The 72,089-nt window shown below is 43.3% G+C and overlaps 1 pseudogene; it reads left to right on the forward strand.

Annotated features, from left to right (window-relative positions):
- Positions 1–40,020: 40,020 nt before the first annotated feature.
- Positions 40,021–40,139, forward strand: LOC126288910 (5S ribosomal RNA; annotated as a pseudogene).
- Positions 40,140–72,089: the final 31,950 nt, after the last annotated feature.

Raw genomic sequence — 72,089 nt, forward strand, 5'->3', positions numbered from 1 at the left:
TTATCATCGAGTATAGATTTAAGTGTCAGGAAGTCATTTCTGAGAGTATTTGTATGGAGTGTAGCCGTGTATGGAAGTGAAACATGGACGATAAATAGTTTGGACAAGAAGAGAATAGAAGCTTTCGAAATGTGGTGCTACAGAAGAATGCTGAAGATTAGATGGGTAGATCACATAACTAATGAGGAGGTATTGAATAGGATTGGGGAGAAGAGTGGTTTGCGGCACAACTTGACCAGAAGAAGGGACCGGTTGGTAGGACATGTTCTGAGGCATCAAGGGAGCACAAATTTAGCATTGGAGGGCAACGTGGAAGGTAAAATCGTAGAGGGAAGACCAAGAGATGAATACACTAAGTAGATTCAGAAGGATGTAGGTTGCAGTAAGTACTGGGAGATGAAGAAGCTTGCACAGGATAGAGTAGCATAGAGAGCTGCATGAAACCAGTCTCAGGACTGAAGACCACAACAACAACATTTAATCACGAATAGTGTATGCAACCTTACGACCGCAGTGCATAGCTGTCTGCAAATATCAGAAGTTGTCTGACATCAATATACGACCGATTCTAAAAGAAGCTGGATTTCTAACGCCTTCATAAATGTTCCCAAAAGTGCATGTTGATCACTGTGATTATGCTGAGTGTTGAGTTCACTGTGAGGGGCACTGGTGTGGAGCACTCTCCCTGCGCCATCGTCACGGCAGCAGGACTTGCATAGAGGCTCTTTCGTCTTTCAGCATTTTGAGCTTGATTTGTACAAAACTAAAATGGAATCGACAGCGTAGAATTCAAATTCGATATTTTTTGTTTCAGTTTTGGTGTTTCACCATCGAAAGTTCTAAAATTCGAAATATGTTCGTTGGAAGTATGGGTCTTCGTGACGGCGATGTTTGTGGTTTCCACTATGGTTTTGTGAGGAACGTGTTTCACGCTAGATTCCAGAGTGAAGAGTTATGCAACAGGATGATTGATTCCACCAAGAGAAGCGTAAAAAATAAGAGCGGTGATGAACGGGTGAGTACTGTTATTATCTCTAATGTTGGTTTGGGTCTACGTAGTGTGAAGATAGTTGCAAGACAAGTCCTTTCGAAAGATGTAACTGTTGATAGCGTTCCAAGAGCACAATTATCAGTAAACAAGGCTTTTAGAGTTTATAAGGTATTATAAATGTAAGGAGTAGAATTGTAAAACTACCGAGGCTATCGAGGACTACCATAAGCGTAAACTGCATTAGTTTCCTAACTGCATTGGTCAATACACAGAGTTGCATAGCTATTGCGCATTATCTCATTTCAATAGCTTTGTTTGCGAACGCGATCAGTGTCTTATTAGATATCCGTAGAAACTTGAAGCCATGAAACATTTGGAAAATGAGTGGGTGGTGTATAAAGAGCTACGTAACAAAGTTATCCTTCTGTATATAACTTAGAAACTAACAGTATTTGTAGTAGAACTGAAACTGTCAAAGTTTCATTCAGTTTTTATTCGAAAATTGTTGATTTGTAACGATAAACAGAAGGATGTAGTAGTAAGAACAATAACAATACAGATCTATCATATGTAATAAGGCTGTTTAGGTTTTTTATATTGGTAACGCCACCTAGCGCTCTGTATGAAAAATCACTGGCTGTGTTGTGTGCAGTCTGTGGCTGGTTGGCATTGTTGTAATACTCGCCATTGTAGTGTTGGGCAGTTGGCTGTTAACAGCGCGTTGCGTTTCGCAGTTGGAGTTGAACCGCCAGCAGTGGTGGATGTGGGGAGAGAAATGGCAGAGTATTGAAATTTGTAAGACTGGATGTCATGAACTGCTATATATATTATCACTTTTGAACACTATTGAGGTAAATACACTGTTTGTTCTCTATCAAAATATTTCATTTGCTAATTATGCCTATCAGTAGTTAGTGCCTTCAGTAGTTTGAATCTTTTATTTAGCTGGCAGTAGTGGCGCCCGCTGTATTGCAGTAGTTCGAGTAACGAAGATTTTTGTGAGGTAAGTTATTTGCGAAAGGTACAGGTTAATGTTAGTCAGGGCCATTCTTCTGTAGGGATTATTGAAAGTCAGATTGCGTTGCGCTAAAAATATTGTGTGTCAGTTTAAGCACAGTCATGTATAATTTTTCTAAAGGAACGTTTCACATATATCGCTAGAAAATTTCCTGTCAGATGATAAACTTGAAAGAAAAAAGGAGAAACATGATACCTCTTCAATACTTCGTCTAGCTTAGGGTAAAACATGTTTTCGGTATTCAAAAATAACTTCTACACTTATCAATAATAACAGGAAACCCTTGGCTTTTTTCATGATGAAGGAGGCTGTATTGAGTACATAATAACATTAAAAATTATGTAATTTTTTTATGTTTCTGCAAGTGTACAACTTCATGAAAAATAGTTGTTTGCTTATATAAGTGTGCAGACGTTACGTGATTAACAAATTTTTATGGATGTAAAAAATACTCTGGACTAACAATGAGCGGTGTGCTGTTCTAATTATGTTAAAAGAAAACAAACAAAAGGTAGTCATCGTCCATCGTTTCCCAGTTTCGCTCTCATACGTCCAATTATGTTTCTTTACCTAACAATGCTACCAACACCACCGGTAATCCTACTGTTTAAGACGTCATTCATGTATTGCACCAAAACTACAGAACCTTAGTTTAGTGGACCGCATCTCTACTCAGGACCGACCCTCCAAGTCTCGTGTCTACGTATATAACCGTAAAGGCATTCGAAGCTATGGTAATGTGGGAAATTTGTGGTAACTTCCTATGGGACCAAACTGCTGAAGTCATCGGTCCATAGGCTTAAACACTACTTAATCTAACTTAAGCTAAGTTACGCTAAGGACAACACACACACCTTGCCCCGAAGGAGGATTCGAACCTCCGATGGGGGGAGCCGCGAGAACCGTGGCAAGGTCCCCTAGACAGTGCGGCTACCCCGCGTGGCCATTGTCATGATGCATAACTTCTCTTGATGTGTCAGTTCCGAGAGTTCCGGAACCTTTACAGAAAAGTCGTATACAGATTTCCGCCCTTTGCGTTGCTCATGGAAACCACACATTGTATGTTGTACCACCATAGAGCGAGAGCTTCAGAGATGGTGGTCCAGATGGCTATACACACCGGTGCGTCTGAGTCCCATAGAGCGTCCTCTTGCACTGTATTCGTCGTGGAACACCATCCGAAAAGTTCATCAAGGCACTATAGGTCCGGATCGTCCCACTCCTCAACGGCGATTCGTCGTAGATCCCTCAGAGTGGTTGGCGGGTCACGTCGTCCATAAACAGCCCTTTTCAATGTATCGCAGGCATGTTCGATAGGGTTCATGCATGCAGAACATCTAGTCGAGCGATGTCGTTATCCTGAAGGAAGCCATTCAGAAGATGTGCACGACGGAGGCGCGAATTGTCGTCCATGAAGACGGACGCCTCTCCAATGTGCTGCCGATATGGTTGCACTATCGGTCGGAGGATGGCATTCACGTGTTGTACAGCCGTTACGGGGCCTTCCATGACCACCAACGGCGTACGTCGGCCCCACATAATGCCACCCCAAAACAGCAAGGGACCTCCACTTTGCTGCACTCGCTGGACAGTGTGTCCAAGGGGTGCAGCCTGACCGGGTTGCTTCCAAACACGTCTCCTGCGATTGTCTGGTTGAAGGCATATGCGAGACTCATCAGTGATTCAAAATCAAATGGCTCTAAGCATATGACGTCATCAGTCCCCTAGACTTACAACTACTTAAACCTAACTAACCTAAGGACATAACACACATCGGTAAAGGGAACGTGATACCAATCCTGAGCGGTTCATCCGACATGTTGTTGGGCCCATTTGTGCCGCGCTGCATTGTGTCGTGGTTGCAAGGATGGACCTCGCCACGGACGTCGGAAGTCCGCGTCATGCAGCCTATTGCGCACAGTTTGAGTGTCTGCAAGAAAAGCATTATTCAGTTGTTAGGGTTCCTCCGAGATATAATCTGTAGATAGCGGCCATCCACTGCAGTAGTAGCCCTTGGGCGACCTGAGCGAGGCATGTCATCGTCTGTTCCTGCCTCTCTGTTTCTCCTCCACGTCCGAACAACATCGGTTTGGTTCACTTCGAGACGCGTGGACATTTCCCTTTTCGAGAGCCCTTCCTGGCACAAAGTAGCAATGCGGACGCGATCGAACCGCGGTAATGATCGTCTATGCGTGGTTGAACTACAGGCAACAAGAGCCGTGTACCTCCTTCTTGGTGGAATGACTGGAACTGATCGACTGTCCTCCGTCCAATAGGCGCTGCTCATGCATGGATTTGTACATTTTTGGGCGGGCTTAGTGAGATCTCTGAACAGTCAAAGGGACTGTGTCTATGATACTGTATCCACAGGCAACGTCTATCTTCAGGACTTCTGGGAACTGAGGTGATGCAAAACTTTTTTTATATATGAAGGGCAACCAAGAACGCGTGGTACTCGCAGCACGCCAAGCCACTTCCGTGCATAATGCAGCCGTAGGCGGCCAGTGTAGCAGCTGCCTGCCGTTGACGTAAACACAGCCGGCGGCGGTGGTACTCTGCCACTGTCGCACTCTTGCGCAGTCACCCGCCAGATCGGAAACCAATTTGCCGCAGACCGTGCGGGTGCTAACATTCGTTGAAGCCACGGAAGTCGAAACTGCAGATTATTTGCACACTCAAATGCTTCCTAGTTCTATAAACCACGACAACGCACCTTAGACGACGTGGAGATTGTAGATCATGTGACGTCCTACTAGCAGAATGAAATGTGTATTCCTCTGCGATAAAAAAAACTATTAAGATAAACATATCACCCAAAACGCAACCAAAGGGAAATCATAATGCAGTCTCAACAGTACCACAGAATTCTGGTAATTCTATGAAGGTTACCAAAAGAGAAAAATGGCTATAGTACTAGACAGACATCCCTGGAGAAATAGGAAAAGGAACAGCGTAAACCGCGAAGGGGCAAAAGAGCTGTAGACAAATTTCAACAAAAAGCATGAGAAATTACGGGAAAAATTGAAGACGAGGACAGTGATGAAAGAAAGAATCCGTAGGCAATTCCAGGCCACAACATGGACGGTCGTTTCGGCTCACTCCCTCGAACAGACGTGGCTCGCGATCCATTCCCCTGCAGTGAGTGCTTCCCTCTACAGCTCTATGCTTGGTTGGGCCGACGCGGCATCACGACAGCCACACTGGCTAATTGGAGGGGCGACGGTCGATTGTAATGGATAGTGACCCCTTTACCTCTCGAGGGCACGTGCTCTACCAAATCAACTACCCAATCACGACTCACGACCCATCCTCACAGCTTCAATTCTGCCAGTACCTCGTCTCCTACCGTCCTAACTTCACAGAAACTCTTGTGCGAACCTTGCAGAACTAGCACCCATGGAAAAAAGAATACTGCGAAGACATGGCTTAGCCACGGCCTAGGGGATGTTTCCAGAATGAGGCAAAGGTCCCCAGTTCGAGTCTTGGTGCGGCACACAGTTTTAATATGTCAGGAAGTTTTATATCAGCGCACACTTCGCTGCAGAGTGAAAATCTAGTTCTGGAAACACCCTCTAGGCTGTGGCTTAAGCCATGTCTCCTCAATATCCTTTCTTCCAGGAATGCTAGCTCTGCAAGGTTCGCCGAAGAGCTTCTGTGAAGTTTGCAAGGTAGGAGACGAGGTATTGGCAGAATCGAAGCTGTAAGGACGGGTCGTGAGTCGAGCTTGGATAACTCAGTTGGTAAAGCACTCGCCCGCGAAAGGCAAAGGTCCCGAGTTCGAGTCTTGGTACGACACACAATTTCAATCTGTCAGGAAGTTTCATATCAGCGCACACTCCGTTGCAGAGTGAAAATCTCGTTCAGGATGTATGAAAATCTTTGACACCAAATCAGTACGGAATTAAATCTTGATTTTTTTTATTTCCTTGTATAATTCTTAGTAGCATGACAAATATGCTATGGAATTTTCAGTCGAGCAGAACAGTTTCAGAAGTCAGAAAGTTGAAGGGCAGCCATGTGCGGCCATTGTTACGCAAGGAGACGAGGAACGCCCAAGTGAGAAGCGAAGTCACTGAAGTGGGGAGGTGCCGCGTCATGGAGAGGTGCAAAACTAACGTCTCGAATGTTCAAGATGGTTGTCGTAGGAACACTTCCGGCGAAACTAAAAAGTAAGACTCACCTCCAGAGGAAACCCACTGCTTGGTCCCACCTGAGTGGACTTGTTCCTGCCCTGCCGTTTGTGGGACACCAAAGAGTTCGTCAGTGAAAATACTGTTTTGCTTAAAAATACACTTCATGAAATTCTTGCAACATAACTCTATACTCGCACGAAGTGTCGAGTGCTATCGACAAGGGATCTCAAATTGATTCCGTATTTCCGGAAGGCTTTTGACACTATACCACACAAGCGGCTTGTAGTGAAATTGCGTGTCTATGGAACATTATCTCAGTTATGTGACTAGATTCGTGATTTACAGTCAGAGAGGTGTTCGAAGTAACTCACAGAAAGTCGTTCAGTAAAACAGAAGTGACTCTTGGCGTTCCCCAAAGATGTGTTATAAGTCCTCCGCTGTTCTGTATCTATATAAACGATTTAGGAGGCAAGATGAGCAGCCGTCTTAGGTTGTTTGCAGATGACGCTGTCGGTTATTGTCTAGTAAACTCATGAGAAAATTAAAAAACAAATTGCAGAACCATTTAACAAATATCTAAATGGTGCGAAAACTGGCAATTGATCCTAAATAATGAAAAATGCGAGCTCATCCTCGTTGAATCCTCGATACCAGGTTACGTCGGCTCGTAGAGCTGTACCATGGGGAGCAAGGAGAGGATGTTGATTGGTGGCCGGTATCCTCATTCTATAACACAAATAGCATGCAATTATTAAATGGGTTGTTTATTATAATAAACAAAGAGCCACTCAACTCAAGCTTGCACGTGCTGTGGTTACGACCTCTTCTATCAGTCCACTTTACGCTCCCTGCTGTTGAAGTACGAAGTCCGAACACTATTATGTCCTGCCTGGTTCCAAGCTAGAGGCTGTGACTGCAGCTTCGTCTCAGTAACACGGAGTACGAACTCCAACTAACTGGCCTGCTGGTCCATGGCGGCTGTCTAAATCCTGGCAGTTAAGAGGGGGTTGGCAGCACGTTTCCAGCGAGTATGTCGTTGGCCTCGATCGATCTTCTTATGACCTCTATGCCACATGACGTGGTGGCGCCAGCTAACGCCAGCACAATCCACATGAGTACAAAAAGGAATCGGTTAAACTTCACTAACATGATAATTCAGTCTAATTTAGAGGCCATAAATTCAATTAAATACCGTAGGCAGAACACTCGGAAAACGTAACAGAGCTACTAAAAAGAGACAGCCTACACTACGTTTGTCCGTCCTCTTTTCGTGTACTGCTGCACTGTCTGGGATCCTTACTAGATAGGTTTAATGGAGTACAATGAGAAAGTTCAAAGAAGAGGAGCAAGTTTTGTATTATAGCCAAATAAGAGAGAGAATGTCACGGACATGATACAGGATTTGGGATGGACACTGTTAAAACAAAGTCGGTTTTCGTTGTGGCGGAATCTTCTCACGAAATTTCAGTCACCATCTTTCTCCTCCAAATGCGAAAATATGTTGTTGACACCAACCTACACAGGGAGACACGATCATCATAATAAAATAAGGGAAATCAGAGCTCGCACTGAAAGATATAGGTGTTCCTTTGTTTAGGAGAGGAATAATAGAGAATTATTGTGAGCGTGATTCGATGAACCCTCCGCCAGGCACTTACGTGTGATTTGCGGAGTGTCGATGTTGATGTAGATGTTGATGTATGCTAGTCCACTGTACTAGTGGGTAGGGCGACTCTCACTATTTTGCTGCGTATATTCTAAGTGTTATTGTGGGTTATCGAAGACAGTCTTATCATCGAGACTTAATGGGTAAACATAACAGTAGTGAGGAGTTTTTTTTGTGAACAGTGCGAACGCATATTTCAGGATTATGGCATTTGTTATATAACGTCCCATATAGCAGAATACTTCCTACATGTATCATTAAATGAATGCATGAGCATAATGGCCGCATGCTGGGTAATCTCCCACTGGCGTCGCTAGTCTGTAGAGAGCACGGTGGGAGGAGGTTTACTCAGAATTAGTGGCCCCCGTGAAGGTTCCTTAAATTCTGGTGTGATGCACCTATCTCTTTGATTTTGGCTATTGTTAAATATGAATGTAAACTTATGCAGTCAACAATGTAGACTGCTTTCACCAGACGCGTTTCCGTATTTATCTGTTGGCCAACCAACCTATTACGTGGCGTATTGTTTCATTCAAAGAGCAAAGAGTATGCCACCAACAGGAGCACAACATCAGAACTTGTGAAGGAAAGATAAGGTGGATGAGTTTTGCAGGTGGCAGTATTGCAGAACGTTCCGACCCACCTAACGAGGCAGGTGAGTTTGCTATGATTATATCCACTTGTAGCTCAATCAGCCCCCATTTGGTATAGACATTGTGTGTATTCTAATTTTTACCTAACGTGTCTAAATCAGTGCACAATTCCAGGAAAGGTGAACAAGTTACAAGACCGCTAATAAAGAAAGTGAAAAATAAAAAGGAAAAGAATACTTAAGTTGGGAACCCATCCAAAGAAGGCAAGAAAGGGGAGTGAACGGGTGGGTTGTATGTGGAAATGGGAGATCCAAAATACTATCAATTTTAAGGAAATGATGGAATAAGTATGTTGTAAAATCGTCTGTAAATGGGAGCCCTTTGCTATCACTGCTGTACCGTGTTTTCAGAAAGAGCACTACAATTTATCAGTATTTGTTTATTTTTCGTTTCTTTGACTGTGTAAGTTGAAAGTGCATATTGTTTTTAAAGCCAGGCAACTTCACATCTTCTCAAACAATGTCAAATGTGCTGTGTATAGGGTCTAGAGTTTCTTACCGCTTTCATGGCAACAGCGACGATGTCAGATGATAGAAAGTTATTGGGGAAAAATAAATACTTTTTATTCTCCTGTTTTCTTTCCCACTCAATTGTATTAAAACTGGTAATTATTGGTTTACTGCAATTTAATTACAGAGAATTACAACAGATGCGTTTCGCTTTTATGTATAAAGCATCTTCCCTGGATGTTCTCCAAATTGAATACGTAAGTTTGCACATTTTTGGTTGTTTTAGGTTAAAAACAGAGTTTTGTTTATACAGTAGGAGCGGAAGCTACACTCCTGGAAATGGAAAAAAGAACACATTGACACCGGTGTGTCAGACCCACCATACTTGCTCCGGACACTGAGAGAGGGCTGTACAAGCAATGATCACACGCACGGAACAGCGGACACACCAGGAACCGCGGTGTTGGCCGTCGAATGGCGCTAGCTGCGCAGCTTTTGTGCACATCCACCGTCAGTGTCAGCCAGTTTGGCGTGGCATACAGAGCTCCATCGCAGTCTTTAACACTGGTAGCATGCCGCGACAGCGTGGACGTGAACCGTATGTGCAGTTGACGGACTTTGAGCGAGGGCGTATAGTGGGCATGCGGGAGGCCGGGTGGACGTGCCGCCGAATTGCTCAACACGTGGGGCGTGAGGTCTCCACAGTACATCGATGTTGTCGCCAGTGGTCGGCGGAAGGTGCACGTGCCCGTCGACCTGGGACCGGACCGCAGCGACGCACGGATGCACGCCAAGACCGTAGGATCCTACGCAGTGCCGTAGGGGACCGCACCGCCACTTCCCAGCAAATTAGGGACACTGTTGCTCCTGGGGTATCGGCGAGGACCATTCGCAACCGTCTCCATGAAGCTGGGCTACGGTCCCGCACACCGTTAGGCCGTCTTTCGCTCACGCCCCAACATCGTGCAGCCCGCCTCCAGTGGTGTTGCGACAGGCGTGAATGGAGGGACGAATGGAGACGTGTCGTCTTCAGCGATGATAGTCGCTTCTGCCTTGGTGCCAATGATGGTCGTATGCGTGTTTGGCGCCGTGCACGTGAGCGCCACAATCAGGACTGCATACGACCGAGGCACACAGGGCCAACACCCGGCATCATGGTGTGGGGAGCGATCTCCTACACTGGCCGTACACCTCTGGTGATCGTCGAGGGGACACTGAATAGTGCACGGTACATCTAAACCGTCATCGAACCCATCGTTCTACCATTCCTAGACCGGCAAGGGAACTTGCTGTTCCAACAGGACAATGCACGTCCGCATGTATCCCGTGCCACCCAACGTGCTCTAGAAGGTGTAAGTCAACTACCCTGGCCAGCAAGATCTCCAGATCTGTCCCCCATTGAGCATGTTTGGGATTGGATGAAGCGTCGTCTCACGCGGTCTGCACGTCCAGCACGAACGCTGGTCCAACTGAGGCGCCAGGTGGAAATGGCATGGCAAGCCGTTCCACAGGACTACATCCAGCATCTCTACGATCGTCTCCATGGGAGAATAGCAGCCTGCATTGCTGCGAAAGGTGGATATACACTGTACTAGTGCCGACATTGTGCATGCTCTGTTGCCTGTGTCTATATGCCTGTGGTTCTGTCAGTGTGATCATGTGATGTATCTGACCCCAGGAATGTGTCAATAAAGTTTCCCCTTCCTGGGACAATGAATTCACGGTGTTCTTATTTCAATTTCCAGGAGTGTACTTACGGTGTTTCTTTACATATTCCACAAACCACTGGTTCTTCTCTCATTGACAGCGGCGGCTGACGTCGAAAGACTTCGATTCACATATGCATTTGGCAGTTTTTGCCACCCTGCAGTATCTCTTGCGCTGCATTATTTACACTTCACTTTTGTAAATTGAACTGAAGTTAAGAGTGTTTCTCACTGTGCACAGTAAGTGTTTATACCTGTTAGTTTGTTTTCGTTCACGTTGTCATTGTAGCCAATCTGTGAAATTACATTTGTTTACATTCATTTATGTGTGTGTGTGTGTGTGTGTGTGTGTGTGTGTGTGTGTGTACGTGTGCGTGAGTTAGTGTAAATTAGTGACAATGTCTCGTGCGCTAGGCAGAGATGCGAAAGGAGCTTTGGAATGAACGCCGATTTAAGTGTTTTTCTCTTTTTTTTGTGGGTCTGGGACGGGATTGGGCCTGGATGGTGATTACGACTGAATGTGGTGAATGGAACCTGCAGCTATATTTGTACATTTAATGTTATATTAATTGATCTGTCAATTTAAAGATTGCGTGGTTTGTAAAGTTTGTCTGATGGTTTATCAGTTGTTTCTTTTCTGTTATGGTTTTTTGAATATGGTAGTTTTCTTGTAACGTGAGGTGGTGTTTTTTCTTGTTGTTTATCATTATGATTTCTACGTCTGTGCGTCTAGTGCTAATTTTGTTTTGATGTAAGTGTTCTGCAAAAGTTCAATGTTTGTCCTACACTCTCATGCTCTTGCACATTAAAAACCTATAATAGAAAAGAAACAACGCATAATTTATCTGACAAACTTGGCAATCTACACACTCTTCAAACTGACTAACCACTTAATGTAACATTAAATATACATATATAGCCACAGGTTCCATTTGTTGTTGCGGTCTTCAGTCCTGAGACTGGTTTGATGCAGCTCTCCATGCTACTCTATCCTCTGCAAGCTTCTTCATCTCACAGTACCTACTGCAACCTACATCCTTCTGAATCTTCTTAGTGTATTCATCTCTTGGTCTCCCTCTACGATTTTTACCCTCCACGCTGCCCTCCAATACCAAATTGGTGATCCCTTGATGCCTCAGAACATGTCCTACAAACCGATCCCTTCTTCTGGTCAAGTAGTGCCACAAACTTCTCTTGACCCCAATCCTCTTCAATATTTCCTCATTAGTTATGTGATCTACCCATCTAATCTTCAGCATTCTTCTGTAGCATCGCACTTCGAAAGCTTCTGTTCTCTTCTTGTCCAAACTATTTATCGTCCATGTTTCACTTCCATACATGGCTACACTCCATACAAATACTTTCAGAAATGACTTCCTGACACTTAAATCTATACTCGATGTTAACAAATTTCTCTTCTTCAGAAACGCTTTCCTTGCCATTGCCAGTCTACATTTTATATCCTCTCTACTTCGACCATCATCAGTTATTTTTCACCCCAAATAGCAAAACTCCTTTACTACTTTAAGTGTCTCATTTCCTAATCTAATTCCCTCAGCATCACCCCACTTAATTCGACTACATTCCATTATCCTCGTTTTGCTTTTGTTGATGTTCATCTTATACCCTCCTTTCAAGACACTATCCATTCTATTCAACTGCCCTTCCAAGTCCTTTGCTGTCTCTGACAAAATTGCAATGTCATCAGGAAACCTCAGAGTTTTTGTTTCTTCTCCATGGATTTTAATACCTACTCCGAATTTTTCTTTTGTTTCCTTTACTACTTGCTCATTATACAGATTGAATAACATCGGGGAGAGGCTACAACCCTGTCTTACTCCCTTCCCGACCACTGCTTCCTTTTCATGTCCCTCGACTCTTATAACTGCCATTTGGATTCTGTACAAATTGTAAATAGCCTTTCGCTCCCTGTATTTTACCCCTGCCACCTTTAGAATGTGAAAGAAAGTATTCCAGTCAACATAGTCAAAAGCTTTCTCTAAGTCTACAAATGCTAGAGACGTAGGTTTGAATTTCCTTAATCTTTCTTCTAAGGTAAGTCGTAAGGTCCGTATTACCTCACTTGTTCCAGTGTTTCTACAGAATCCAAACTGATCTTCTTCGAGGTCGGCTTCTACTAGTTTTTCTATTCGTCTGTAAAGAATTCGTGTTAGTATTTTGCAGCTGTGGCTTATTAAACTGATAGTTCAGTAATTTTCACATCTGTCAACACCTGCTTTCTTTGGGATTGGAATTATTATATTCTTCTTGAAGTCTGAGGGTATTTCGCCTGTTTCATACATATTGCTCACCAGATGGTGGAGTTTTGTCAGGACTAGCTCTCCCAAGGCCGTCAGTAGTTCCAATGGAATGTTGTCTACTCCGGGGGCCTTCTTTCGACTCAGGTCTTTCAGTGCTCTGTCAGACTCTTCACGTAATATCATATCTTCCATTTCATCTTCATCTACATGCTCTTCCATTTCCATAATATTGTGCTCAAGTGCATCGCCCTTGTATAGACCCTCTATATACTCCTTCCACCTTTCTGCTTTCCCTTCTTTGCTTAGAACTGGGTTTCCATCTGAGCTCTTGATGTTCATACAAGTGGTTCTCTTATCTCCAAAGGTCTCTCTAATTTTCCTGTAGGCAGTATCTATCTTACCCCTAGTGAGATAAGGCTCTACATCCTTACATTTGTCCTCTAGCCATCCCTGCTTAGCCATTTTGCACTTCCTGTCGATCTCATTTTTGAGCCGTTTGTATTCCTTTTTGCCTGCTTCATTTACTGCATTTTTATATTTTCTCCTTTCATCAATTAAATTCAATATTTCTTCTGTTACCCAAAGATTTCTACTAGTCCTCGTCTTTTTACCTACTTGATCCTCTGCTGCCTTCACTACTTCATCCCTCAGAGCTACCCATTCTTCTTCTGCTGTATTTCTTTCCCCCATTCCTGTCAATTGTTCCCTTATGCTCTCCCTGAAACTCTGTACAACCTCTGGTTCTTTCAGTTTATCCAGGTCCCAGCTCCTTAATTTCCCACATTTTTGCAGTTTCTTCAGTTTTAATCTACAGGTCATAATCAATAGATTGTGGTCAGAGTCCACATCTGCCCCTGGAAATGTCTTACAATTTAAAACCTGTTTCCTAAATCGCTGTCTTACCATTATATAATCTATCTGATACCTTTTAGTATCTCCAGGGTTCTTCCATGTATACAACCTCCTTTCATGATTCTTAAACCAAGTATTAGCTATGATTAAGTTGTGCTCTGTGCAAAATTCTACCAGGCGGCATCCTCTTTCATTTCTTAACCTCAATCCATATTCACCTACTATGTTTCCTTCTCTCCCTTTTCCTACACTCGAATTCCAGTCACCCATGACTATTAAATTTTCGTCTCTCTTCACTATCTGAATAATTTCTTTTATTTCATCATCTGCAGAGCTAGTTGGCATATAAACTTGTACTACTGTAGTAGATGTGGGCTTCGTATCTATCTTGGCCACAATAATGCGTTCACTATGCTGTTTATAGTAGCTTACCCGCATTCCTATTTTCCTATTCATTATTAAACCTACTCCTGCATTACCCCTATTTGATTTTGTGTTTATAACCCTGTAGTCACCTGACCAGAAGTCTTGTTCCTCCTGCCACCGAACTTCACTAATTCCCACTATATCTAACTTTAACCTATCCATTTCCCTTTTTAAATTTTCTAACCTACCTGCCCGATTAAGGGATCTGACATTCCACGCTCCGATCCGTGGAACGCCAGTTTTCTTTCTTCTGATAACGACATCCTCTTGAGTAGTCCACGCCCGGAGATCCGAATGGGGGACTATTTTACCTCCGGAATATTTTACCCAAGAGGACGCCATCATCATTTAATCATACAGTAAAGCTGCATGCCCTCGGGAAAAATTACGGCCGTAGTTTCCCCTTGCTTTCAGCCCTTCCCAGTGCCAGCACAGCAAAGCCGTTTTGGTTATTGTTACAAGGCCAGGTCAGTCAATCATCCAGACTGTTGCCCTTGGAACTACTGAAAAGGCTGCTGCCCCTCTTCAGGAACCACACGTTTGTCTGGCCTCTCAACAGATACCCTTCCGTTGTGGTTGTACCTACGGTACGGCTATCTGTATCGCTGAGGCACGCAAGCCTCGCCACCAACGGCAAGGTCCATGGTTCATGGGGGGGGGGGGGGGAGGTTCCATTTACCACTACCATTTCCTCCCAGATTCTGCCCTATAATCACCATCAATTCCCATCACTGCCTAACACAAGTAACATTTTCACTAATTGACAGTAACTCACACACACGTACACAAACACACACACACAAATGAATTTAAAAAAATATATAATCTCACAGGTTGGCGACACTGACAACGTGAACGAAAACAAACGAACAGACATAGGCACTTACTGTGCAGAGTGAGAAGCACACGTAACTTCAGCTCAATTTACAAAAGTGGAGGGTAAACTGTACTGCGCTAGATGTACTGCAGAATGGCAAAAACTGGCAATTGCCTGTGTGAATCGAAGTCTTTCGACGTGAACCGCTGCTAGCAAGGAGAGAAGATCCAGTGGTTTGGAGAGTATGTAAAGAAACACCGTAAGTATCTTGCACGCCAATTTTATAAACCAAACGCCGTTTTTAACCTAAAACAACCAAAAATGTACAAACGTGTGTATCTAGTTAGCAGAATAACCATAGAAGATGCTTTATAAATACCTGCAAAAGAAAACCGTAGTATTAAAATTATCTCAAAGTTATATGCTACGTCTATCTCCTGTTACCTAACAAACTGCACCAACCTAAATCCACATCTATCATCTCCTGATGGAAATCATGATTATTCATAGAAAAGTACTTCGGAGGTTGCGGCAAAAAAATGGTTCAAATGGCTCTGAGCACTATGGGCCTCAACTGCTGTGGTCATCAGTCCCCTAGAACTTAGAACTACTTAAACCTAACTAACCTAAGGACATCACACACATCCATGCCCGAGGCAGGATTCGAACCTGCGACCGTAGCAGTCGCACGGTTCCGGACTGCGGGCCTAGAACCGAGAGACCACCGCGGCCGGCGAGGTTGCGGCAGACGACTGTACAAAAACCAGATGCACAGAAAATAACACATAGCAGTTGACAGAGCATCCGTCTAAGTTTTTTACACACGTGACAAGTACTTAACATGGACACCATTTGTGATGCGAAAATGTCAATATGGGAGTCGAAGCCTTGCCATACACATTTCAACAGGCAAGATCGATATCAGTGGCTGCATTAATTATTCTTCCCCAATACTCTTTCAGATTATGTGGCAATGGAGGCAGGAGAGCACAGTCTCTGACACAATCCTGTAAGAATAAATGAAATGGAATCTAGTAAGGTGACTGCAGAGGTCACCGAGGATGACGAATATGTTGGGAAGTACGTCTAATCCAAGCCTCGGCGTGTTAGCATTGCGGTAATAAAGAACGTCTGAAATAAAGTGTAGAGGAGCACCGTCTTGTTGCAAAATGAAGTTTCAACTGTCGTGCTGTAATTGTGGCATAAGGCCTGTTTGCTTTTCCGTGCCCAAGCACCTTGTGTCATGGAATGTGTTACATCACCATGGATCTTTTCTTGTCTGCTGGAGCTTTTACCTGCTGTTAGGTAGATCATCACAGTTAACTCATATTTACAGAGTTCAAGGAAACAAACCCTCTATTGCAAGCCGTATTCTGACGCACCTGACTGCTAGTGGCGTGTTCTGCAACTACGCCACGGTGCCTGTTACAAACTCTGTCTGCCGTGAGAAAAGCAGGTGCTCTGTCTACTGATATGTGTCACTTTCCTATATGTCTTGCAGTTTTCGCGCAGTCTCTTCTGAAGCTCCTGAGTTACTTTTGAATAACCCGCTCGAAGATACCTTAGATGCACTGACTGACACAATCGAACTGACTAGTCTGTGAAAAAGAAAAACGTACGTGCAAACTGCACAAAGATGTTCTCGATTGGGAATATTTGGGAACTGATAACCATTTCCAGTATTTGCATACCGGTTAAGGGGAAAAAATCCCAAAAAAGCCGGCCGGAGTGGCCGTGCGGTTCTAGGCGCTACAGTCTGGAGCCGAGCGACCGCTACGGTTGCAGGTTCGAATCCTGCCTCGGGCATGGAGGTGTGTGATGTCCTTATGTTAGTTAGGTTTAATTAGTTCTAAGTTCTAGGCGACTAATAATCTCAGAAATTAAGGCCCATAGTGCTCAGAGCCATTGAACCATTTGAGCCAATCCCAAAAACTTTCAATCAAACCGTACATGTGAAACCAAAAGCACTCTGAAATTCGGTCACTACTGTCTCACTAAAAGAATAGGTAACCCTAATGTGTATGTGGTCACCTGCCTGTACCTGGAAGAGTGAAGCCGATGTTACTATCTGACGTAATCTGTCACGCAGTGATACGGACCGTTATTGGTGAAAGAATGAGGGGCGATCAAAAAGTTTCGTTTTACGGCTTTTCTAGGGGGTTTACGCAACCTAGCGCGATTCTATTGCGGGTATGTAGTACCTAAGTATCGACAAATAGGCAAGGGATTATAGGTGAACTTACGATGGCGGTCGAATTTAGCCTCATTCTGCACATCTACGTCCCGCGTTCTCCGACAGCCAAAGAGCGTTGAGTGGTGTTCTGAACACACTGCTATGAATGTCGTAACTAACGCGAGCATTAAATTTCATTGTAGCAAGTTATTTAGTGAATTCTTACTCTATTTGTTGCGAACTCTGACAGCTGATGGTGCTGGAAGAGACAAATTCTACACATAATTTCTAGGATATCGTACTCGCTTACATCAAGTGTAAACCACGTGTTTGCGCATACCGCAACTGTCGCTTGGAAACGGTAACAGTGCTATACCCATCCGTTTCTCGACCTGCGCGCACCACCATCAGTCATGGACTAGTGTGACATTTGTGTCTTCCCAATTATTGTGGCTTCAGTCCCTCAGAAAAGCCTTTGAGGGGTCGACGATTCGTGCTGGACAACGACGTGCAGCAGGCAGTTATGGATTCTTTGAGAGACTGCAGGATACTGACACTTCTGATACGGTGTTATGCTGTGTAATGTTCTCAGGGAAGATGATCTTTATTACTTCGTTGCTATACCTGGATACCATCTGACTTCATGCATATGATGAAATGGTTGGCAGTAGTTAACGCTCTTGCTTGTGTGCTCTATTGAAGGAATAGTGGTAAGCTTTACCTGAGTTCAAAGGAAGAGGGTGGCGATTTACAGGACTGCAATAAAAGCGTATGGCATCTGAGGGCCAAGGAGATCGTTTTTTCTGTGGAATCTGGGTGAAAACATTTGCGGATTGCTCAGTTCCTCGGTCTCATTGTACAGCTACGTTGGATGGCGCCGGTCGGTCGGCGGCCGTGTCCAGGTAGGCTGACTAGCGCCGAGGAGTCGCTGCTGCTATGGGCAGAGCATTGACGACCGGCAATAAAGAGGAAGATGGGCCCTTATTAAGCAGGAAGCTGATGAGACGACTGTGAGTTTCTGCAGTTTTCCGTGGGACAGGTCAGTGGCTACAAAAACATATTCGTGAAGGCAAGAGGCTTTTAGAGAGTTTATTACCGTTCCTTGGAAAGCTAGAAATGGACGCGATCTTTTTAAGTAGGGCTGTGGCTCCATCCTGGTTAGCTTCTAGCATCACACACACAAGGAGTGATGTGTGCGTATATTTATTTGTTTTGAGTCGGCCGTCTAAACATTTGACGTATTCCGTCACACATAGTCGTAGCAGAGAGTCAAACTGATTTGGCAGACCAGCAAATGGGTCTGCCTGCACACTGGAATCCACTGGGGTTTCAGAGGCTCATATTGTTCCTGCGTCCCGAATTAGCCGAACACGAGATCGCGTACTTGCATTTTTTTTGGGTGCTCGCCATTAATAACAGGCTGTTGCCGTCCATGACTTAAGTTGCCGAGCGCATGTGGGTGTGCCGCCCTGACCAGCAGGAGCATAAAGTATTCGCAGCTATGGCGTAGGGCTCCAATATATACTTCTCAGCACCCTGTCCTTTGGAACCATATTTTTCTTTGTGGAATTGTAGATAGTAGCGTAGTTTTTGGGCCATACCACGGATTCACATGTATGAAGTCAGGTAAAGCGATTAGTTATGGTTATTGTTGGGTGTTTTGATCCCCAGCAGATCACTTTGTTCACCATAGACCGCATATCATTGAAAACGTCTGTCCAATAAAAATGTTTGTGCGCCGTTTCCTAAGCCTTTTTTTTGTCTTTTGATGTTAAGAATGAATAAATCTACTGTTATTTAGACCTCAACTCCTCACACTGTTGAGATTAACATTACCTTTGCCAGTTTTATTAAAGTCTTGATTACAATTGAAAGACAAGAACCTTGCATCTTTACGCAACAAGACACGGTGTTTTGCGAAGCGGGTATCTTCAACACGGTGCGTCGGTGGGATGATTGCCTCAGTGCTACAGATTCTGGACAGTATGGCCTTCGGACGGATTCACTTAGACCACCCACATAGCATTAAACATGTGCCACTCAGTATTCCGTGACCTCGGTGACTGAGGAGTTTGTACAGCATCATAGGTCAGGAACTACAACGAAGCATGACCCTCCTAGCGGCAGGTGTTAAAGAGTTAGGGTGGGGTGGCGGCGCTGGTGGCGAGTCCAGCTGAAAGCTGAAAGCGGGCGCGAGTGAAAGGCCAGCCCAGGGCAGCTTGGTGCGCCTGCGCTCGTGTCCGCCGCAGCCTGCGCGGCGTTGCATAACCCGCAGCGGCCAGCGGCGCGGCTCATCCGCAGCCTTGCCGCCGGCCCGGCAGACACGTGCTGCGGCAGCCGTCAGCTGCGGCTACGTCACTAGCTGCCCCCATTGCGCAGCACCATTCACTATCCAAAAGGCGTCCATTCCGAATCCACTCTATACGACTGCAGGCATTTGAAAACAGTGTTTAAATACATTTTAACTATGTAACAGAAGACTGCATGTGCACAATTTATTCAATGGGTTACGGAACGTAACAGCTTTAATAACATATACTTATATGGATATGGGGTCTGTTCTTTCGGACAGTTCATCAAGAGTAGTTAAAATGGTTCAAATGGCTCTGAGCACTATGGGACTTCTAAGGTCATCAGTCCCGTGGAACTTAGAACTACTTAAACATAACCAACCTAAGGTCATCACACACATCCTTGCCCGAGGCAGGATTCGAACCTGTGACCGTAGCAGTCGCACGGTTTCAGACTGTAGCGCCTAGAACCGCTCGGCCACCCCGGCTGGCTCATCAAGAGTAGTGACTGGCATACTGTGACGTGTCACTTGCTCGGCCACCATTGACCAGACGTTTTCAGTTGGTGAGAGATCTGGAGAATGTGCTGGCCAGAGGAGCAGTCGAAAATTTTCTGTGCCCAGAAAGGCCCGTATGGACCTGCAACATGTGGCCGTGCATTATCCTGCTGAAATGTAGGGTTTCGCTGGGATCGAATGAAGGGTAGAGCCACGGGTCGTAACACGTCTGAAATGTAACGTCCACTGTTCAAAGTGCCGTCAGTGCGAACAAGAAGTGACCGAGACGTGTAACCAATGATACCTCATACCATTACGCCGGGTGATACGCCAGTATGGCTATGACGAATACACGCTTCCAATGTGCGTTCACCGCGATGTCGCCAAACACTGATGCGACCATCATGATGCTGTAAACAGAACCTGGATTCATCCGAAAAAATGACGTTTTGCCATTTGTGCACCCAGGTTCGTCGATGAGTACACCATCGCAGCCGCTCCTGTCTGTGATGCAGCGTCAAGGGTACCGGAGCCATGGTCTCCGAGCTAATAGTTCATGCTGCTGGAAACGTCGTCGAACTATTCCTGCAGATGGTTGTTGTCTTGCAAACGTTCCCATTTGTTGACTCAGGGATCGAGACGTGGTTCCACACCCACGCGGATAAGTTGCCTGTCATCTCGACTGCTAGTGATACGAGTCCGTTTGCATCCAGCAAGGCGTTGCGTATTACCCTGTAATGTTGTTGCCTTAATTTGCTATGAAAGCGGTGCTGATATTCATGACCATAAAAGTGGGATAAAAGCTGTGAGCTGGGGAAGTTAACCTTGCATTACTGAGGAACTGTTTCACCAGGTATCCAGTCTAGCTTACCAAATTCCAAACCAGACTAACATTAATTATAATCTTTTAATCGTCATACGATAACCGGTGATATATATATATATATATATATATATATATATATATATATATATATATATATAAAGAGAATTTAAATAAAAAGAAATAAATCAGTTTATATTTGGAAATTTGTTTTTAAATTGATCATTGAAATTTGAGCATATTAAACTTGATTCATAACTAAAGTGTTGCCTTATGTAGGATTGTGAAAATGTGAGTTTGTAATCTTACGGAACACATCAAATAGGGAGCCAAGATTGGGAGACTACATACAACACTGCATTCATAAAATAACACACGAAGAACGTTGAAACATATACAAGAGGAAATTAACCACAACCAACCGATTCAATTTTCACCCAAAGAAGTAACGTTCGTAGCGCAATCCTGTCCGTCATGTAATTACCACACACTGGTATACTAAATTCATACTAACTTTCTGTGAAATCTTCCCGAAAAGAATAGCTGAGAGCTACTTTGATGCTTACACCACATACTTCATGTGGTCAACTTGGTTTACACAAAGAGTGTAACTCCACAATAATTTTGATAATTAAAATAAATTAGATCGAAAAGCAATTTACAAAAGAAAAACCTCGAACTGGTTACTATCGTCTTACTATTAACCTGATGGGTGAAACAATTGTGTAAGCACGTGGTACTGGTCTCACAAAGTACACCCCACGTGGGTTGAACATAAAGAAAAGTTGCTATATAGAAAAGTATTGTCAAGACGAGACGTTATAATCTCACGCACATTCGTATTTAAGATTGATGATCTTAGTTAGAGTTACTGATCAACACGTGGTTCCACTTTACTCACAAAGTAGTGATAAAGCAACTACCGGAAGATATTCTGAACTGTACACTCGAATCACACTGCGTTGCAATTTAAGATAACATTATATATTTTAGAGCTAAACCTGAAATAAAGGTGATTAAATTTTCAGTTAGGCTGAACTTAAGAAATCCATTGTCCTACGGACTTAGCAGACACGCACTTAACCGGAGATCTTACCACTTCAGACGCTCGCCACGGACAGACTGGCCTGGGTTTCTACCAAGGGTGCTTCCGTATACAAAACGGAAGTGACCAGAGAGGCAGCTTCCTATTTCAACATGACAAGGGACGGACAGGACAATACTAAGGATAGAAACCTCTTTGCTTTTAGAAAGCGTAGCTACCTGTTCCGACGTTGGTGCTACTGTTCTCTAGCACACAGGCTTCTCTACTACCATCCAGCATGCAACTAGAAATATATTTTCATTCTTTCACACAGAAGGGAAGGGGGATGACAGTATCTTATCACTTACTGTGTATAAAAGAAAGCGGATGTAGGTTCCTTATGAGACTGTGTGACATGAATTACATATATGAATTAGATATAAACTGTGCTTTAAAGTGTAGTAGTGTGACAGATCGTTCTTGTTTATGTGTAAAAGTAACACGTTCCACTGCTCAGTCTCCTCGCAGATAGTCAGAAACGCCACAGTAAATTTAGAAGAGGAATTTAATCCGTAAATGACAACATATTTCAGAAATTAACATGAAAGGAATGTAACAGAGACTTTTCAACCCTCCTGAACCTATAGATTCTATATTCTGCTAACAGTCATTGTATCTCGATCAACGCGAGCAGCAATGTCGCGATACGATAAACCGCAATCGCGATAGGCTACAATCCGACCTTTATCAAAGTCGGAAACATGATGGTACGCATTTCTCCTCCTTACACGAGGCATCACAATAACGTTTCACCAGACAACGCCGGTCAACTGCTGTTTGTGTATGAGAAATCGGCTGGAAACTTTCCTCATGTCAGCGCGTTGTAGTAGTCGCTACCGGCGCCAACCTTGTGTGAATGCTCTGAAAAGGTAATCATTTGCATACGGCAGCATCTTCTTCCTGTCGGTTAAATTTCGCTTTTGTAGCACGTCATCTTCGTGGTGTAGGAATTTTAATGGCCAGAAGTGTAAGTATATAGTTCTGACAATACCGCCCATGACCTTTTTCTTCTATGCTGATGCACACATATCCCCCGAACACTTACGGTACTTGGTAAGAATGTCTTCCACGAGTAATGATAGTGTTGGGGTGGGACACTCCGAATGTAGTGTGTGGACATACAAGGTGAGACTGTGGGTCGCGTGGGAGGCGTACGCGAGATAGGCCCTGCTGTCATACTATCTTTTGTGCCCTCGGTAGCTCACCTGGATAGAGCGTCTGCCATATAAAGAGGAGATCCCGGGTTCGAACCCCGGTCGGGGCACACACATTTTGACCTGTCCTAATTTCGCTTTAATAACTGGTTCATATAAAATGAGGACCAAAAACAGAGCAATGTACATAAATACATCGTTGCTCAATGCAACACTAAGTTATGTAACACATTTTTTTCCTCAGCCAAATTCGCTTGCTTGAAAAAAACAAAACAAAAAATATGCTGGATCTGTTATGCGACATACTGCAGTATTCCCACTTCAGCCTTTATAATTTCATGGAGTTCCGACGCGTGGTGGCACTACATGTGGCCTTCCAAATGGCGTCTGTGATGGAGGTGCATTTTTTCTTGTGGTGGAAAACCAAACCACTGCAAATGTTCAAAGGCGTTTGCAGAATGTCTACAGAGACTTGGTAGTTAATGAAAGTGCGTTGAGTAGTTATGACAGGCGTCTGTCACCGTCACAAACAGTCTAGCAAACATGTCCGTTCGCCCGTGTGCCGCACGCAACTGTGACTTTTGCAGTGTTGGAACGTGCGCACACTATCATTAGGGATGACTGACGCATCACATTCAAACATCTGGATGTCTCTGCTGATACTGCTGACACTCGTCCACCAGTTGGGGTTGTTGTATGTTAACCTGGGACCTAGGAACGAGGAAGAGTCTCCGTCCCTGCCGCAGCTGCCAAGGCCCACAACCCCACGACGACTACCGCAGTCCACTTAACCCCTCGGCCGCCCCACTCTAAACCCAGGGTTATTGTGCGGTTCGGCCCCTGGTGGACGCCCCCACCCCAGGGAACGTCTCACACCAGACGAGTGTAGCCCCTGTGTTTGCGTGGTAGAGTATTGGTGGTGTAAGCGTACGTAGAGAACTTGTTTGCGCAGCAATCGCCGACATAGTGTAGCTGAGGCGGAGTAAGGGGAACCAGCCCGAATTCGCCGAGGCAGATGGAATAACGCCTAAAAACCATCCACAGACTGGCCGGCTCACCGGACCTCGACACAAGTCCGCCGGGCGGATTCGTGCCGGGGTCCAGGCGCTCCTTTCCGCTCGGAAAAGCCGTGCTTTGGACCTCGGGAAAATACGGAATAAGAGCAGTTCAAGTTTCACGACGTTTTTGGAATGTAAATTCGGTATCAGTCACTGATTCCTACGTTTTACTCAGGCAATTGTGAAATCATTATTCTACGTTTTATAGGCATAAGTGCATTATCAGTGGTAATTCTTCCTGTTATATGAAAAAATTCAAGTAAGGTACATTCTGTGCAGAACAATTGCGACCTCGTCTCTTCTCGTACCTGGCAACTAACTGAACTATATATAACTCAGTAACACATGTATGATTAATACAAGTGGCGTATATGTGGAGATCTCAAGGTAATTATAATTGTTCCTGCCATGTAGTTGGAGCACACAAAGCACTGTTCCTTCTGTGCGAGTGGAACAACAAAGACAGGAAAAAACAGCTGTTACGTAAAAAAATAGCCTTCCCTGAATGAACTACTACCTCGACAGAAAAAAATGGTGAAAACTCCTCTTGTTTCTAGAGTGCAATCTTCACTCTGCAGCGGAATATGCAATGACATGAAACACCCTGACAGAATAAAACTGTGTGCCGGACAGAGACTCGAACTCGAGACCTTTGGTATTTTCTCACTTCCCTTGTTGACGCTAAAATTGTGTTTGTACCAGCGCTGCACAATAAATTGGGTTGCGATTGAACGTTTTACGCAACCATAACGCAGAGGGCTATCACGGTTTTATACAATAACGGCTGACATAATATCTCGTGTGATGTCACATGTTACCTCAATTATAGTTCTTCTACAGTTGGTCTTCTTCCCGAAAAATTACGGCGCAATTAGTGACAAACATGGAGAACTGTTCCAGGAGGACTTGTCTCGCAAAGAAAAGCGTTATCAAGGCAAATTCACCACAGCAGTGTAGTCCGGCTACGGTTGATTCTCACAAAGCATTGTTTCACATGCAGTGTATCACAGGTAACTGGGAAGGAAATATTCCTAGGTATGACTTCTTTACTTTACTCTTACGTTACTCATTTGTTTGATTACTTTGTGCACTGACTGTTTTCTACTGTTTACATTTGGAAGTTTTATTACAAGAGCGTGTCATTTTGATAGACGCATATAAAACATAGGCAGCAATAAACATTTACCAAAAGCCATGAAATGATGAAAATTGACGCCCGCGCAGAAATTCTGAAATTAGATCTGGATTCAGAAACAGTGTATACTGTTCTAGTAACTGAAAAAAAAAAAGATTTTTTTGCTCACCAATGTAGTCTACATAACAAGTTCATGGTCTTGAGTCTGTCCATTTTGAGAATTAAATGAACTGCCAGATTCAGGAAATCGTTAAGAGGGGCAACTCATAGCAAGAGTAGAGGAATGGAACCTTCCTCGCAAAGGGTCCCGATGAATGGGTGGACCAGCTGATCAAGTAATGTTGCATCACTAGGTCTGTGATGATTACAGCTGTTGTCTGATTTCACGAAGTGATTTCGGCAATTTTTCAGCATGAGATCGTCAGTGGATTATTAACAAAGCAGTTGTATCTATTTGCAAGTGTTAGTAAAACATGTAATTAGTTTGAGGTTCATGAAATCTAGTTTTCCTGACTTCTTTCGTGAAAATTCACTATCGGGCTGAAGATAGATGACAACAGCTTGATTTTGTGAAAATAAGAAACGGACCATCCGGAGGCTGAAGGCAATTAAAGCAATGATATTTATTTTGGAAACAAAGTTACTCAAGATGATCGCAGCAAGACAGTCATGAAAATAAAGTGGCGAAGACTTAGTACTTCTTACACTAATGCGCTAAATTTGTCGGTAGCTATGACAGAGATTGGGTAATTGTACTTCAAATCTGTCTTGAGCCCAGCCTTATGAGGAAGTGAGAGGGTGGTAGTGGGAAACCTGGGAAGAAGGAAGCAGAAGCCTTCTAGACGTATAGACTGTGATGTTAGCATTAGGCATTTTAAGCAGGTTGCTACAACCTAAAATCCAATTTTCTTCATAAAGTTGAGGGCAGGAACCTGCGATGGAAGTTCCGCACGTCATTATGTTCTTCGTAACTATGTCCTACATAGCCTTACTTGTCGGATGACTGGCCCATATGTGTGAAAGACAGTGAATTTATTATATGTTTTGCAACATTTTGAAGGGGTGAAGGATATTTGTATTTTCACTGCCGTTTTTCTGTTGGAAATACTTCGACAGTGAAAAACTGAAAATCCATGTCAGCAGACATCAATTCAGGTACAGTGATGCCGTCTTTAGAAATTACGATGATGAGGTAAGGTCAGTAATGTGTTTTGTTACAAGCGGACTGTCTCATATTTTTTAAGCATTTTCGGTGTTACATAACTTAGAGACGATGAACGAGACTAAAATACACTTTTTCAATAAGTTAGGGGAAAATTACGATGCATGTTCAATGAAACACAAAGTATTGTTTTTATACTTAGAAGCAGTGACGAAAACTCCATGCAACCTTATTCCTTACGAGTCACTCTCTTTCCACTGTGATGTGTTTGTACAGAAATTACTTAATGTATCGCGGGAAAACACAGTAGAAAAAAAGACCTTCATGTTCAAGATTGATTAACACATGTCTAATTTGTTGATTTAATACAGATATATCCATTGTATCAGTTGTGGTCGTATCGCAATACACACTGTAACACGGAAAGAAAAACTATACACCGTGAAAGAGTCTTCCGAACTGGGCGGAATTTCGTAGATGTGATGTACATGTGCACACAAATTAGTACAGTTTCAGAAAGATTCGATGGCTTACTGAAGAGAAAGAGCATGGCGTTGGTCCACCTCTAACCTGTATGCAAGTCTTTTTTCGGCTTGGCATTAACTGACAGAGTCGTTGGATGACCTGAAGAGGGATATCATGCCAAATTCTGTCCAATCGGCGCTTTACATCGTCAAAATCCCGAACTGGTTGGAGGGCCCTGTCATTATGCTCCAGACGTTCTCACTGTGGAGACATCCAACGACTTTCTTGGCCAAAGTAGGGTTTGGCTAGCACGACGAGCATAAAAAACCTCTCGCCTTGTGTGAGCGAGCATTATTTTCATGAAATTTAATTCGAGCATGCCTTGACTTTAAGGGTGACAAAGAGGGGCGTAGAATATAATTAACATAGCGCTGTGATGTAAATGTGCTGCGGATGAAACCAAAGGGATCCTGTTATGAAATGAAATCGCACGCCAGACCATCACTCCTGGAGGCGGACGACATTCAGACTGGTATTCCACCAGTGTCCGCATCGTCTCCGGACGCGACCTCTCTGGCCAGGGTCCCTCAGTTCCAAGCGGGGATCATCTCTGGAGACAATTCTACTCCAGTCAGTGAGATTTCAGGCAGGCTGTGCCTGACAACACTGCAAACCGGCTTGTTGGTGTACAGAGGTCAACGGTAATTGGGGCAAGGAACGCCATGAGCTCAGCTTCCTTTCTGTGAACTGCCTATTAATGGCCCTTGTGGTCACTGAAGCTCCAGTTGAGCGTCGGATCAATGAGAGTGATGAATCCGGGGCTCTGAGTGCCTCTCTAACCATTACATGGTCCTCACGTTCTGTCGTCTCTCTACCTCGACCACTTGCTTCTTGACGCTGTGTTGGGCCATGGTTCACCCATTACTGCCTATGTCGTCCAATAGTGGCATCACTCCTATTCAAATGTCGAGCAATCCCCTGATTACTCCGACCAGTTTCTTTGAGCACAACTACCTGTCCTGTCTCTAATGCGTTCTTCTGCGTATATTGTTCACGCCCCTGTCCGCGACGCGTAGTTACTGTCCAAATGAGTACACGGAATGAAATAGTAAAGAGATGTCCCCTGTTTAGTGTCCTTGCCAGCTGCGGGGTGAAATTGCTCTCGAGCGTCACACAGTCATCCATCGGCCGCCATAGTTTACAAATTTACACTTTCCGTCGATACCTGTATGAATATCTGTTTGTGACCAATTATCATAACTCTTTCGTGGTGCGTCGTTTTTCTGTGGCTGAGCACTCAGGGACTTAACTTCTGAGTCCATCAGTCCCCTAGAACTTAGAACTACTTAAACCTAAATAACCTAAGGACATCCCACACATCCATGCCCGAGGCGGGATTCGAACCTGCGACAGTAGCGGTCGCACGGTTCCAGACTGTAGCGCCTAGAACCGCTCGGCCATCCAGGCCTGCCGTTTTTCTGTCCTAGAGTTTATTCCAAATGAGAAGCCGTCTTCTTGGCATCTATCTCTCGGCGTGAAGAAAATATTGCATTCATGGAATACAATTAACCATAAAGGGTCACGTATCTGGAGTGAAATGTCTACAGTGCATTTTGAACGCGCTCGTTATAAAAATGTAGAAATGGTTTGTCCAGTTCTTCTTTAATTTCTTTAGAGGTGTAATAGGCAGAAGAAAAGTTATGAGGCCTTTGGTAGACTTACAGCGTATCTCTTTCGCTGTGTACGCTACGCTTTTATGTTGTTTGGTGTAAAGTTCCCTGTAATATAAGAAGGCCGGCTGGAGTGGCCGTGCGGTTCTAGGCGCTACAGTCTGGAACCGAGCTACCATTACGGTCGCAGGTTCGAATCCTGCCTCGGGCATGGATGTGTGTGATGTCCTTAGGTTAGTTAGGTTTAATTCGTTCTAAGTTCTAGGCGACTGATGACCTCAGAAGTTAAGTGGCATCGTGGTCAGAGCCATTTTAACAGCCAATATGAGAAGGGTTTTATGAAAATACATACGTAACGACTTGATAACAATAAATTCCTCAGAACTGTGATATTATGATATGAGGACTGGCGTTGAATGTTCAGCTAAGTACCAGTTTCAGGTGTGTGATACGACTCCCAACATGCTTGACTTTTGCCCTTAGAATCGATGAGGCAGTTCATCTCGCAGCGCCAGCGCAATATCCCTTCAGGAGGCACGATTTGAACCCACGACCCTACGTTTGCGGACACCTCCCTATCACCACGCCTCGCTACAAGTATCTACCCGGAAGATACACTGTCGAGAGCTCATATCGGGAAAGCCATCTGTGGAACGACTGGGCCGTGAGCAGTGTTTCACGGGGCTATGAATAGACCAGTCACCTACTGAGTCGGGCCGTTTGTACTCAGATGGGCAGAACACGTAAGAAGTGTATAGTCATTGGTGTCACAATCTTTTCTCATTTATTTGTGTTATTATTATTTGAAACCACCATTTTATTAATTATTTTACATACCAATGCCTTTCTAGTGAAACCACTGATGTCATTCAAGACAGAGACATCTTGACGTACAATAAGGTATTACTACGAGCGTAGTGCATGGTAGCAGTCACTTACAGCATCAAAGCGACAATCGACTCGGAGATGTGTGTTTCGTCACAAGGTTACTTGGTAAACGTGATAGCGTTACGGAGATGTTTAGCAAACTAAAGTGGCAGATTCTGCAAGAGAGGCGCTCTGAGTCGGTGTGTAGCTTGCTGTCCAGTTTTCGAGAGGGTGCGTTTCTGGATGAGGTGTCGAATATATTGCTTCCCCCTACTTATACCTCCCGAGGAGATCACGAATGTAAAATTAGAGAGATTCGAGCGCGCACGGAGGCTTTCAGACAGTCGTTCTTCCCGCGAACCATGCGCGACTGAAACAGGAAAGGGAGGTAATGACAGTGGCACGTAAAGTGCCCTCCGCCTCACACCGTTTGGTGGCTTGCGGAGTATTAATGTAGATGTAGATGTAGATTGTAGGAAATTATGATATGTGGTTTTTTGTATAGCGATCGTATTGACGAGATTATTGGTAGTGAAAATAAGTACAGCTAAAGTTTTTGTAACACATATTTGAGTTTGTATCCTGCTATTATGTGTGGCTCCGAAATTAAATTACTGGGGTAGTACGGACTTTTGATATAAATTTATTAAATTTATATAGGATTATAATATCTTTAGGCATTATGAGTTCACGTAAGTTTCTAAATGTGGGATAACGTCTAGGAAAAATGCGAAATTGTTTTCAAATACATCGTATGATAGAATGCCTGTAAGTAGGCTGTTTAGGTTTTTTATATTGGTAACGCCACGTAGCGCTCTGAAAATCACTGGCTGTGCTGTGTGCAGTCTGTGGCTAGTTTCCATTGTTGTCCGCGATTGTAGTGTTGGGCAGCTGGATGTGAACAGCGCATAGCGTTGCGCAGTTGGAGGTGAGCCGCCAGCAGTGGTGGACGTGGGGAGAGAGAGATGGCGGAGTTTTGAAATTTGTAAGAATGGATGTCATGAACTGCTATATATATATTATGACTATTAAGGTAAATACATTGTTTGTTCTCTATCAAAATCTTTCATTTGCTAACTATGCCTGTCAGTAGTTAGTGCCTTCAGTAGTTAGAATCTTTTATTTAGCTGGCAGTAGTGGCGCTCGCTGTATTGCAGCAGTTCGAGTAACCAAGATTTTTGTGAGGTAAGCGATTTGTGAAACGTATAGGTTAATGTTAGTTAGGGCCATTCTTTTGTAGGGATTTTTGAAAGGCAGATTGCGTTGCGCTAAAATTATTGTGTGTCAGTTTAAGCACAGTCACGTATAATTTTTCTAAGGGGACGTTTCATGCCTAATTGAAATGATATGTCCCAGTGGTTTCAAAATGAAACCACAACTTTAAAACAATTGATAGTTTACTTTTTGCCAATTTCTTCTTGTATTTCTTGCTGCCTATGATGAGAAAGGTTAATTTTACGAACAATTTAATTTTTTTGTTGGAATTGTTGAGACGCAAAGGGTAAAATCAGCATATAAGTTTGATGAGCCAAAATATCATGACATGACGTGACTCTGTAAGGAAGATATACAGGCAGAACAGAAACTTGTGAGGGATTATGCTATCGATGATAGGGCTACAAACCGGGAAATCCACTCCATAAGCGAGTTTGACACAGGGCAGATTCTTATGGTACGGCGCCTGGGAACGGGCATCTCGGAAACGGCAAAACTGGTCGGCTGCTCGAACGCTGCTGTCTTGAAAGTCTATGGAAGATGGTTGAAGGACGATGAAATTGCAAGTAGGCGACAAGATGTTGGGCATCCACGTCTCATTACGGAACGTGTAGGTTGGGGGCTTGCCCGATCTATGTAGCAAGAGAGGCGGCAACTGATAACAGAGTACATGCTGGTACAGCCTGAAGTATGCCATTCAGCACACACTGCCGAAGATGAACCTCAGCAGCACACCACCCTTATAAGTTCACCTTGTCAATCCAATGAGATCATAATTAAGATAGCAATGGACACGGCATCGTGGAGATTGGACCGTGGATCAATGGAAACGTGCTGCCTGACCGGACGAGTCATACACACCAGGTCGAGGGTCGACTCCAAACAGGATCCAACGGCTGCTCGAAACATACACCGCACAAGGCATGCATGCTATCATGGACATTCATCTGACCTGTGGACAACCTGAACATTATTGCACTCCACCTGCATCTTTTCATGCTTGATGTCGTCCCCATTACAAGACCAGAATTGTACAAGTCACGTTGATGTTTTGGCCACGAAACTCGCCTGGTCTGGAACCGATGGAACACACCTGGGGCGGTCCTGGGAGCCAGCTCCGCTCCCACAAATCACCGGCCCGTAATTTAGGGAATTGCGTGACCTGTGCCCAGACACCTGCTGCCACATACCTCCTGAAACATTGTGAAAAGTTGCTATGAAAACACACGTTAGCAGACAGAGGCAGAGATACTCAAGAGATAAAAATCTCATGAAAAAGAATCCAGAAGTCTTCATTATGAGAAGACCTCCGCATTTATAATCCTTGGTGTCAGAATTATTAGTAAAGCAAGGGGACGTTGGTTAAAATTATTGCTGCTGTTTTCTTCTCTCTATGTGATAGTTGTGATCATATGCATTCATATGAAGATCCCTGCATTATTCGGACTGTGGAACCTCATGGTATAGGGGAGATTGAAAGATTATATTTTTGTATTACGATTCACTCTGCCATTACTGAAATGGTGAGTATTCCATCGTATTTTTAGCGTTAATGATTTGTAACTTCCTTTCTGTGACTTTATAGGGTTTCGTGGTATAATAATTCATGGTCTGCTTGGTTTTCCTGTTGGGTCCTTCAACCGACATGACTCGATATTTCGGTAATCCACCAGTCTGCCATTATTAGGAGAAACGCCGCTACTGCTCCCAGCTGGAAACGTATTCTAAGGGCCGAAAGCTTTCTCTGGATTGGTTGCGCCTGTTAGTCATTTGAGTGCAGGTATTGTTTACCGTATCTGATCTATGATGGTAGTTAGTATGGACTTCGAGGGATGTTGGTTTTCTTCGCGTGTACGTTAAAATGATATTGATAGTAATAATAAACCTTCATGTGCCTACTGAATATCAGATCAGCTGTGTGGCTAGATTGAAGAATTTTTAGCAAACAGAACACAGCATGTTGTTCTCAATGGAGAGACGTCTACAGACGTTAAAGTAACCTCTGGCGTGCCACAAGGGAGTGTTATGGGACCATTGCTTTTTACAATATATATAAATGACCTAGTAGGTAGTGTCGGAAGTTCCATGCGGCTTTTCGCGGATGATGCTGTAGTATACAGAGAAGTTGCAACGTTAGAAAATTGTAGCGAAATGCAGGAAGATCTGCAGCGCATAGGCACTTGGTGCAGAGAGTGGCAAGTGATCCTTAACATAGACAAATGTAATGTATTGCGAATGCATAGAGAGAGAGATCCTTTCTTGTATGATTATATGATAGCGGAACAAACACTGGTAGCAGTTACTTCTCTAAAATATCTGGGAGTATGCGTGCGGAACGATTTGAAGTGGAATGATCATATAAAATTAATTGTTGGTAAGGCGGGTGCCAGGTTGAGATTCATTGGGAGAGTCCTTAGCAAATGCAGTCCATCAACAAAGGAGGTGGCTTACAACACATTCGTTCGACCTATACTTGAGTATTGCTCATCAGTGTGGGATCCGTACCATTTCGGGTTGACAGAGAAGATACCTGTAGAGAAGATCCAAAGAAGAGCGGCGCGTTTCGTCACAGGGTTATTTGGTAACCGTGATAGCGTTACGGAAATGTTTAGCAAATTTAAGTGGCAGACTCTGCAAGCGAGGCGCACTGCATCGCGGTGTGGCTTGCTGTCCAAGTTTCGAGAGGGTGCGTTACTGGATGAGGTATCGAATATATTGCTTCCCCCTGCTTATAAATCCCGAGGAGATCACGAATGTGCACATGGAGGCTTTCCGGCAGTCGTTCTTCCAGCGAACCATACGCGACTGGAACAGGAAAGGGAGGTAATGACAGTGGCACGTAAAGTGCCCTCCGCCACACATCGTTGGGTTGCTTGTGGAGTATAAATGTAGATGTAGAAGTCGGGTCACGGGCCGCTTGAAGCTATCAGCTGTTTCATTGCTCCGTCTTAACCTCCGTACGAGAGCATTTAGAGCTCATCTTACCTTATGATACAGATTTGCACCTGCTCCCTGAAATCACAGGACTACAGCTGGTTCTCTTGGTGCCTTGTGACGGTAAGAGGCTGGGGAATTACGCGGTACGTGGAAAATGCGCCCAAGCGCTTTGTTCTGGAGGCGCTGCAATTTCGCTGTAAATATATTAGCAGCTGTCCCCACATCGGTCAGGCATAGTCTATGACCGGATAGATGTTTTGTTTAGTCGAATGCCACACTGCACTGAAAAAGTGGATCGTTCATTCAACAGGATATAAAGAATATCGAGCGCAATTGACGCCTCCTTCCAGATGTCGTCGACATGGTGCTTCCAGGTCAACTGTAGGTCACCTGTGACTTACAGGTACTTAGCTTCCGGTGCCCAAGGAATGACAATGTCACATGACGTGATGTTGTCTACTTATATACGTCGCCGTCTCATTAATAGTAGTGCCTGGCTCTTAGCAGCATAAAACTAAATCCACGCCCGTTTCACCGTTACACGGTAGATAGCTTGGAGATGACGATGTATCGCTAACAGACTTCAGTGGCTGGAGATTAGTGCAGTGTCGTCAGCAAAAATACATATTTCAGTTCGAGGGTAGGTAGCTAACACTGTGCAGGACAGGGCCCAGCATCGAGACCTGGGGACTCCAGCGAGAACTCATAGAGGTGGCGTCTGCAACTCTCACAAAGAAGGTCCATATCTCCATAAAACTAGCGGGTAGGTAGGGGCTCGACAAGCCGTACGAGAAACGCTTTAAATCAGTCCTTGGTGCCATACATCGATGAGAATCATACTGCAGAGCGTGCTATTGTTGCAAGCCTGGATGACGATATCGACCCCTGTAAGAACTGGAGTGGAGTGGAATGGCCTTCACGAAATCCAAATTGTACATCTGACAACACTGCTTTAATAATGAGGTTTCCTAAGTCCAAAATCATTCTTTATAAACCCGAGTAGTACTGTCACTTTGGCAGGTGGACAGAACACACAATATCCCCTTAAAATTTTTCTGGAACTGTCTCAAACAAGCTGGAAGGAGGCTGACAGGCCGACAGCTGGATGGTTCTGCACGATTCTTTACCGGTTTGGGCACAGCAATGACTGTGGATTTCTTCCAAATCTCAGGCGGACGGTACACACTCAAAATTCTTCCAGAACTCTCTAAAACATGGTGGAGAGACGACTGACAGGCCGATAGCTTGCTGGTTCTGCACGATTTATTCACGGTTTGAGCGCAGCAGTCGCTACGGCTTTCTTCCAAATCTCAGGAGACTTTTTCTGGGTCAGTATTGGATCGAATAGGCGGGTGATTTGCACGATAGCTGGTGGCGGAAATTCTCAAAGCATCGGAGCAGTGACGAGATGGAGTTGGGCTGCCTTTCGCGGAGGAAGACACGGAAGTGTCTGCCGGACTTCTTCTTCACTGATAGCTTCCTGGTCTTGGACTTCTGCCCTCTCAGGGTCTGCTGCAACACAGACCTGAAGTTTCACTTCAGCCATCTGGGTGTTCTGATTTATTGGCTCTTCCACAGTCTTGAAGTTGCGCTCGACACACCAACGATGGGATTAATTTTGTCATGTTGTGTGAGCGTGCCTGATGGGAGTCACTAATGGAGGTATCGTGAAACGCCTGCTTGTGAAACTTCCTACTAGGTTCCATAGGCCATTGGTTGGGGGGGACTGACTCCAACTTGTCTGCCCACCGTTTATTTCCACAGTCGGTGAGTGCTGCACTGATGGGTCGCTAGAGAAGACTGACCTATATCTTAATGTCACGTTGCTTGATGAAACGCCACTCTATTTTCAAGCGGTTTTATTCTCGTGTAAGAAGAAGGATCTCCTGTGGGAGTTCTTCAGGATGGCGACCTGCGTCCATTTTGGGTGGTTGAGGCGTGGATAGAGATACGGCTTCTGTGATAGTTATTGTGATGTAGGTAGCGTCCTCGTCAATATCAGCATCCACTGCCAACGGATCTGTTGGGAGAGTGCGAGGTAGAATGCGATGATAGTCGCGTCATTCAGTCTTGGCAGAGCTGAAGTGGCTGGCAGTGCTGATAAGCTGTCCTGCGGTGGAGGAAACGATGAGGATATGGTCTAAGGAGAGAAGAAGAATTGATGATATTTAACTGAAAACCAGGAAAAGAATTATGAAAACCGTATACCTATTTGGCACAGGTTTCATTGTAAACAAAAACATTTTAAACTCAATATAATTTAAAGACTTTCCACACTAACATTTAAGTCATCAAATAAAGTTTACAGTACTTTTAACACGAATGCACCAACATGTGGGAAAACCAGAACACAGAAAGAGCAAATAGAAATATTTTGACAAAATGTGTCAAATACTCTAGATCATATTTCATCGAAAAACGCAGTATTACTACTTGAAGACTGTAACGGACAAGTTGTCAAAGAACGTCAGCACGGATCAACAGTGTGAAAGTTCCCAGCATATAAGAGAACCATCGTAAATGGAGGAAGATTCTAAGCCTATGGAGGCAGCGTAATACACTCCTGGAAATGGAAAAAAGAACACATTGACACCGGTGTGTCAGACCCACCATACTTGCTCCGGACACTGCGAGAGGGCTGTACAAGCAATGATCACACGCACGGCACAGCGGACACACCAGGAACCGCGGTGTTGGCCGTCGAATGGCGCTAGCTGCGCAGCATTTGTGCACCGCCGCCGTCAGTGTCAGCCAGTTTGCCGTGGCATACGGAGCTCCATCGCAGTCTTTTAACACTGGTAGCACGCCGCGACAGCGTGGATGTGAACCGTATGTGCAGTTGACGGACTTTGAGCGAGGGCGTATAGTGGGCATGCGGGAGGCCGCGTGGACGTACCGCCGAATTGCTCAACACGTGGGGCGTGAGGTCTCCACAGTACATCGATGTTGTCGCCAGTGGTCGGCGGAAGGTGCACGTGCCCGTCGACCTGGGACCGGACCGCAGCGACGCACGGATGCACGCAAAGACCGTAGGATCCTACGCAGTGCCGTTGGGGACCGCACCGCCACTTCCCAGCAAATTAGGGACACTGTTGCTCCTGGGGTATCGGCGAGGACCATTCTCAACCGTCTCCATGAAGCTGGGCTACGGTCCCGCACACCGTTAGGCCGTCTTCCGCTCACGCCCCAACATCGTGCAGCCCTACTCCAGTGGTGTTGCGACAGGCGTGAATGGAGGGACGAATGGAGACGCGTCGTCTTCAGCGATGAGAGTCGCTTCTGCCTTGGTGCCAATGATGGTCGTATGCGTGTTTGGCGCCGTGCAGGTGAGCGCCACAATCAGGACTGCATATGACCGAGGCACACAGGGCCAACACCCGGCATCATGGTGTGGGGAGCGATCTCCTACACTGGCCTTACACCTCTGGTTATCGTCGAGGGGACACTGAATAGTGCACGGTACATCCAAACCGTCATCGAACCCACCGTTCTACCATTCCTAGACCGGCAAGGGAACTTGCTGTTCCAACAGGACAATGCACATCCGCATGTATCCCGTGCCACCCAACGTGCTCTAGAAGGTGTAAGTCAACTACCCTGGCCAGCAAGATCTCCGGATCTGTCCCCTATTGAGCATGTTTGGGACTGGATGAAGCGTCGTCTCACGCGGTCTGCACGTCCAGCACGAACGCTGGTCCAACTGAGGCGCCAGGTGGAAATGGCATGGCAAGCCGTTCCACAGGACTACATCCAGCATCTCTACGATCGTCTCCATGGGAGAATAGCAGCCTGCATTGCTGCGAAAGGTGGATATACACTGTACTAGTGCCGACATTGTCCATGCTCTGATGCCTGTGTCTATGTGCCTGTGGTTCTGTCAGTGTGATCATGTGATGTATCTGACCCCAGGAATGTGTCAATAAAGTTTCCCCTTCCTGGGACAATGAATTCACGGTGTTCTTATTTCAATTTCCAGGAGTGTATATTACTGAAGTCTTCACATTCTTCAAAAAACTTCCAAGAAAGCAAACTACATGGATATCAGAAAATCCAATATGTGGTTAAAAACAACTCAGTCATGTTGTTATAAGCAGACACTCGAGGTACGCAAAGTAAAAGTGGCCAAGAGCAACGATTTAAACTCAGACCACACCCATCTATCATTAAATTCAAGTTTAGCTCAACACAGAAAAGAGAACCAATACCAGCTCAGAAAATTTGATATACTGAAGTTATCTAGAGAAAATCATTACGCAATGTAGTAGGAAAACAGAATACCAAGATGGCAAGAAACACATATAAAAAATATTTTCCCTGGACATAAAACTAAGACAGTATCAAACAAGGGTAAGGCCTGAAACACTGTATTCGGCAGAAACACTTAAACTAACAAGATAAGAGTATCTTGAAAAGCTATAAAAAGTTGAAAGAACAATTCCGAGGGAAATACTGGGATCTAGAAGTAACAGCACTGTTGAATATAAATTAAGATCAAACGGAGAACTCTTGTGTGAAAATGGAAAGGGTAATGAGGAAAAGAAGACTAAAGTTTCATGGCCACGTACAACGAATGGATAAAAATAGACTAACAAACAGATCTTTAAATTATTCAATAGCTACAAATGAAATCCTACATTATTTACCGAAATTAACAAAGATAGGAAAAATGCAGGATTGAGAATGGACATTATAGATAACAGAATACTTTTTAGGAAAGCAACACAAAAGGCAGGATTTTAGGAAAGAAAGAAGTCTGCAAAAGGAAGAACGTGAATCCAGGAAAACAAATTAACGACACGATCTTGCACAAAGAAGCAAAACGTAGGTTGATTTATCGTACGCTCCGAAAGTGTTATTCGAATAAAAAAAATTTTAATAAGGAACATGAATTAAGTACAATTTAAGGAAAGCAAGTTACGAAAACAGAATCATAAATCGCCTTATGTAAATTAGGAATACTTTTCACCGAGAAAAGGGATTCAATGTGAACTTTCATTATAGCAGAAAATTAATTTTGTTTTCTTGTACGCTGCAGCTCATGAAATTCTGTAATATTTACAGCTGTAATTGTAAAAACTGTTTATTTTTTTAGACTTGCATGCCTATCTGAAAGACAGTGTAATGTAAGGTACAGACACTGTATAAACACAGACATTGTAATAATCAACAATAATAAAAATTATATTGGACTTAGCTTATAAACGAAAAGTGTCACAACTCAGAATGTGCCGTTCTATGTGACTGGCCCATGCACACCTACCAGCAACAACCCACACTGTTCTTGCCGTGGTGAATCATGAGGTAGCCTATAAAAATACTGACACAAGAGCCTTGAAGTGGAAAAATTGCAAAATAGAAATTTGAGGTTACTGTGCACTTTGGGGGCGCTTCACGTGTATTTTTCAATGACATCAATTAAAAATTTCCGTTTTTTGAGTTTTCTTGTCGGGGTGCGATATGGTCTGCTTAAAAAAGGCCTAAGGTTTCACTACGTCACGCCCAAGACAAATTTCCTCGCCCTCTCTATTATCCTCCCGTTCTCCTGTCATGTTGACTCCCCAGTCGTGCTACCACCGTCATCACCTGATGGGGCCTCTGTTGTCGTGCCGTCGCCATCATCGTCTATCTGCTTGACAATATTTGAAGCGCTACAGTCTCATCTCTTTTGTCTTATCGGTCTTCATGCCGCCACTGTGTTTGTCATCATTCTTGCCACCGCCTTTTTTAGCGCCTTTCTTTTTCAGAGACTCATTTCTTGTGATCTCGTAGTGTTTCGTTACCACCATAGTGTCACATCTCTAAGCATCTGTTGTTTGGTTTCCCCTCTCCCTTGATCAGTACGGATGTTCCAGCAAGCACAATTTGAGCTGTAATGTACACTCACCTGTATTACAGCTATATTACATTATCTTACATCTACGTAGACATCTGCATACTATCCTGCAATTCTTACTTAAGTTCTTGGAAGAAGCTTCATCGGACCTCTTTAAGACTATTTCTCTACAGTGTCACCAGCCAGCAGTATGTTGGAAGAAGTAGACGAGTTTTGATTTCTCGTATTTCGTTAACATGATCATTCCTCGTCAACAAAATATTTTCGCATTCAGAAGAGAAAGATGCTGATTGAAAGTTCGTGAGAAGATCTCCTTGCAACGAAATCGCCTTGGTTTCAATGACTGTTACCCTCTGTCATCCCCTTATCATCCCAGCCTGTTCTTCTCATCATTTCCTCTTTTCCTGGTCTAAGGCGCTGCACTCATGGACTGTGCGGCTGGTCCCGGAGGAGGTTCGAGTCCTCCCTCGGGCAATGGTGTGTGTGTTTCTCCTTAGGATAATTTAGATTAAATAGTGTGTAAGCTTAGGGACTGATGGCCTTAGCAGTTAAGTACCATAAGATTTCACACATATTTGAACATTTTTTTTCCACCACAAATGTGTCCCCTATTTCCTTTCCCTCCTTCCCATGGCTGATACTGGTATCAAATCTCCTCTTTTCAGACATCATTTGAGGTATACAGCCAACAGCTTTGCCGCAGCGGTAACACTGGTTCCCATCAGATCACCGAAGTTAAACATTGTCGGGTTTGGCTAGCACTTGGATGGGTAACCGACCAGGACTACCGAGTGCTATTGGCAAGCGGGCTGCATTCAGCCCTTGTGAGGCCAATTGAGGAACTACTTGACTGAGAAGTAGTGGCACCGATCACGAAATTGACAATGGCACGGAGAGCGGCGTGCTGAGCATGTGCCCGTCCGAGCCACATCTGGTGACGTCTAAGGACCGACGATGACATGGCGGCCGGTCGATACCGTTTCGCCTTCAAGGCTTGTTTGGACGGTGTTTGTTTGTTTGTATTCGAGCTATAATCTATGCCCGGCTGAAACAAAACTCCATCTTCAGTATCGCCTTCATCATCAGCGGCCTCAGCTATATGAGCTTCACCATCAGCAGCTTCTGTCTCATCAGCTTCACCCCAGACTGGTTATATCCCATCAGCACCATTATCACTGTTGTAACCACCATCGCTAACGTCTTCATGAGCCTCATTGGCAAGACTATCACAGCCCGATCTCCAGCACTGCCTCCAGCACCATCATCAGCAATATCGCCTCTGCCAGCACTTCCAGCCACACAAGACACCATTCCATGGAAATTGCTACCTACATAAGCTCGTAGCACCGTTCCATCTACACTCACCCGCTGTCATCTTCTATGGTATCTCACAAATCCGTCTCATTCAAATAGAAGTCCACACAAATGAAATAGTAAAATCTCTCCACCCTAGATCCTTCTCCAACCCCTCCCAAAAATACTTAAAAGTCTTCACCAATGAAAACCCTATCTTCTCATCTATTCCCTTCCAGTCTACCCATCTCGACTTCCGACCCATCTCCGTCACATGGAAGCTAAATTTACTTCCAACACCTTAAATCAAACCTTTCAAAGACCAGTCTCAAGATGACGATGGATTCAACTTTCTCCAGTCCAGTGGTCATCAAAAATGTAAAATTCTACCCACCTGTTCTCACTGCAGAAGGTATCAGCTCCACTAAGCTTTTCCTAACTTTAAAAATCCTCCAACATGTAGCACTTCCGGTAAGCCCAGTCCCACAAGCTGCCATAGAAAAATGGTTCAAATGGCTCTGGGCACTATGGGACTTAACATCTGTGGTCATCAGTCCCCTAGAACTTAGAACTACTTAAACCTAACTAACCTATCGACATCACACACGTCCATGCCCGAGGCAGGATACGAACCTGCAACCGTAGCGGTCACGCGGTTCCAGACTGAAGCGCGTAGAATCGCACGGCCACACCGACCGGCAAGCTGCCATAAGTGGAATGCTGACTTCCTCCACAGAATACTAAAAAAAAATATCGCAATTTGCTCATTAGATACCACAGTTCGTTTTTCTTTGGATTAGTCTCAATCCAAATTTTGTACGCATTAAACTACTCATTCCATTCAACACATAATGGGATTCAAACTATTCATTCCAGTCAACAGATAATGTATTTCTTCTTCACCTTCAGTAAGGATAGCAATGCTATCTACGAATCTTATCATTGTAATCCTTTGACGCTAAATTTTTATGCAACTTTTGAATCTTTCTCTTATTACCGATATTGCTTCTTCGCTATGTAGTGAAATGGGAAGCAGGATGGAGCTGGAAGTGGTAAGGTCCTGGACTCAGCTATCTACAAAGAAGGAAGATTTCTGCACACAATTTTTTCGCTCAGTGGCATTTAAATAGTTCTGATAAAAATGAATAACCCGGAACAGGCGTTATAGGCGCGTCAGTAAAGTTATTAGTAAATCATACAACGAAAATGACACTTCTAGCTATTTCTTTAGAGATTTAAAGAAAATTTAGAATTTTCCCCTATGAGTTTCTAATCTCATAAACAATGAGAGACTGGATAGTAACAGAATTTAAACAATGAAAATAAGTACAGCAGTAAACCGAAGTTCAAGGAGCTAAAACCGGATACTTCTGATTACTAATGATGCGTTTGCATAAGGTGGCCATTTTGAGCTTAGCCCAACATTCAGCGCAAACTAGGTATTCTAAAACAGACACAAAGTACAATTTAAAACCACACAGCCACAAGCTGAAAAGAGAAATGGATAGAGATCACACGATAAAAGATCTCATGAGTCCCAGAGTGCTTTAACTGTGAAGAATACAGGTTTTCACGGTTGTATCAATGTAACACATGAGTTCTTAAAAAGAACAAACACCTTCAAAGATAAAACTATCATAACCGTTGTAACACACGGATTTTAAAGGAGACACACAACTTAAAAAGATTGCACATATTAAAAAAGAACTTCAGCTAGGAAAGGTACTGATCTTTACAGGTTTGCCTAAAAAGAATTCAGGTACGTTCTGGTAGCTTCGGAATGCAAATCCACGTTGGCGAGTAAGACATGTTGGTCACTAGCCAAAGTTACACAGCATTACATGCGAGAAACCAAATTAAATTTCTGTAAAAAAGTCTCGCTCAATGAATAAGGCGTTTAGCGCAGTATGAACAATACTTTAATAAACGTAAGCGTGGTCCGTAGTAGGCTATAGTACGATTTTTATTTAATCATGCGATCAGCTAATTTCGACTACGCGACATTGTCAAGCGCAACTGTAACAGCTGTACTTCATGTCATGTTACAAATGTGCTTGTTAATGACGCTTAGTAGAAATTAGTCAATTGCCCGATTGAATAAAAATCGCGTTACAGCCCACTACGCACCCTATTTACGTTTATTAATGATCTGGAGGCTGTGGATCGTAACAAATACAAAATTTGAATATTTTAGTGACGTGTTACAAACGGCGCTCACCATTCTCTTTCTACTCCGGTCCTGGCTCGTAACGGGACCTAGCAGTACTTCATATGCAGTAGGCACACGTTTCACATTTAAGGATCGCCATCCATAACACAATGAATCAGATATCAATACTTGATGAGCATCCGTGGAGAGAGTGTGTGTGGTTAAATCCGCTAGGTACATGGCTACACTACCTCTTGAGAAGTGCCGATGAACATGACGCTGTGATACGAAATCCAGAGGATGTTTAATGAGTAGCACGTATCGTTTCTCACGGATGGACGGCTCATATAAATGGAAAAGTAGGCACGCAAGAGACAACATTTTTCATCTGGACACTTTGCTCTTGGCTTTCCATTCTTGTTGTCCTCTCTTGGTTCATGTACATATTGTATATTATCTGTCTCTCCCTATAGAGTATTCTTATTTTTCTCAGTATTCAGAACTCCTTGCTCCGGTTTATGTTGTCCGGTAAGCGTACCTACCAGAAGGTAATTACTTCATCGAAGCTGTCGGTGACATCTTTAGGTACAAAATGTGGGAATCGATCTATAGTCTACTTTATCCTCTTTTTTCTATTGTTAGTTTTACTTATCAAATGAAGTGTTTTTACACCAGATGAGGAGACATGAGCGGAGTAGGTATCCTTAGGACGCTACCATAAAGAGCACACACCAACACTGAGAGATTGCCAGAAGGAACTAAACACCTAAAGCCTGTGTTCAAGCGGAATGGTACTCTGAATAGTAGATTTACGCCAACTTGGACTTAGGATCATTGCCAGTAGCAAAGGAAGATGAATGTAAACAGTTGCTTTCCTTCCTTATGCTGGCAGCACGTGTTAAAAACTTAAGAGAATTTAAAAGCGATTAATATCACTGCTCTGAGGTGCGAATGGGAATTGGTATTGAGGAAGGAGGTTTGCTAGTGTAGTCTGTGCAGACGAGTAAAGCCATGGTGCCAGGGTGACATAGTAGCGAGCAGGAGACCTGGATTCGAATCCCGGCCTTGTACCAATTTTCATTCGTCGCTTCAGTCTACGTACATACATCATAAATGTTCGAGCATGAAAAGGTCTCTGGTGTGATATAGTTGTATTTGATTACAGCACTTTGTTGCATCCACCAGAGAAGATTAGAGCCCTTCTTACATTTGTTAATGACAGTTTGAGACTAATGCGCGTTTAAAATTCAGGGTTCCTGTAGCAAAGCTTACATAGGTAACATAATTCATATGGTCCGACAGCGATATATAGAAAATCGTCGCCTCTCAAGATTTAAGCAGCTGGATAAATCCGCAATGGCCGAGTTCTGTTGAAGGCAGGGGCGGTGGCTCAAATATGAGGAAACACACGTAGGGGCTGGCGGATATTTGTATCGGAACACTCTTTCTAAGATGATGCTAGACTGACAGTTAATGTTAATAAGGCAATGAGCTTCATTCAGGCAAGACGTGGTACTACGTTTTAACGGTTACCGCCTCACAATGCCTTTGATGCGGTCGGCAGCAGATTTAATGGTGACTGTCTTGATGGCGTTATGTCACACTCCTCAACATTCACCGCCGATGTTGCTGCAGCGCTGCGTGTTTACTTTGCTGAGGGGCAACGCTACGGGTTCCGGCACACAGGCCATGACCGTTCTTTGGTGATGGCTTTGACATGTCAGCAGCCAAACTTCAGCGCTCAAACCATCGACTCACAATTGGTGACAAGGGTGTGACTTGATGTGATGAAGTGAAATCGTTTGACTTATTAAAGACCAGTGATTGTTTTGGGTACTTAACGAGTGCGGCCAGCAAGGGTTGCAACTTGTTTCATCAGCTGGAGGCGCTCGTTAAGAATGGGAACTATTAGACGATGCAAAACTGACTAAACGACGCGCCACCATAGTGCCAACAGACTACGTAGTGTGGTTCGAAAGTTGGTTTCAGTGGGTGCTGCACCTCACGGGGTAGCCGTGCAGTCTTGGGCGCCTTGCCATGGTTCGCGCGGCTCCCCCCGTCGGAGGTTTGAGTCCTCCCGTGGGCAGGGTGTGTTTGTGCTGTCCTTAGCGCCTTAGCGTAAGTCAGTTTAAGTTAGATTAAGTAGTGTCTAAGCCTAGGGACGGATGACCTCAGCAGTTTGGTCCTATAGAACTTACCACAAATTTCCATTTCTCAAACCGCTGCAAATCCTTACAAACACGCGCTGTTTCCTGAACACTCACAGTAGGCTCCACTTAGGGCAACTGTCCATCACCCAAATTATTGAGAGAAAACCCATTAAATTTCATATGAAAACCAATTTTTATCCCTTAAATCTCATAAATTCTTTAGACTAAATGACCTTCATAGAAGGCCAAAGATGAGCCTCACAGGACTCGTTAGGGACTGACACTCATTTAAAGACTACACAAATCCCCTAATATGTCATTTGTCTAATAATCTATAACATGTCAGAAGTCACACAGGCACAATGTCTTACCGAACTTCTACCGCATAGGGCTCCAACGCTGCTTCTTCTCGGCAGTTTCAGGTGAACACCTGAAGATGAGGCCAGTAGGAACACTGAAATATTATGTAAATTTTATTTTAGGATCCGGCTTTATAGCCGAAAAACTTTCGGAGTTACTATGTCGGCAAAGACTAGGCCGACACATTAAATACAACTATTTGGTTAACCTGCTCGGTCTTTATGTAGCATGTATGCGACTTTCATTTTTTTTTTCTACCTTTGGGAAGGAACTGTTCTCGCTGTGTCTGGTCATACCATACTCTTTCCACCATGTGCTTTCACTGCGTTACATGTTTCCGCTTTTGTATGTTCTCAGTAGGTCGCAGCATCTGTTAAAAGAAAGCTTTTTGTCACAGTGTCAGCATGTCTTCGAGAAATAATGTAAATTCTGTTTTATTTTAGCGATTCTGAAATAGAATGTTCTTAGAGCTGACTGTACACTTTGGAATAATTCATTGCTTCATTTATCACAACAATACAGCAATATCTCTTTTTTCTATGCAGCACTAGAGTTCTCCTCGGCAACGACCTACACTTCCACATTCCGGGGACACAGTTATCCAAATTTTGGATTGTTTCATGATGAATTTTTCAGGTATTGTCATATTTCAATAATTTTATAATTTGAAGATGTTCTAAAATTTGCGTCAATCACACTAATTCTTCAAGTTTAGTACTGAAATCTTATTTTGTCCCAGAATAGTGCACTGCCCAGCAGTATAAACTTTTTCATTCATATAATATAAGATTAGGGCTGGGAGGATTTAGAAATACAAAAGGTAGTCAGTAGTATTAATTTTCTTCCGCCATATAATAAGATAAAGGACAGAAAGCGGTACGATTGCACTCGGCTGAAGGTAGACGTTCAGAAAGACGCACAAAGGAACTCGATGTCCGGACTGGGTGTGGAAGATGTGTTGGAGAACAATGCACTTAATGCCGGGACGCATCGTTGTTGGAGTGGGAGGGGACGGCGAGGGCGCGCGTTGAGCCTTTGTTCTGGTAGCTGTCGCTGCGGTCCGCTTTCCCCCGCGGATGCAGATGCGACCCGGTTTCCGCCTGGGGCGGCGGCGGCGGCGGCGGCGGCGGCGCTGAGTCAGCCGGTGGCCCGCGACCATGCCGAATGTTCGGGGATTGCGTCTGGCCGGGGAAAGCAGCGGCCAGCCAGCCGGCGGGCCAGGGCGGCCCCCCCCCCCCCCCCAGTCGGGGGCGGCAGCAGCAGCCGCAGCGGGAGAAACTTCGGCGGACCCCCAGCCGGCCGCTTTCCCACAGCTTGCGGCGCTCCGGTCAACAATAAACCGCGATCCTACGCAGAACGCCTCCCATTGTCAGCACCTGCAGTTGAACAAAGTCCGGTTCTTTCAACGGAGTCATCTTTTGTGCTCGCGATTTAGGCTGTATTGGAGACAGGCAGAGAAAGCACTCCTGCTCTTGGGGGAAGTGTCGTTTGCAAGACAAAGGTCGCCTGTCGATACCACGAGCATGGTAGCGCTTCACTACCTTTTTTTTCGTTTTTCTTTTGTCATCAGTCTAGTGAGCGGTTTATGCGACCCGTCACTGCTTCCTATCCTGCGTCAAACTCTACATCTCAGAGGAGCTTTCGGACCCAATGTCCTATATTATTTGTTGGATATGTTGGAGACACTGTCTTTCCCTAATGTCTTTAACGTCTGCAGGTCTCTCTGGTAGGATGAAGTTAGTCCCTCACGTCTTAAACGTCGTATCATCCTGTCCCTTATTCTTGCTAATGCTTTCCACACGTTCCTCTCCTCGACGATTCTGCACAGAATCTGCATGTTTATTATTGGTACCACTACTGCGCCACATCTTGACCCCTCGTTTCTCTTCTTTTATTGTTTTCGCTCAGTCCCTGTTTTACTTCGATACTATACTATTCTCGAAACGTACATTCTCAAAACGTTGTTCCTGTAATTGAGCCCTATATTTGATACTTGTAGACTTCTTTTGGCCAGGGATGCCGTCTTGGTTTGGCAGCCTGCATTTTATGCCCTCTTTGCTTGGTTCATCATGTTTTATTTGTCCCCAAGGCAGCCAAAATTCCTTCATCTGTTACGTAGTAACCGATTCTGGTAATAAGTTTATTGCTGGTCTCATTTCTGGTACTTATCATTAGTTTCGCCTTTCTTCGGTTTACAATCGATCCACACTGTGTGCTCATCAAATTGTTGATCTCATTCAATAGGTCCTGAATTCTTCTTCACCTTCCCTGAGGACAGAAAAGTCGTCCACGAATTTTATCACTCGTATCCTTTCGCTCTGAATTTCAATCCCACAATTCCGGGCTTAGTGGTCTAGTCGTGAAGTCCGAACCTAGAGACCGTAATATCGCAGGTTTGGTCAGAGACCGACCGTTGTGGCCGAGCGGTTCTAGGCGCTTCAGTCCGGAACCGCGTTGCTGCTGCGGTCGCAGGTTCGAATCCTGGTTCGAGCATGGATGTGTGTGATTTTGTTAGCTTAGTTAGGTTTAAGCAGTTCTAAGATTAGGACACTGATGACCTCAGATGTTAAGTCCCATAGTACTCAGAGCCATTTGAACCATTTGATTGGTCAGACAGTGGAATTCTGCAGTCACCGCTCAGTGAAGTAAAGATATGGCAGGAACCTCACGTGGTTCGGATTCCACTTCACACTGTTAAGTCCCCTTCCCGCGGTGGGATTGATAACGGAAGTTAACGGCGTGCAAGTCATTGTAGTGGCGTCCTGTTGCAAGAACTTGCTAGCAGACAGCTGAGCATCCGTCTTGAGGGACTACCAGCCAGTAATGCCAGACGAATTTACTTCACTGTAATCCTTTTACGAAGTTTTCTGTTATTGCTCCAGCCTGTGATACCCTCTTATTTAATCCGAGCACACTGTTGTTCGTCTTCCACTCTTACTGTTCCTTTAGACTTTTTGTACATATTTCTATACTACTCGTATTTTCTTATAGCTTACACATATTTTTTGATAATTTTGAACATCTAATACCATTTCACGTTGTTGAACATTTCTTCTAGGCCGCCAAATTTTTACTGTATCTCAAACCAGCTTTGTGAATGCAGATTGCAGTGGTGGGGGCAGCGTTGCTAGCCACTGTCGACAAGGTTCTGCTTCTACCTAGTACCAGAAAATAGACGGATCCATGAAAACTGCGCCCAGGGAAATTTGCTCCCAGTCACAAATCTGAGAAATCTGTGCCCAATTCGTGCTCTTTTCGTGTCACGGCTTAACAGCGCCCGGACCGCCATAATAACTCCAAACTAGTTGCTCTTCAGACACGGCCGAACTGCGCCTCGGTAGACCTTTTCTACCACAGTAGCCGACCTCTGAACAAACAGCCTTAACTTTCGTAGAGTTAACGGTGGGTGACTTGTGTATTTCTATCACAATAGTTCCGAAACGGAACTTTCAACGACCATTCGCGGTATGCCATGTTGCCAATACGAAGGTTATTCTTACATAGTGAAGAGAAAAAAGACGAAAATGTGACGTGGTGCTGTTCAAGAAAAAAAGCAAGCCACTGCGAAGGAACGCCTAAAACCAAGAATTCGATTATGCTTTTTTCACTCGAACCTCGATGTGGAACACGGGATGACAGTCGGTTGGATGTAAGGAAAGCTTTGAAATAGGCGAACAAAAAAGCACGAGAGATATTTCTATTTCCAAAATGTATTCAGAGGAACTGGATTTGCTGCGTAATTGCCAGTGAAATACCAGAACAGCAAGCGACGAGGAGAATTTTCTGTTATCAGCGGGCAATATCACAGGAAAATGAAAGATATCCGCAGACAAGAGTAGAAATTGACCTCAAAGCAGAATTACTGGCTGTGAATGATGGCAGCAATCTTCTATTAAGCGACAACAAATTAGGAGAAAGGGTTATTGAGGGTACGTTCAAGTACTGTAGCAAATATACACCATTCACGCCGACTTTGGGGGTGCCAACAATGAGACAAACTTCTGTCCAGTTGCCGTTGCATTATCGCCGAACAAAAGGAAAGAGACATACATTCGTCTTTTCCGAAAATCGGTGGAAAATATTCCAGAATGGAAAATTGCAAACGTGACCGTTGATTTCAAATCAGCAGGGATCTCTGGGGCTGAAGTTGTACTACCGACAGCCGAAGTACATGGATGTTACTATCACATGAGAAAGTGTCTCTGGAGAAAAGTGCAAGATCTAGGTCTTACTCATCAATACAAAGAAGATGAAATGGGACAAAAAATTCGCATCTGTGCTGCGCTGGCCTTTTGAAGGCCTGAAAATGTATTTGATGGCTGGTTCGAGATAGATTTACGGGCACAGGATATCCCCGGGCTTTCTGAGTTTTCTGATTACTTGGTAGATAGATGGTTGGAAGATGAAGAAACCCGAATCAACCCTTCGGAGTTGCTACAAACGGTGCCTTCAAAAGACCAACGCTGTAGAAGGCTGACACCGCAAAATTAATAACATGTTTGCTAAACGAAATCTTGAAACCAATGACTTAATCAGGTGTATGAACAGAGAAGCAGAAAATTCAGCGTGCGCCCTAACGAGGGCAGAGCTGAGTATGGAAAAAATACAGTCCGTATAAATCGGGATGATAGGCTGGAAAAAATAGTGGAAAAGTGTAAAGAGTATGGTGAGACGAGGGCTTCCTTGAAAGCTGTCTCCTGCCTAAAAAACTTAACTAAACGTATCAGGAGACATACATAAACAGAAAAATGTACAATATGTAAACAGCAACTTATAAATAAAAAAAATTAAAAAAAAGATACAATGATGAAGCTTATAAGCTGATTTTAACCAGCTTAAGCCTGGATAAAGTGTGATGGAAATCAGGTTATTCTGAAAATACCTGGGGTGAATGTATGGCCGGTCACATGGAATGTGGTTTTCTGAAGTTCTCGGGTAATTCCAGGCAAAAGCTGGTATGGTTCCCTTCCTCGCCCTCTTGTAAGAACAAATCCAAACGAAAGCTACACTGATCAGCAGGAACATTATGACCACCGACCTACTATCGAAGCAAACCTGACCAAGCATCAGCAGCGTCACGTAGCGAGGAATGGCTGCAGTCAGAACACGCATGGTATATGTAGTATCAGCGAGCGTGCTGTGCGCGTGTAGTATGGGAAAGGCACGCCATCTGTCTGTGCTTTTTTATGTCTAATTCCACTGGGAACCGTATGCACCACTGTCGTATTATTGTCACTTCCTTTTTTGTGTAAATGGCAGCATCGTTCGTGAAGACTGAAATCCTTCTATTCGAACCTTGTAGGCTCATATAATAATAACACAACATTTTCTATGAGGTGGAACGTGTTCTGTGATGATTACTTGCTAGATATATATTCAGTTATACTGCATACAATAATTTTTAAATTACAGAAGATCCTATCTTGCTCTTGCTGTAACATGCAGTTTGTTGGATCGGCAGCTGCTCAGGTCACAAGACAGGCTTTTCTGTAATTTCAAAGTTACTGTATGCAATAAGTGAAGATATCTGATGCAAGTAAGCATCACAGTGTTATCATGATATGGGCATAAAAGGTTGGAATAGTTTTCACTGAAGATGTGATCACACTATGACCGAAATCGATCTGTAAAGTAAAAGATTTCAGTCTTTACTATTGATGCTACCATTTAACCAAAACATATTGACTGTATGAGTTTGCCCTTGGGCAGATTGTGATGGCCAGCATGTTTCGCATGTTAGCATTTCAGTAAGTGCACAACTTGTCTGGCGATCGAGGAGTACTGAGGCGAATGTCTTCAGCACGCAGTGAACACAAGGTGAAACCACGTCCAGATGTCAGGGGGTTTGGGCGGCCTCCCCTCATTACAGAAGTCGTACGTCATAGACCTAGCAGACTGGTGAAACAGGACAGTCGGCAAACTGTGGCAGAACTAACACCAGACTTTAATGCTGAGCAGAGTATAAGTGTGTCTGAACAGACAGTGTACCAAACACTCCTAACGATGGGCCTCCACAGCCAGCGACTCACACATGTGAAACTGTCGAAACTGTGACATTGGCAACTACGACTGAAATGGATATTCGACCATCAGCACTGGAGTTAAGGCAATGCAGAGCGTTGCGTGGTCTGATGAATCCCAACACCTTCTTCATCATGCCGATCAGAGGGCGCTAATCCGCCATCTTCCAGGGGAACAGCACTGTGACACCTGCACCGCGTGACGGACACAAGCTGGCAATGTCTCCATGATTCCCTGGGGAAGATTCACATAGATATCTATGGGCCCAGTGGAGGTCATGCAAGGCATTATGACAGCCAAGGAGTGTTGTAAATTGGTTGCAGACTACGTACTCACCTTCAGGACAATCTTGTTTCGCAACAGCTGTGGCATTTTTCAGCAAAGTAATGCGCCATGTCACAAGGCCAGAAGGGTGATGGAGTGCTTCAAGGAACACAGTGGCGAGTTACAATTTATCTGTTGGCTCCTCAACCTGATAAAAGATATGAATCCTATTGAACATGACATCAAACATCATCGCCCTCCTCCCCAGATAAAAAGGATTTAGATAACTGACACCCTACCAATACCTACTAAGGCCACATTCCTTCCATACCACGGTGAGTCGCCGCTGTTGTCCGTACCAAAGGTGGACATACCGGCTGTAAGGCAGGTGAGCATAATGTTTTGCCTGATCAGTGTAAATCTATAATGATAATAAGAGTCGATGCTACGTGAAACATCGAAAGCAAAATTTGTTTTCGCTAAGTTGTTTTGATGGTGAATGATGATATAACGAGGTGAAATAAAAATATCAGGGGAATGTAAACTTTGTTTCTGTGAGTGAACTTATCATTCACTTAATAGAGTTTCTGAGACATGTACATATACTTTAATAACGTAAAGATAAGACTCATCAGCTATTTAAATGTTATTGAATCTCTTAACGATATTTGCTGTGATTACTTTCGAATTTGCCCAGAACTGTACAAGGAATTCCCTGTTTGGTTATCTACACATCCAATATTTTACTCTGATTCAGACTGACTTTTACACAGTGACGTAACAAATTAAGTAGTTGTAACGTTGTTGCTTTAATTTGTTCTGCAAGCGGTGCTGCTATTCAAGACCATAAAAGTGGGTTAAAAGCTGTGAGCTGTCTGGGGAAGTTAACCTTGCATTACTGCGCAACTGTTTCACCAGGTATCCAGTCTAGCTTCCCAAATTCCCAACCAGACTAACATTAATTATAATCTTTTAATCGTCATAACTGGCGATATATATATATATATATATATATATATATATATATATATATATATATATATATATATATATATAGAGAGAGAGAGAGAGAGAGAGAGAGAGAATTTAAATAAAAAGAAAAAAATCAGTTTATGTTTGGAAATTTATTTTAACATTGATCGTTGAAATTTCAGCATATTAAACTTGTTCATAACTGAACTGGTGCCTTATTTAGGATTGTGAAAATGTGAATTTTTAATCTTACAGAACACATCAAATATGGAATCAAGATTGGGAGACTGCATACAACACTGCATTCATAAAATAACACACGAAGAAATTTGAAACATATGCAAGAGGACGTTAACCACAACCAACTGATTCAATTTTCACACAAAGAAGTTACATTCGTAGCGCAATCCTGTCCGTCATGTAATTATCACAGACTGGTATACTAAATTCATATTAACTCTCTGTGAAATCTTCCCAAAAAGAATAGCTGAGGGCTACTTTGATGATTACACCACATGCTTCACGTGGTCAACTCGGTTTACACAAAGAGTGTAACTCCACAATAATTTTGATAATTAAAATAAATTAGATCGAAAAGCAATTTACAAAAGAAGAACCTCGACCTGGTTACTATCGTCTTACTATTAACCTGATGGGTAAAACAATTGTGTAAGCACGTGGTACTGGTCTCACAAAGTACACCCCACGTGGGTTGAACATAAAGAAAAGTTGCTATATTGAAAAATATTGTCAAGACGAGACGTTATAATCTCACGCACATTCGCATTTAAGATTGATGATCTTAGTTAGAGTTACTGATCAACGCGTGGTTCCACTTTACTCACAAAGTAGTGACAAAGCAACTACCGGAATATATTCTGAACTTCACAATCGAAATACACTACGTTGCAATTTAAGATAACATTAGATATTTTAGAGATAAACCTGAAATAAAGGTAATTAAATTTTCAGTTAGGCTGAACTTAAGAAATCCATTGTCCTACGGACTTAGCAGACACACACTTAGCTGGAGATCTTACCACTTCAGACGCTCGCCGCTGACAGACTGACCTGCGGGGTTCCTACCGTGCGTGCTTCACAAATACAAAACGGAAGTGGCCAGAGAGGCAGCTCCCTATACCAACATGACATGGAACAGACAGGACCATACTAAGAATAGAAACCTCTTTGTTTCTAGTAAGCGTAGCTACCTGTTCTGGCGTTGATCCTACTGTTCTCTAGCAGACAGGCTTGTCTGCTACCATCAAGCATGCAACTAGAAATACATTTGCTCATTCATCCTCTCACACAGAAGGGAAGGGGGATGACAGTATCTTATCATATACAGTATATAAAAGAAAGCGGATGTAGTTTTCCAATGAGACTGTGTGACATGAATTACATGTAAACTGTGTTTTAAAGTGTAGTAGTGTGACAGATCGTTCTTGTTTATGTGTAAAAGTAACACGTTTCTCTGCTCAGTCACCTCCCAGATAGTCAGAAACACCACAGTAAATTTAGAAGAGGAATTTATGCCGTAAATGACAACAGATTTAAGAAATTAACATGAAAGTAATCCAACAGAGACCTTTCATAGTTTGGTACCCGATGCAGACCTTCAATCTGTCACCGACCCGTGCCCCCCGCCCCCCCCCCCCCCCCCATCCTCCCACCGACCCCCGCCGTACCACATATGTCAACCTCACAAAAGCATAAAATACAACATTTGTGTGTAGGAGTTTTTCATGTTCGCGATTTAGTAATCAAAGTGTAATGCTAACTACTACACAAACAGGTTTTTATGAATGAAAACGAATAAGTAAAACGCATTAAAACAAACCACAGTTTAACTGATTGTTAAGGAAACCTAACAAGTAATCGGAGTTTCCTTAGTGACAGTTGAGTAGAAAGTAGCTCAGAATTTCTTCCTTTTCTTTCTGCTGGAAATTTTGAAATTGTCTCATCAATTTCGATATCTTTAGCTACCCTCTTTTTATTGACTAACTGCTCATTTAGAAAGCCGTGCTTGACTCATAGTGGAACCAAGATAATTCTTAATTAGTCTGAATTTAAAAAAAGAATTCTCTTACATATAGCTATCGAAACACACAAAGTTAAGATAAATCTTAGCGCCAAAATAAAGTTGGGAACGGAAATCGGAAATAATTGTTATCTTTTTTTTATATAATTGCGGAAAGTTTCGTTTCTGAAATTTTAATCAAATGACTGAATCTGAAAGCGTGTTGTATAGTACGGCTTGAAAATGCAAGCTCTGAAATATCTAGGTAGTGTCCCTCAGCTTTTCCACCTGCCGGGCGAGGGGATTACTGGACCCTTCCTCGACCTTTGTGGGCGCAAATTTCACTGGGAGCAAATGTCACTGGGCTCAAGTTTCAATGGGCGCAGTTTTCAGTAGACCTACATCAAAAGTGACAACACAGAGAGGACTTGCCGCTGGCGACAGAACAACTGGCCCCACGGTTCGGCCCTACCACTCTGCTCTCTCAAATGTCAATCACAAAGTTATTTTAAGCCAAGTATAGCGCTTAACGCTACCACTGGTGTGGGACCGTGAATGTCTTTGATTAAGCACTAGTAGGAATATACATCCAAGTTACACTAAACGCAAAATTTTAGCTGACAGTGTAGTAGCATGACCATCCTCAAGACATACTTACGTATCTGTATCTGAACAAAATAGAGAACGAGAACTGCATTTGTAGGTGCTAAGAGTAATCGAGGGAGGTAAATTCAAGCTTCATGAAGTAGCGTTCATACTCACTGCATTACTTACATCTGTTGTCGAGAGTCTTACGTGCGCAAAGGGAATTCCAGAAGGAACAATCTTTATTTTATCAGATTTACCCTCATTTTGAAACGCTACAATGTTACTAATTTAAAAAATTGTGTATATATCACGTTGTAGAAACATTTCAGAAGCTTTCCCGCCTAAATAAACCACTATGTTGTAAGTGTGAGCGCACAACGGAATAAAGGGAAATGAAGAAGTATACACTCCGGTCAAGGAAGTTGTGTGCAATGGTTCAGTGAAATACAATAACATGCCACTGGACGATCTTCTTCACACCACAAGGACTTAAATCAGCGCCCAATGGAACGAGAACGTGCTGCGGTCTTTAGAAATGAAAGAGAGAAAACTCTATAGAGTAATAAACGGAAAAGTCTGCCCTCAGATGTAGCTTGATTGCCTCGTCTTACCGCGTTTAGGGCTTGCACAGTAATTTGGAAGAAGCGAGGATATCAAGTAAAACTTGGTTCAGCAGCGGTCAATGAATCAATTTGAGTTAAACTGGACAGTGACGGCGACCGAGAAATGGCTTAATCTGATCGAACTGCTAAGCTATGGGGAAGCCAATGTTAACACTAGGAAAGGATGTAGGCGTAATAGAAAAATTAGCGAAGAGTGTTTATAGGCGTAATTATCTTGTTAATTATGGATTATGTGCGACCATGTGGTTGAAATTCTCATTTCAGAAATTTTCCTTTGGTTGTGGCAGCAAAGTTATGACTCAGAGGATGAAAACATGGGAAATAGAGTAGAATGTCGCTGAAAGATACATTTAGAGAAATTTTATAAACAGAACTTTATTGTTAATACTGAACATCACCTATAGTAGCGACTTACGGTTTCAAATGTTTGGATTAGTTTAGGACACTTAGAATATGTAACAGACCTAGTAAGGAGACTGCCTACACTACGCTTGTCCGTCCTCTTTTAGAATACTGCTGCGCGGTGTGGGATCCTTACCAGATAGGACTGACGGAGTACATCGAAAAAGTTCAAAGAAAGGCAGCACGTTTTGTATTATCGCCAAATATGGGAGAGGGCGTCACAGAAGTGAAACAGGATTTTGGCTGTACATCATTAAAAGAAAGGCGTTTTTCGTTGCGACGGTATCTTCTCACGAAATATAAATCATCGGATTTCTCCTCCAAATGTGAAAATATTTTGTTGACACCGACCTACATAGGGATGAACGATCTCCACGATAAACTAAGGGAAATCAGAGTTCGTACGGAAAGATAAAGGTGTTCAGTTCTTTCCGCGCGCTATACGATATAGGAATAATAGAGAATTGTGAAGGTGGTTCAATGAACCCTCTGCCAGGCACTTAGATTTGATTTGCCGAGTATCCATGTATATGTATATGTAGATGTAGATGAATTAATGACAGAAATTAGCCAGTCAGACTAAGAAAGACATCAGGTGGGTTTCTGCTTGACACCGTCGGAAGAAAACAGTTTGGTCAAGGCTTCGACTAGCATTGCTGTTTTGTGAACATCTGGTCCATTTCTGATGTGCTGCCGGTACACACTCACTGGACACAGCTACTGCTGCCACTACGGAAAGCTAGTGCCCCTCTGCTACACATGCGATATGACGCACGCGGTCATGGGGAACTAAACCCGCACTGTACCGGCCTACCACGTTCCTCAAGTGCCAGCTGATTATAATTAAAGTGAAACTGCTCACGGAGGTCCGGTGTGGGCTGTAATTAGCGTATGGCAGCGAAATTTGGTAGGTATGCTAATACGTTAGTGGGGAACCGATTTATGCTGGAAAAATTAGTTCCAGTTTTGTCTAACAGGCAGAGATTTGGCGCTGTACAGCTTCCCGTCGACGTCTCCGGTGCTCATATTGAATAAATTCTGAAAGTGACAATTGATAATAAAATCAACATTATGCCCTTCTCACTTGTTTGACCTTTTCTGCCTAAGTCCCATTCTAACCCACTTATTTGCAGCTGAAATCAGTTCCTCATTAACGCATTAGAATATATACCAAGTTTTGCTGCCGTAATTACAGCTGAAAATGACCATTGTGCGTAGCTGTACTTTAATTGTAACCACCCGGTATACAAACAATGTATAGTATTTTTCTACTCCTAATTACCCTGAGTTTTGCATAATGCACAAAACAAACTCATAAGTAATGGTGACGGCAGTAGACAGTTTTAGGACAAAATAAATTAATTAGGGACAGAACAGATCAACTGTCTCTAAGGTTGTCGCAGGTTGTGTTCCAAAAATGAACAGCATAGAGACAGAAGTGATGACACTTTCTGTTGTGGTTGGCAGGAGAGCCAACACCGTGTTACTAAGGAGGCCGAAATGCACGCGTTTTAGCTCACGCAGGCTGGCGTGAGGTCTGGAACATGACAAGGGAATTAGAATTGAGAAAAACGGACGTAGCTTGTGGAATACTTAACTTGAATCCATTAATGATTAACGTCACTCGTCACAGTACATGATTCACAATATCAATGGTAACTGAATATGACGCCTTGCTAGGACGTACCAATAACGTAGCTGAAGGCTATGCTAACTATCGTCTCGGCAAATGAGAGCGTATTTTGTCAGTGAACCATCGCTATCAAAGTCGGCTGTACAACTGGGTCGAGTGCTAGGAAGTCTCTCTAGACCTGTCGTGTGGCGGCGCTCGGTCTGCAATCACTGATAGTGGCGACACGCCGGTCCGACGTATACTGACGGACCGCAGCCTATTTAAAGGCTACCACCTGGCGGTGACACCACACTTTCTGCAGGACCTGACCATCATTTTGCAGGCCAATGCTCAAGCACGTACAGTGTAAGCTGTTACTGATTTGTTTGACTGATGAGGCTTCTAAGTGCTTTAGCACCCACTGCACTCCCTGACTTAAGCCCTCGTAAGTGCAACTCGATTTCTAAACTGAAGGAAACGCTTCACGGCATTCACTTCAGAACTGCTACGAATTCGTCGAGCAATAGACCGCGCCACACGAACTGTCAGCACAACTGGCACTGCTAAGAGTATCCTACGACTTCCACTTCGCTGGCAACGACTTACACACAATGCTGGTGATTACTTTGAAGGTCAGTAAAACTTTGAAACACATATCTATTTTGTACGAGCTGTAAATAAATATTGCCACTATTACAGTTCCAATCCTCGTATTTGTTTGTCTAAAATTTATCATCAGAGCCCAGCCCCACACATCATACTGAGGTTGGGGCACAATTGCCTTGGGTGACTACCCACCCACCCATACCCACACCCACACACACACCCACACCCACCCACACACACACACACTCATACACCTACGCCCCCACCCACACACCCACCCACCCACCCTTCCACCCACACGCACACACACACTGGATACTGATCACACCACCCACACAAGTGCTCGCTGTTCTGAGTGTGGAAACACTCCACTGTAACAATTCTACTTAATGTCAAAACAGCTCCTGTAATCGAGCATCTATTGAAAAGGAAAAGTTGTGATGACAATAAAAGTTCTTTATCCACAAAAACAGGCACACTACGTTTTCTTTTGGTTTTATGAGCAAAATCGGTATAGTTTTCACATTCAACTGCAGGATACAATTTGCACCTCATTATTTTGCAACATCCAAGAAGCGAACTGCTGCTGATTACAGATACAAAAATTCAGAGGTTGCGCTGTAGACTCCCCTATACATGTCTACCCTGTGTTTCCTGTGGAAACTACCAATCACCACAGAATATCCTCATTACTGCTAAACCGTCATCAGCGTAACGAAAAAGTGAGAATTTAAACTCTGAAGAAAAACTTTCTATGTTTTACAATTTCTTTCAGCTTGATAGACAAATTACACAACCTGAGAGCATCTCTTGCTTTCAAATCAGCGTCTGTGAATAAATCGTCTTGCATGTGTGTATTACAAACACTTCAGGCACGTGAAATAACGTTAGAGAATACAATCTTCCATATCATTAAGTCACATATCGGGAAAAAACACATCATTTTACGTTCGACAACAAGAAGCTATAATTCAAGCGGACGTTGCCGTTTCGCACACTAAGGCAAGTCCTGCTTTATCAGTGCTAAGCTATATGACACCTTTGTTTACGAAACAAATTGTGAGTGACTGTCTCGTAATAGAACCTCCTATAAAATTTTACCGTGTCTTTCTCTCTTCGATTACATTGAGAACAAATACCATCTGCGTGCTCCATGACTCCCCTCTATCAACATTTCTGTAAAGCTTCTATCATACAGCAGATTCTTGCGTTCTAGTTTTGTAAGCGATTTGATCATCACAACTAGTTCATGCGATCTATTCTCATGTCGGGAAAAAACGCATAAATTTCTAGGTTCAAACAATGAGCTATTACTTTATAATTAGAGGTTATGAAGTATGAAATAACAAAGGACTTGCAGCAACACCTGTTTTTCAGACATGTAATTGTGACGATAATAACAAAAGAGTCATCATTCCACAAGAATAGATGCAACCGATTTCAGATAATTTTATGAGGAATATTGTTAGTTATGACAGAACTATCTGCATCCAAACTTTAATAATAGAATCGCCTATAAGATTTAACTGCATCTCTCTCTTCCAATATATCGAAAAACAAATACCATCTGCATGTTGACATCGAGCATATAGCATATACACATATTACTCCATTGGAGCATGTTTCTAGTGCTCAAACTCGCTTGCATAGATCTGCATAAAGTTTTGTCGCCTCTACTGGATGAAGACCACATTCAACCGACTATTAATCACAAGAGAGGATTCTTATGTTACTACTTCATAAGCAGATTAATACATTGTATTTTCGGCTGTAACACATCCAGGCAGCGTATGACTACAGATTTATATACTGCCACACTCTTCGTTTTTCTGCCTTGACTTAGAGGTCTGTGTCAGGTGCTAAATCGACATTAACACATTTTGATCTTCTAGCTCTCATAGAAAGCTGAATGTCACATGGTGTAAGCTATGCAGCTCCCACAACGCACAGATTGGTAGAAATAAAACACAGAGGCGACGTTTATCATTGACAAAAATGTGGAAGACATTGCAACATTCAAATACTGGTAGACTTCTGCTGGATACAGTGATCACTTCAACCGTTATCTGCTGACTGTCGGATAAGGTATCATCATTGAATATTCACTGCTAGAGCTGCTTCTAAATCTACTAGAATGAGGTCTGGAGACTGCTGTTCTGTCTTTTAGGAAATTAATGGATTTTGTAAGTCTTTTTAAGTCGGAAACGTATGTAAACTTCACAAGTGAGTCATGTTTATCATTAGTAGTAGTAATATCAGTTTTGATCGATGTGGGTAAGTCTCACTTGGAAACAGAGTGAGGAAAAACCAACATGAATATTTATAATATGTGATAGATTGAGGTGCAACCCACGCCCTGCTGCACGAAAATGCACCCAAAGAAGCAGCAGCTTCATACAAGAGAGTAAGCATTACAATCAGTAGCCAAATGAGATGTAATAGTCTTATTCTGTTTACAGTCGCACCACCACCATTCCGGTAGCATTATTCTTGTACAAAGAAGTCCTGGTCTGATGTTAGGTAGTTTTGCTCATGTGTAGCATGATATAACGATTTCGTCCTAACACTACATTTATTGAGCGCATCCTTCTCCCACTACGAAAGATGATATATGTGACATCGGTCTACTCTCCAACAGAACACTCTAGGGAATGGCTTAAGCCTGATAAATGCATTGATTGTTCTCCTTAGTACTTAAGAAATAAGATTGTTTGTGAAAAACAGCTGTAATTTGAAAACACTGTGTTCGACTACATATTTGAGAACACAGTTATGGGTTAGGATACAGATGTTTTATTTGGTTTAACATGGCATGTCTGTGTAATAGATATGCCACCATTGTTGCAGTATGTGTTAGCAAAACCCATGTAGTTTACAGAGGGAGACGAAGGTTAAAAGTAAGTGCAATCAGAGTATAATTTTTAAGCTTTTCTCGGTCTTCAGTGTCCAAGTACCTCCAGCACATCTCAGTTTCCCGCATTTCATGGTAATATTTCTCTAATTTTATATATCCTCAGCCAATTTACGTAATTTTGCAATTTTTTGCGATTTTACATGTTTCGAAGTATTTATCTCAATATTACTTCTTTCCCATCAATTTTGCGTAATTGCACCGGCACTGCCTCGATTTTTACAGATCTTATGTTATTTTTTGACACAGTTTTGATATTTTTCCGTACATGTATGGTCATATTGCTGGCGTACCCACATATTGTTTGATTTTATATGAGGGCATTCGTATGTCATAAACACCAGCCTACTAAAATATCCGAAGAATTTCCCTCTTGCCAGTGATCTACATGCATGTATTTTGGATTGCATTATCATGAAAAGTATAGTAACACTCGCCTCGTACTTAGATGAGACTCAATGGGTGGTGCAGATTGGGAACGTGTAGTCTACGACACATCAGTGAGATTGTCTGCAGGCGCATGTAGCGATATACGTGCTAGAAACTCAGTCTGGTACAGTTCTACATGTTAGCCTGAATTCCACTCTACCATGGAGGGATCTGCAACAGGAAGTTGGAATGTATACAGATTGATTGCTGCTCTGATATTTTTTTCCTATAAGTTTGTGCTCTTATTGCTTACAAGATGATCTTCGTTCGTTTTATTGACACCTTTAAACTCTGATACGAGCCACAACCTTTCCAGAACATATACAGACTGTAGATTTTAGGTATTATTTTTATCCTAGTAATAAGTTATTCGTTAGTTGGCGGTCTGTTGACTGCACTTAGAATCCTCGAATCCGACAGATTCACCTCCCCATACCTGCAGAGTACGCACCCCTGGCAATGTAATTTATAGATGAACAGTTGGCAAGTTATGCACTAAAACCGCAGCTATCCGCCGTTGACAGCTCTACACACATACATACATACAGAGGCCATGCGTGCATATTAACAATCGAGAAGTCTCGATTTCAACTGTTTATATGTTATTTTCGACACTGCTACAGCCCCACATGGCCGAGCGGTTCTAGGCGCTGTAGTCTGGAACCGCTCGACCGCTACGGTCACAGGTTTGAATCCTGCCTCGGGCATGTGTGTGAAGTCAGGTTAGTTAGCTGTAAGTAGTTCTAGGAGACTGATGACCTCAGAAGTTAAGTCCCATAGTGCTCAGAGCCATTTGAACAGCCCCACAATTAGCGAAAAACTCTTTGCAAAGCAATTCTATAGGGTATGTAAACACGTTTAAATTCAGCTTGCTAAAGGGCATAACATCTTTGATGCAAGTTATGTTACCGATATTTCGTAACAATGTTGTCTAGATTCTCCAGTAAAAAGAAAAAACCAAGACATCCCACTCCAACTAACACACCTCATTTTACACTCTTGAAGATCCATGATGAAGGCACATACTCATCTCAATTACGCTATTTTGTGTGTGTAGCAGGTGTATAGCCTGATGTTCGAATTTTGTTCATCTGTAATCTATGGCTGTGCAGTTTGACAGGGGTTGAAAAATAATGAGGTGCGAATTGTATGCTGCAAAAACTAACGCAATTCTACTTATAAAACTAAAGGAAAATAGACTGCCCCTATTTTCATGGAAAGAGGACATTTCTTATCACAGTGATTGTGTTTTCTTTTTTAATAGTTGCTCGATTATAGGAGGCGCATTCACATTAAATGCAGTTGTTATGGTGCAGTGTTTCCACATTCAGAATGGCGAGCACTTGTGGGCGTCGTGTGGTTAGTGTCCAGTGACTGTTTGTGTGTGTGTGTGTGTGTGTGTGTGTGTGTGTGTGTGTGTGTGTGTATGTGTATGTGTAGGTGAATGGGTGGTCATCCTAGGTAACTGTGACACAACCACGGCAGAGTGTGTGGGGCAGAGCTGTGCTGGTAAATTTTAGGCAAACAAATACGTTGAACTTGGGGCGGCCACTCCTTTATCGCTGGCCGGAGTGGCTGAGCGGTTCTAGGGGCTTCAGTCTGGAACCGCGCGAGCGCTACGGTCGCAGGTTCGAATCCTGCCTCGGGCATGGATGTTTGTGATACCTTTAGGTTAGGTAGGTTTAAGTAGTTCTAAGTTCTATGGGACCGATGATCTCAGAAGTTAAGTCCCATAGTGCTTAGAGCCATTCATTTGTCTACTATTGTTTATTTGGTTTTACATGCTTTTATGTTGATGAAGGAGCGTTGCCTGGGTGCCACTCGTCATCCAGCAGAAGGGTGGTAGGCCTCAGAAAAAATGCGAGGTCATCGCTAGCAGTTGACTATGTGAAAAGGCCTGTGTCCCCACTGTAAGTGGTGGGAAGGATGGAGGGGAAAGGATGAAGGAATGTAAGAGGGCCTCTGATTTCGGCAGTTTGCGATCATATGTTGAGGGAAACACAAGACCAACTATCGCCCCCTCTGTAATTTCTGGGGCGACTATTTTCCCCAGGACATGTGCTGAATTATGCCCCTTGGTTACGAGTGCTGTTTTTTTCACAACAATTTTCATGTGTAATTGCAGCAGTGAAACATTTTCCATCAGCTGTGGTAGCATGCACTGGCTTCGATTACTGGGGCTGCAGGGTGATTATCGAGCAGGCGTCTTTAGTGAACCCTGACGTCAAATAGCGATAGATCTAGGTCTGGCACACAGTTTTAATCTGCGAGGAAGTTTCGCATCAGCGTACACTCCGCTGCAGATTGAAAAATCTCATTCTAGCGATATATACAGTTGTCAGCTATATGTTGACAGTTAATACACTTATTAAACTGCTAACTGTCCAACACAAGCATCTGGTCAGTTGAATCTATTTCCCACACCACCTTTTTTTCTCGCCACTTTGTATGTGAAAGGTAGTGTTTGAGAGCATCTGCCACTATTTTTCAGTGGTACTGTGAAATATTATCCCAGCAGGATATTATAAGCTGTATGGCATCGCCAATTTATGACTTTATTGAGATTTTAGGAAGTCCTTGTGTAGTGTGATGCTTACAGTTCTATAACTATAACCTATCTTTGTGATTAATTACATAATTAGGACTTATCTTTACTTCAGCTTCCAAATGAAAACAAATAAAGTACACTAACCCAACCTTCCTATCCTGCATCTGGACTGTTTCAATATGTTGTGGTGGAGGGGGCGAGGGGGTGGGGGGAGTAAGGAAAGGGCGTTCACCAGAGTTCCAGTCCCAGAAAGAGCACCGCCATTTCCCCCCAATTTCCAGGTGGGGTGGTGGGGTGGGACTTCAGCACAGCAATGGGACAAAGAAACTTCCACCAAAATTCGAAATTTTCGCCAAAATTCGGAATTCCCGCCAATAGTATAGATGGGGGAGGAGGAGGTTCCAGGAGTGCAGAGGCGGGGCTCACTTGCTGGTTGATAAAAACACATGATGTCATCTGGGGGTTGGGATGGGGAGGGTGGTGGGTGCAACTAATTGATAAATTTAATTAATTTGCACGTCAATTTGATATCAAAATTGCACCAGGAGCCCCAGTACCCTACTACTGTTGGTATCTTACATTTCTGTTTGTTGACGCGCTATGTAGCTGGTGCTATGGATGATTCAAAGACAGTCCCAAATCAGTCCTTGTCAGGTCGTACATATGCAGCGAATTTTGTAATTTTTAATGGCCATGTGTAAAAAGCTCAACCGTTTATGAAAGATTCGAAATTATCAAAAATGTGTGCCCGTATGGTATGTGGTCTTTCTTATTTATGAAACTGTAGGCGTGATCACTGCAGCTGCATACCACATCTGCAGAATGTAACGCTTTGGCCATTTGTTTCTGTGTTAGCTAGAGCCTAGCCCCATTTTGAACTTATCACTCTTTAAATTCAAATCTGTCCCAATATATCTAATGCATAAATCTAAACAAAATTATTGTGCTCATGTTCATTTGGTACCGATCCAAAAAAATATTTTTGTGCTCAGCAGTTGAAATTAGCATCAACAATAATAATAACACGAAGTTTGATATACTAACTAGCACTTACGTGTCTCCAGAGCTTTGTTGTTATCTTAAAGTTTTTTTCCCTGCATTATGTTGAGCAGCTTATTTGTACTGAACATCCATTTTTCACCAGTGCAGCTAATGCCCCATTATTTGACAGTTGTAATTACTGTTACTATGTTGTGTTGGCTTCCTGTGCACAGTGCTATAGTGCTGATAGTATTGTATTGGTGAATACCTTTCTTCCTCACTCATTGCGGTTTATGAAGTGAAATGATCTGCTGTGTAGTTGAGTTCATACAGTGACGTGATCAGTGTTGTAATGACAATTGGTCAATGTTATGTGCTTTTGTCTGTTGTGTTTCTTTCTGCTACAGCATTTCATTCTATTTCAGAAGTGTTTCTAAATTATTTTGCAGAGGGTAGTGTTAGAACAAAGTTCGTTTTGCCATATTTTGTTACTGTGGGTTGCCTACATCAGAGGCAGGTGTGCACTCAGGGATAAGCCTATTATTGCCCTTTGACTGAAAGATACTTAACCTGCAAACTACTCGTAAATCACTGAAATAACACAGCACACTAGTATAAAGACAAGCAAACAAATCGTAAATTGCTGAAATAATGCAGTACACAGTATACAGGCATACAAGCAACTCGTAAATTGTCAGGAAGTACTGCATGTGTAACGCTATACAAACACATTCACAATGCTTAAACAGTGCACAAACACTCATTGTACATAAAAAACGCTTTCGAACTATCATCAACTGCAGCGTTTCACAGGATCCGACTTACACACACGTTGATGCCAACGTGAGCCACCACCGCTGCCAATTGCAACAAGCATGTGAAAGTTGCGTCTACAGTTAGAGTTCTTCCAGTGTTATGCTGACATCAAAGTGCACGTGCTGCCTGCTGTACCCCGTCCACTGGACTGCACAGAATGCTACTGCACCTGCACCCAGGAGTCAGGATGCACTGGCGCCTCCAACAAAGTGACGACACAGCTGTCAGCTGCCAAGCCATATACTGGTGCCAGTTTGGGTACTGCAAGCATGAGCTGGTGGCATCTCTCTAATACTTGACACCTAAGAAATCTCTGTCAGAATACGTGTTCACCTAGGTACCATTTCTGGCTCGTTGACGCATAGCTCCGGTGCGAGCCCAGTGCCAAGAGATGCTTGCATAGCGGCTAAAAGGTTCTCAGTACCATACCGATGTCAGATGTCTATGTAAATTACAGCCAAGTCCCCCCCCCCTCCCCCTCTCCCCACGCTGGGCGCACTATAGAAAGTTGTTGCAGAATAACATCGACTGCTGTCTCCCTAACAATCCTAACAGGACAGCTCGTTCAGTGCCGAATTTGCCCATTAAACTGCTCCCAGTGTTGGATCACCGTCTGCCATTGTTTTCTGCGGATGAGACTTTCAGTGGCAAAAACTATGTTCCACAACTCGCCATATTGTACTGACAGTTAAACCCTGCAAAAGTGCCCTACGTATCGTCAAATACAGAAATACTCTTACTCAATTACACTGCTCTGCAACTGAGAGCGGGAGCGTGAATATTAGAGCGTGAAACCGATCTCCAACATGGCAATATATCACCGCGTACTGTGTCAATGTAGTAAACATACAATTCGTATCCTGTACCATACAAAATCGCTCCTTCTGCACCATTCATGTAGTTGTCGACCACCAGACACTTATATATATATATATATATATATATATATATATATATATATATATATACCGCGAAGACAGACAGCGCCGTATATAGTCCTCGCAGCGCTAGATATTTTCCCGCAGCTGATGGTAACAAGTCACCTGCTTCTGATGCATGACCAGAGCGTCCTCAGCGGACCAAAGTCACTCTGAAAACTGTTGTACAAATACGGGCTTGTTTCTACACAAATCTCCAGACTCTGGGGATTACCAATATCCTCCTGGTACTGGTCCCAGACACTGGAACAGTACTTTAAAATTGATAGTATAGTTGATTTACGTAAAATGCTTCGAACTCCAACTGTCTGGAGCTACATCATGCATAAAAGTCACCTATTTCTTGTTCTTCTAAACCGTCTGCTACTACATCACAACACTTTCAAATCTGTTACTATACATCGATAAGGACTACTAACCTCCAAGACATGGGCACATCTGAAGAAATCTTGTGCACTTGGATGGGCGAGAACTCGGCGAGCTCCATTCATTCAAGACACATGAAATGCAGAGGTCTACATCTGGTCAGCTGCAGATTAAATCAGTAACGGTGCTGCATGGCAGGCTAGTTAAAGACATTGTGAGGGGTATTTCAGTCTCTAATTTTATTCTGTGGGAATGCTCTGTGACGCCCATTCGCATAGAGATGGATCGTAAATTATGTACTATGCTCGAGCTGTTAGAAATACGTAGAGTGCTGTCTTGTATACTTGATTACGTATATGTTCGAGAATTAACGATGAATGGACATACTGCACAGTCATCTATCTACGTTCGCAATGATACTCGCAAGGATGCTACGACACTGAAATTTGGGCAACATGCTGTCACATCATTGGTTGCTGTTGAGATTACTGTAAAATTGCTAAAATGTTTCACACTATCAACTGTGATGCTTATTGTTACAGTTCATCGATGGTGTCTTTTGCATCCCATCCATCCACTGGTACACTGTTGGTTACCACATAATGACTGACTGACATCACTTGTTTGAGTTGGAGAAAGTGTTTTGGTGGAGGGGCAACACCTTCTGCGAATGGCTAGCACTGAAATAGTATTCGCGTACATGACTGCAATATGAGGAATCAGTTGAAACAGAATGCAGAGCCATCAGCTATTCCGTCAGTATGACAGATTAGTTTAAATGTAGAGGTCATCAGTCAACTTTGGAATGCAGTTTGGAAACTCTCCACAGTGCCACAAACTCTTCGAGTTTCCTTAAGTTGTAGCTGTCATTTATTTAAAATCGTCCAGTGTGTGTGGTGTGTTATGCTAACAGCACTAACAACATGATTTATACCATGCTGCGTCTAGTTTTCTGTAAGAAACAATGGATCGCAATGTGTTAATGCCAGTTTAGAACCTGGCACAGACCTTGAGTCGTGGCGGAAAAAAAAATATGGCAGTGTACAAAGCGTGTTACAGAAAAAAAAAGTTTCAAACAACAATACAGTGACACAGGGAGGGTCTTTTTGACTTATAGTATAATTTGTGGGATACAGTCATCCTCCTACAGTACATGTAATGAAACTTTTAACTGGCCTGTGCAGTGGATCAATGGCTGTATATTTAATAGGATCATCACATATGCTCGATGTTGGCATGCACATGGTATTTGTTTTCGATGTAAGGGAGGAGAGAGATGTGGTAAAAATCTTATCAAGTTCTCTATGAGATGAAGTTAGGGGAGCTTTTATAGTTTCTAATTTTTCTCTGTTGTATGGTTCAGAATAATGAAGAGACCGTGTTGGGCTGATAGACGTGAATGGGCTCTGAGGGCTGCGAATCTGCTTCGGACTGTAGTATCTGTATGTAGTTTCAGGATGCACTACAATGCAGTAGCAAAATCCTTTTCCTCCTCCCAGTTCCCATACTGTCTTTTGTACTGTCTAGTGCTGCAGGAACAGGCTTTGTTTGGCACTGACCTTACATGTCATACACTGGTGGAAGAGGTATGACAGTTTGCTTTCCACTGAATGGTGAAAACACGGACCTAACTCAGGTCACTCTGTTTGTACATGGGTTTCAGAAGACGGTGGATATGGCTCTCCCTGACTTTCGCTCAGTTCCGGCCTAAATTGGAATGATCACATGCACAAAGCTGCAGAAATGGGAGCAGTTACAAGATGTGTAGGGACTACTGGAAGCCACATTGGAATTTTATTGTAGCAGACAGGTTCATGAAAGGTGACTCGTTTCAAGATATGAGAGTTCCAGAAATATGATTTACCAGTGGCTGTAATCACTAAAGGGCTTCTCCAATGCAGGTATGTGGTTGAATGGACAGACTTGATTCCAGTTGATAGACATCCTTTCTAGCAGATAGCGTAACACTAGAGACCTAAGAAGCCTGTGTACATTTCTTATGATATCAATCAGCATACCATCTACTGCTTGTGATCCTTCTCAATCGACCATCACCTATAATCCAGTGGATATATTCTGGGACATCTGACATGGTATCAAGACAGAATGTTACAAATACTGGAGAAATATCTAGCGGCGGCATGAAGGAGTTGCAAATAGTGGTATCATACCACGTTCCTTAGCCAAATCAATTTTAAAATTCAGCGATTTTATCATGAGGTTGCATCGTAGGCTATAAGTAACTACACTTCTTGTCTGATAATATACACTGCGACGATCACTGTCTATATTCAGTGTCGTATTATTTGTCTGGAAAAGCCAATTCATTCTGAGGTAATGCCATACCTCTATTTATATAGCCAGTATAGCTTTTAACATGGATACTTGTGTGCACCTGTAGAACCATGACCGCTTGTGATAGTGATATGGTCGTGGTTTTTAATATCTGTCTGTTTGTAAGACGATTTGGTCTCTCTTTCTAATACAGAGTTGTACCACTCGCAAGAAAAACTTATGAGTCATGTCCACCCATCGTTGATTTTCGGTCAGTATTACTTCGTATCGCCAACAATCAGCTACTGGTGAAGTATTATACTTAGTAGTAGGGGATGTGTGATGGGACACCCTTGCTCATCAGGCTTATAAAGTACGCGTTTGTGTTTTCGAATGTGCAAAGGAAATGACTATGTCCAGTCCTAAGGAAGGTGTGGATTTGATGTGGAATACTGTGATAGCAAAGGGAAGAGTATGTCAACTCATAAGAATGGTACATATATTTCTATTTCCAGAGCCACACCCATCAGCAAGGTGTATTTCTGATACTTTGCTCATTGTCGAATGTCGTTCAACTGAGACCATGATCATAATACTTAATTGTAAGTGCAGTGATAAAATATATATGCAGTCGGTTTTCCAGAAAGATTCTGTGACTGGGAGTGCGTGCCACGCAGTGCCAGTGGCCTGTGGCTGGAATGATTCACGTTTCTGGCTAACGATAGGAGCTGTCCCAATGGAGAGAGACCTGTTGGGGATGCAGGAATGTATCTGACTTAACCATGTCGTCTCTAAACGGCCGAATAGCGAACCGACACTTAGTATGTGTGTTGGACAGCTTTCGTGATCGCATGGAAATTCGAGAAAATTCAATATGGACGTGTGGTTGTACATTTCGCGCCTTTATTTAGTTGAGAGAACATCGACTGTGGTTTGCGCGTCTAGCAGGTGAAAGACGGGTGGAAGACACGTTTACTGGTTCTGTAGACATGAGAAACACCTTAGTTGACTTTGTAAATTATAAGGATGATTTGGAATCTGTTACATCACCGAAATCGGTATTCATGAGTGGAAATATCAGTTTCCTCTATTTTTTTTCAAGTTTTCACATATAGGTGTTAGCAAACATGACAAGTTTCTAGTTACTCAATGGTTTACAGCAGGCTACGCCTAGCTAAAGTATCGGGTTTCTAGAGAAAGAACTTCGAGTCGATATTTTCAGAATTATGTTGCGCGAGCAGTACGCTATGCAAACGATATTGCCATGTGCTTGATATCGAGAAGTATCGTGTAAATCGCAGAATATTCTGGCAAAACATACGTGAAAATACATGTGTTCTTGTAATCCCCAGAGTCTGGAGATTAATGTAGAAACGAGGTCGTCTTTGTACAACAGTTTGGAGAGTGACTTCGGTCCACCGAGGGTGCTCTAATCATGCATCGGTGGTGGGTGACATGTGACTGTTGGCTGCAGGAAAATATCTAGTGCTGTGAGGAGTATATTCGGTGCTGTCTGTCTTCATGGTATATGTACAAGTGTCTGGCAGTCAATAGCAAAATGGACGATTTGTATAGCACAGGATACGAATTGTGTGTTTAGTACATTGACACAGCACACAGTGATATATTGCCAGGCAGGAGATCGGTTTCATGCTCTAATATTCAAGTTCTCATCCTCAGTGGAAGAGCAGTGTAACAGAGTAAGAATCTTTCCGTATTTGACGATATGTAGGGCACTTTTGCAGGGTTAACTGTCAGTGCAATATGACGAGCTATACAAAATAAGAATTTTGCCACTGAAAGTCTTGTCTGCAGAAAACAATGGCAAACGGTAGTCTCACACCAGCAGCAGTTTGCCAGGTAAATTCAGTGATGAATGGGCTGTCCCATTAGGATTGCTAGGAAAAAAGAAGTCAATGTTATTCTGCAACAGATTTCTATTGCGCGTTCAGAGGTGGGGATGTGGCTGTTATTTACATAGATATGTTACATCAGTATAACACTGAGAAACTTTTAGCTGCTATGTAAGCATCTCACAACCTATGTGTCATCATCCCAAAAATGGTGCCTAGGTGAACACGTATTCCATCAGGGATTTCTTAGGTGTCTAGTGTGAAAGGGATGCTACTGCCTCATGCTGGCAGGACCCAAACGCACACCAGTGTGTGGCTCGGCAGCTGACGGCCACATCGTTACTTCGTGGGAGCCACCAGTGCAACCTGACTCCTGGGAGCGTTTGCAATAGCGTCCTGTGCAGTCCAGTGGTATGGTGGGCAGTGCATGTGTGTGTTGGAGTTCTTTGATATCGGTGTAACACTCAAAGAACTATAACTGTAGATGAGACTTTTACCTGCTGTCTGCCGTCAGCAGCAGTGGTGGCTCACGGCAACGTAGATGCATGCGAATGTTGGAGCCTCTGATAAGCTACAT

This window comes from Schistocerca gregaria, chromosome 1 (genome assembly GCF_023897955.1).
Source record: "Schistocerca gregaria isolate iqSchGreg1 chromosome 1, iqSchGreg1.2, whole genome shotgun sequence".
NCBI classification, from domain to species: domain Eukaryota; kingdom Metazoa; phylum Arthropoda; class Insecta; order Orthoptera; family Acrididae; genus Schistocerca; species Schistocerca gregaria.